The sequence below is a fragment of the Ranitomeya imitator genome, chromosome 2 (genome assembly GCF_032444005.1).
Source record: "Ranitomeya imitator isolate aRanImi1 chromosome 2, aRanImi1.pri, whole genome shotgun sequence".
NCBI lineage: Eukaryota > Metazoa > Chordata > Amphibia > Anura > Dendrobatidae > Ranitomeya > Ranitomeya imitator.
In genome coordinates, this window is record NC_091283.1 from 23,106,147 (window position 1) to 23,178,235 (window position 72,089).

The 72,089-nt window shown below is 48.0% G+C and overlaps 2 protein-coding genes across 2 annotated transcripts; both read right to left on the reverse strand.

Annotated features, from left to right (window-relative positions):
- Window positions 1-7,621: 7,621 nt before the first annotated feature.
- Window positions 7,622-19,011, reverse strand: GPR174 (G protein-coupled receptor 174). The gene is made up of 2 exons (XM_069755423.1): window positions 18,872-19,011; window positions 7,622-10,074 (listed from the first exon to the last, which is right to left on the reverse strand). Exon 2 carries the CDS (start codon window positions 9,826-9,828, stop codon window positions 8,827-8,829), a length of 1,002 nt encoding a protein of 333 aa, XP_069611524.1. The 5' UTR covers window positions 9,829-10,074; window positions 18,872-19,011; the 3' UTR covers window positions 7,622-8,826.
- A 9,204-nt stretch (window positions 19,012-28,215) lies between these two features.
- ARHGAP35 (Rho GTPase activating protein 35) lies at window positions 28,216-45,907 on the reverse strand. Its single transcript, XM_069746136.1, has 7 exons — window positions 45,680-45,907; window positions 35,801-39,630; window positions 33,301-33,445; window positions 33,065-33,142; window positions 32,863-32,994; window positions 32,302-32,407; window positions 28,216-29,816 (listed from the first exon to the last, which is right to left on the reverse strand). Exons 2-7 carry the CDS (start codon window positions 39,437-39,439, stop codon window positions 29,507-29,509), a joined length of 4,410 nt encoding a protein of 1,469 aa, XP_069602237.1. The 5' UTR covers window positions 39,440-39,630; window positions 45,680-45,907; the 3' UTR covers window positions 28,216-29,506.
- Window positions 45,908-72,089: the final 26,182 nt, after the last annotated feature.

Below are 72,089 nucleotides of genomic sequence, written 5' to 3' on the forward strand. Positions count from 1 at the left end.
TGCGCTCACTATTCTGCCGTAAAGATTCACAGCTGATAATATACAGTGAGGGGGCGACATCGGTGAAGAATGATGGAACCAAAACGAACAGTGTGACACCTGGAAAGTATCGTTTGCTCAGATCGTCCCTCCGCAGCATCCTCAGATCAATGTGCGGCAAAGTAACTACAATAACGGACCTGTTACATTGTGTTACGTTGTTGCTCATTTCATCCCCTTGTGCCGGTGTCTTCGCTGTGGACTTCGGGGCTCGTACCCGAGGGGATCGTGACCATTTGCAGGCACGTATCCATTTGTAGGACGTCGCCGATGCAGATATTTTGGTTTTACTTGTTTTTACCCATCGGGGGTGATGATTTATTGCTTTGAATAAACTACAGGTCCTTGAAAAAGTGTTCATACCCCGTGAAGTTTTCCACATTACACCCACAAAGTTTAATGTTGTTTATTTCGATTTTATGTGACATCAACACAATGTAGCAAGTATCAGTGATGTGTAAAGGAAATGATCTAATTGTATAATCTGAAAATTGTGATATTCATTTGTATTCAGCCCCCTGGAGTCCGATACCCCTAGAAAAAAAAACCTGAGTGACCAATTCCCTCCAGAAGTCACGTAATTAATACATTGCGTCCTCCTGGGTGTGATTTCTTCTCAGTATAACTACAGCTGTTCTGTGAAGGCCTCAGAGGTTTCAGAATATTAGGGATCAAACAGGTTCATGAAAACCAAGCAGCCCACCAGACAGGTCAGGGATAAGGTTAGGTTATAAAAAAAAAAAAAAAAGCCCGAGCTCTGAACATCTCACGGAGCATCAATCCATCATCCAAAGATGAAAGATAACACAACTGAAAACCTACCAAGACATGGCCGTCCACCTAACCTGACATCCCAAGCAAGGAGAGCACTAATTAGAGAAAGAGTCGAGAGGCCCCTGGTCACTGGAGGAGCTGCAGCGATCCACAGCTCAGGAGGGAGAATCTAACCACAGGACAACTACTAGTCGTGTACTCCACAAATCTGGCCTTTATGGAATAGTGGCAAGAAGAAAGACATTTTTGAAAGTCATAAGACCCATCTGCAGTCAGAGTTCTATAAGCCATGTAGTTCACACGGCGAGCTCTGGTCAGATGAAACCAAAGGAGAACGGTTTGGGCAAAATGCTATGAGTAACAGAACACTGCACATCACCCTGAAAACACCATTCCCACCGTCACACGTGGTGGTGGCAGCATCATGCCCTGGGGAGGCTTATCTTCAGCAGGGGCAGGAAGCTGGTCAGAGATGATGAGAAGATGGATGGAGTTAAGTAGAGGGAAATCCTGCAAGAAAACCTGTTAGGCTATGTGCACACGTTGCCGATTTAGCTGCGGGTCCGCAGCAGCTTTCCATGTGTTTACAGTACAATGTAAACCTATGGAAAACGCAATCCGCAGTGCACATGTTGCAGAAAAAAACGTGCGGAAACGCTGCGGGTTACATTCCGCAGTATGTCAATTCTTTGTGCGGATTCCGCTGTGGTTTACACCTGCCCCATAATAGGAATCCGCAGGTGAAATCCGCACAAAAGCCACATAAAATCCGCGGTAAATCCACAGGTAAAACGCAGTGCCTTTCACCTGCGGATTTCTAAAATCCGCTGCGGAAAAATCTGCGGAGCTCCTTTCTACGTGTGCACATAGCCTTAGAGGCTGCAGAAGATCCTGCCGGAGCTACAATGGAGGCAGTGGTGTAACTAGAGTCTGATGAGGCCCAGTGCAAGATTTAGACTGCCCCCCCCCCCCATCCTGAATAAATACCCCCCGTTGTGCCGCTGTTATTTAATGTATAGAACAAAATGAACCATTATACTTACCAGGGGCGTACATATAAGTCATGGGGCCCTATAGCAGAGGTATAATGCACAATCCAGAGTCCTCCATATAATATACCGCACAACTCATAGTCCTCCATATAGTATACCGCACAGCCCATAGTCCTCCATATAATATACTGCACAGCCCATAGTCCTCCATATAATATACTGCACAGCCCATATTCCTCCATATAGTATAACACACTCCCCACAGTCTTTCATATATTATAATGCACTCCCCATAGGCCTCCATATAGTATAATACATTCCCCATATTCCTCCATATAGTATAATGCACCCCCATAGTCCTCCATATAATATACAGGTCCTTCTCAAAAAATTAGCATATAGTGTTAAATTTCATTATTTACCATAATGTAATGATTACAATTAAACTTTCATATATTATAGATTCATTATCCACCAACTGAAATTTGTCCGGTCTTTTATTGTTTTAATACTGATGATTTTGGCATACAACTCCTGATAACCCAAAAAACCTGTCTCAATAAATTAGCATATTTCACCCATCCAATCAAATAAAAGTGTTTTTTAATAACAAACAAAAAAACCAACAAATAATAATGTTCAGTTATGCACTCAATACTTGGTCGGGAATCCTTTGGCAGAAATGACTGCTTCAATGCGGCGTGGCATGGAGGCAATCAGCCTGTGACACTGCTGAGATGTTATGGAGGCCCAGGATGCTTCAATAGCGGCCTTAAGCTCATCCAGAGTGTTGGGTCTTGCGTCTCTCAACTTTCTCTTCACAATATCCCACAGATTCTCTATGGGGTTCAGGTCAGGAGAGTTGGCAGGCCAATTGAGCACAGTAATACCATGGTCAGTAAACCATTTACCAGTGGTTTTGGCACTGTGAGCAGGTGCCAGGTCGTGCTGAAAAATGAAATCTTCATCTCCATAAAGCATTTCAGCCGATGGAAGCATGAAGTGCTCCAAAATCTCCTGATAGCTTGCTGCATTGACCCTGCCCTTGATGAAACACAGTGGACCAACACCAGCAGCTGACATGGCACCCCACACCATCACTGACTGTGGGTACTTGACACTGGACTTCAGGCATTTTGGCATTTCCTTCTCCCCAGTCTTCCTCCAGACTCTGGCACCTTGATTTCCGAATGACATGCAAAATTTGCTTTCATCAGAAAAAAGTACTTGGGACCACTTAGCAACAGTCCAGTGCTGCTTCTCTGTAGCCCAGGTCAGGCGCCTCTGCCGCTGTTTATGGTTCAAAAGTGGCTTTACCTGGGGAATGCGGCACCTGTAGCCCATTTCCTGCACACGCCTGTGCACGGTGGCTCTGGATGTTTCCACACCAGACTCAGTCCACTGCTTCCTCAGGTTCCCCAAGGTCTGGAATCGGTCTTTCTCCACAATCTTCCTCAGGGTCCGGTCTACTCTTCTCGTTGTACAGCGTTTTCTGCCACATTGTTTCCTTCCAACAGACTTACCATTGAGGTGCCTTGATACAGCACTCTGGGAACAGCCTATTTGTTGAGAAATTTCTTTCTGGGTCTTACCCTCTTGCTTGAGGGTGTCAATGATGGCCTTCTTGACATCTGTCAGGTCGCTAGTCTTACCCATGATGGGGGTTTTGAGTAATGAACCAGGCAGGGAGTTTATAAAAGCCTCAGGTATCTTTTGCATGTGTTTAGAGTTAATTAGTTGATTCAGAAGATTAGGGTAATAGGTCGTTTAGAGAACCTTTTCTTGATATGCTAATTTATTGAGACAGGTTTTTTGGGTTATCAGGAGTTGTATGCCAAAATCATCAGTATTAAAACAATAAAAGACCTGACAAATTTCAGTTGGTGGATAATGAATCTATAATATATGAAAGTTTAATTGTAATCATTACATTATGGTAAATAATGAAATTTAACACTATATGCTAATTTTTTGAGAAGGACCTGTACTGCACAGCCCATAGTCCTCCATCTAGTATAATAAACTCCCCATAGTCCTCCATATAATATACCGCACAGCCCATAGTCTTCCATATAGTATACCGCACAGCCCATAGTCCTCCATATAATATACCGCACAGCCCATAGTCTTCTATATAGTATACCGCACAGCCCATAGTCCTCCATCTAGTATAATAAACTCCCCATAGTCCTCCATATAATGCACAGCTTATAGCCCTTGGGCGGACATCCAGTTGAATGTTTATGCTGGAGTCTTCGGGCCCCTGACCGCCGGGTGCAGTCACAACGGCAGGTGCTGTCATTATGCCACTGAATGGAGGGTTTAGATCAGAGCATATTCCTGTGTGTGAACCTCCCAGTCACCGTCCAGACCCAAATCCCAGAGAATCTGTGACAAGACGTGAAAATTCCTGATCACAGACGTCTCCATCCAATGTCACTGAGCGAGAGCGCAAAGGAGAAGAGGCAAAATGTCACCTCTAGATGTGCAAAGCTGAAGAGACAGACCCCAATAGACCGCAGCAGTAACTGCAGAGAAAGGTGGTCCTACAGAGTCCTGACTCAGGGGCTGGATATAAATGCACGGAACAATGTTCAGATTTATGTTTTTAAAATAATATTTTCCTTTACACATCACAAATACTTAGTGTTTGTATCACCGAATATCCCAATACAATACATTTTAGTTTGTGGATGTAACGTGGAAAGGTGATGAAAAGTTCACAAGGTGTGGATACTTTACATATACATTATGGTGTGAACTTTGGTCCTGTATTGCTATTTTCTCTTTTTCTGACATCCAGTGCTGCACTCACTATTCTGCTGGTGCAGTCACTGTGTACATACATTATATTACTGATCCCGAGTTACATCCTGTATTATACTCCAGAGCTGCACTCACTATTCTGCTGGTGCAGTCACTGTGTACATACATTACATTACTGGTCCTGAGTTACATCCTGTATTATACTTCAGAGCTGCACTCACTATTCTGCTGGTGCAGTCACTGTGTACATACATTACATTAGTGATCCTGAGTCACATCCTGTATTATACTTCAGAGCTGCACTCACTATTCTGCTGGTGCAGTCACTGTGTACATACATTACATTACTGATCCTGAGTTACATCCTGTATTATACCCCAGAGCTGCACTCACTATTCTGCTGGTGCAGTCACTGTGTACATACATTACATTACTGATCCTGAGTTACATCCTGTATTATACTCCAGAGCTGCACTCACTATTCTGCTGGTGCAGTCGCTGTGTACATACATTACATTACTGATCCTGAGTTACATTCTGTATTATACTCCGGAGCTGCACTCACTATTCTGCTGGTGCAGTCACTGTGTACATACATTACATTACTGATCCTGAGTTACATCCTGTATTATACTCCAGAGCTGCACTCACTATTCTGCTGGTGCAGTCACTGTGTACATACATTACATTAGTGATCCTGAGTTACATCCTGTATTATACTCCAGAGCTGCACTCACTATTCTGCTGGTGCAGTCGCTGTGTACATACATTACATTACTGATCCTGAGTTACATCCTGTATTATACTCCAGAGCTGCACTCACTATTCTGCTGGTGCAGTCACTGTGTACATACATTACATTACTGATCCTGAGTTACATCCTGTATTATACTCCAGAGCTGCACTCACTATTCTGCTGGTGCAGTCACTGTGTACATACATTACATTACTGATCCTGAGTTACATCCTGTATTATACTCCAGAGCTGCACTCACTATTCAGCTGGTGCAGTCGCTGTGTACATACATTACATTACTGATCCTGAGTTACATCCTGTATTATACTCCAGAGCTGCACTCACTATTCTGCTGGTGCAGTCGCTGTGTACATACATTACATTACTGATCCTGAGTTACATCCTGTATTATACTCCAGAGCTGCACTCACTATTCTGCTGGTGCAGTCGCTGTGTACATATATTACATTACTGATCCTGAGTTACATCCTGTATTATACTCCAGAGCTGCACTCACTATTCTGCTGGTGCAGTCGCTGTGTACATACATTACATTACTGATCCTGAGTTACATCCTGTATTATACTCCAGAGCTGCACTCACTATTCTGCTGGTGCAGTTACTGTGTACATACATTACATTACTGATCCTGAGTTACATCCTGTATTATACTCCAGAGCTGCACTCACTATTCTGCTGGTGCAGTCACTGTGTACATACATTACATTACTGATCCTGAGTTACATCCTGTATTATACCACAGAGCTGTACTCACTATGCTGCTGGTGCAGTTACTGTGTACATACATTACATTACTGATCCTGAGTTACATCCTGTATTATACTCCAGAGCTGCACTCACTATTCTGCTGGTGCAGTCGCTGTGTACATAAATTACAGTACTGATCCTGAGTTACATCCTGTATTATACTCCAGAGCTGCACTCACTATTCTGCTGGTGCAGTCGCTGTGTACATATATTACATTACTGATCCTGAGTTACATCCTGTATTATACTCCAGAGCTGCACTCACTATTCTGCTGGTGCAGTCGCTGTGTACATACATTACATTACTGATCCTGAGTTACATCCTGTATTATACTCCAGAGCTGCACTCACTATTCTGCTGGTGCAGTTACTGTGTACATACATTACATTACTGATCCTGAGTTACATCCTGTATTATACTCCAGAGCTGCACTCACTATTCTGCTGGTGCAGTCGCTGTGTACATACATTACATTACTGATCCTGAGTTACATCCTGTATTATACTCCAGAGCTGCACTCACTATTCTGCTGGTGCAGTCACTGTGTACACACATTACATTACTGATCCTGAGTTACATCCTGTATTATACTCCAGAGCTGCACTCACTATTCTGCTGGTGCAGTCGCTGTGTACATACATTACAGTACTGATCCTGAGTTACATCCTGTATTATACTCCAGAGCTGCACTCACTATTCTGCTGGTGCAGTCGCTGTGTACATACATTACATTACTGATCCTGAGTTACATCCTGTATTATACTCCAGAGCTGCACTCACTATTCTGCTGGTGCAGTCGCTGTGTACATACATTACATTACTGATCCTGAGTTACATCCTGTATTATACTCCAGAGCTGCACTCACTATTCTGCTGGTGCAGTTACTGTGTACATACATTACATTACTGATCCTGAGTTACATCCTGTATTATACTCCAGAGCTGCACTCACTATTCTGCTGGTGCAGTCGCTGTGTACATACATTACATTACTGATCCTGAGTTACATCCTGTATTATACTCCAGAGCTGCACTCACTATTCAGCTGGTGCAGTCGCTGTGTACATACATTACATTACTGATCCTGAGTTACATCCTGTATTATACTCCAGAGCTGCACTCACTATTCTGCTGGTGCAGTTACTGTGTACATACATTACATTACTGATCCTGAGTTACATCCTGTATTATACTCCAGAGCTGCACTCACTATTCTGCTGGTGCAGTCGCTGTGTACATACATTACATTACTGATCCTGAGTTACATCCTGTATTATACTCCAGAGCTGCACTCACTATTCTGCTGGTGCAGTCACTGTGTACATACATTACATTACTGATCCGGAGTTTCTTCATGTCGTGTGGAATCGGTTAGTGTAACAGAAGACACATGAGCAGCGAGTGCAGCTCTGGATGTGACTACAGACATGATGTGACTCAGTATATATATATATATATATATATACCTGGTTTCTCCTCATCATGACTATTTTATAACAATATGAACATTACAGAATATAAATGTCAATTTTAATAGAAAAATATAAAAATAAATACTGAAGAGTTTTTCCCATCGGGAAAATAGAAAATATGACTCCTCCACAGAGAAGAAACAGAAGTAAGATGACAACTCTGTGTCCATAAATGCGGAGCAGAGATCCAGATCTGACACATATCCCCGTACAGTGCGGTGTGACCCCATATATTACACCCCTCGTGCACCGCGGACCTCCTGCCCACCTCACACATGCCCCATCTGTCTCCAGTCACTGGGTCAGAATCTCCAATCCACTCTTTATGCGCCTAATATATCTCCTACACCATTCATAACCCCCATATTTCCACTGTCCCAAATGTCGCTCATAACCCCCTTCATGCGCCTCTCCTAGACCCCATGTGTCCCCGATGCAGCCTCCCTGCTGCCACTGTGTCCCTCATACTTTCCTCATAACCCCACTATATTCCCCAATATGTCCCCCATGCTCCCCACATATATCCCCCTATGCCCCTCATTTATCCCATGCTCCCCTAAAATGCCCTCCATACCGCCCTCATATATCCCCCATATGTCCCCTTATTCACCCCCCCGTACGCCCCTCGTACATTCTCCTTTACACGTCCCCTAAAAGTCCCTTATACATCCCTATACGTCCCTGCTACGTCAGGCCTCACCCCCTATATGTCCCCATCTCTGCCCCATAAAGCCTTTTTTCCTTTACATTGTGACACCTCTTCCATCACTGCTCCTCCACAAGTTCTGCCTCAGTTGTCAGGTGTCATGACTGTGGAGGAGGGGAAACATGTGATACGGAAGCTCTAGAGTCGGGGGCAGGGGAGTGACCATATAACCCGTCATCCAGCTTTCCCAGGATCAGATTTAATCATGAATTTTCTGGACCTGGATCCCGCGGGGGTGGTACAATGCGATGCGCGGCTCCTCGGGGGAGGAGTCACAGATGTCCACCATTCACAGTAATGATCATCCTACAAGGATCAGAGGTGTCACAGGAAATGGCTGCCGCTCGTCACTCACATCGGAGGGTGGAGGACTCGAACACGGTGGCTCATTTTAGCGTAAATCTACCATTGTCTCGTGCGGACCACGAGCCTCTTATCTGCTCTGTAGGAACTGGTGGGGGTTGTAGTAGCCGCAGCCTCATGGTGATGGCCCGATGGTGTGAGGACGGGGTTTATCTCCAGGCCCCCTGACACCTCGTACATCGTGTCGCCTGCTGACGCTCCCGCCGTTGTCAGCTGGACCCGAGGCCGTCCGGATCCAACAAGTCTTTGGTGCAGAAGATCTGCAGCTCGGTGCCGTCCACCAGGTCCTGCCGGGACAGTCTCCTCCGGAACTCGTCGGTGGTGAAGTAGTAGATGACGGGATCCAGGCAGCAGTTCATACTGGCCAGGCACAGCGCCACGGGGTGCAGGGTGAGGATGACCCTCCGCTGCGAGCACGACGCGATCTTCTTGGCTTTGGCCAGGAAATGTAGCGGGAAGCTGAAGTGATAAGGAGCGAAGCAGACGAGGAAGACTCCGGCGCAGGTCAGGATCATCTTCAGCGCCTTCCTCTTCTCCCCGAGGTCGCGAGAAGCGGCGTGCGGCTCCCGCAGCGACGTCACCGTCCTCCAGGTGCAGAACACGATGGTGAGAAGCGGAGTGACGAAACCGAGGAGCTCGGCCGCGGTCACCGTCACGATGGAGCTGGTGAGCCCGATGTCCAGCAGAGGGAGGTCCACGAAGCATTTGTCCTCACCGCCGGCGCCGCGCGTCTCGTTCCCGATCCGTAAGAGCGGAAACGCGAGGCAGGTGACGCAGACGAGGACCCAGCCGGCGACGCTGAGGTAAACGTCGCACTGCCGCTTCCGTCCGGTGAAGCTGAAGGGGTAGATGAGGTACATGAAGCGGCGGACGCTGATGCACACCAGGAAGAAGATGCTGGCGTACATGTTCACGTACTTCAGGTAGAAGCAGAACATGCAGAGGAAGCGGCCGAACGGCCAGGACTTGTTCAGGTAGTAAAATATCCGCAGCGGCAGCGACAGGACCTGCAGCAGGTCAGCGATGGCGAGGTTAATCATGAAGATCACCGCGCGCTTTGTCTCCTTCTTGTACACGTGGAAGAACCAGAGCGCCAGGACGTTCCCGATCAGCCCCGGGATGAAGATGACCGTGTAGGTGATGGCGTACAGGTAATCCAGGAAGCGCTGCTCCTCCCCGCAGCCGTCTGTAACGTTGCTGCCAGTGGGCATCTTCCCCTGCGCTGGGATCCGGGCGAGCAGGGGTTAACGCCGGCTCAGCTCTCCGATACCCCGGAGGTCATGGTCGAAGATCAGGTCCCCGGATTCGCCGCATTGCGTCCACGTTGCATCGCCAATTCCAAGGGTGTTATAGTCCTATTCCTCCCATTTCTGTTGGATTCATCCTCACGGGATTATCCAGCGAGAACCGCGGTGCCGCCATAAGTAACGAGCTTCATGGTGACTGCAAACACGGACCTGGAACAGACAAAAAACACAGGGGTCATGGCTTAGATAATGACGAACGGGTGCGACACCGAAAGCAACGAACACGGCCAGGACCCTTCACACAACTCTACACAAACGGCCCAGATGGAGAGGAGAGAGATAATACTGCTGTAGTTAGTGTTTTATCTCTCCCTAGTGCTGAACTCACAGCTACACTGCTCAGTACTGTGGTATAATGTCCTCCATTCTTCTGCTTTCCAGTAAGTGTTTTGTCTCACCCCAAGACTGATTCACAGCTACACAGTTCAGTATTGCTGTATAATGCTCTCCATGCTGCTCTCTGATGTTTTACTTCATATCAGTGCTGGATACTCAGCTACACTGCTCAGTACTGCTCTATAATTTAAAACATATGCTGTTTTCTAGTAAATGTTTTATCTAATCTCTCTTTTGGATTCCTAGCTACACTTCTCAATACTACTGTATAATGTATTTCATGCTGCTGTCTTCTAGGGGTTTATCTCACCCCTCACAGCTACACTGCTCAGTACTGTTGTATAATGTCCTCTATACTGATTGTTTCTAGTGAATCTTCATCTCACACTGCAGCTGGAATACAGCCACAGTGCACAGTACTGCTATATAAATCCCTACTTCCTTCTGCTTTCTTGTAAGTGTTTTATCTCATCCCAAAACTGGATTCACGGCTAATCAGTTCAGTGCTGCTGTCTAATCAAAGTCCTTTTATATATATAGCCCATTCTCTTTTTTTGAACATAGGTCTCCATCAAACTCCACCGCACCCAAAAGCACCGCAAATACTGGCTGGTGACAACCTCATGCAGCCTTTATCTACCCCCATTCCTCAGGATGGCTGGACCATCACTGTAACTACACATCTGTACATTGTGTCTCCCCCACCTCACTGTAGACTGTAAGCTCTTACGAGCAGGGTCGTCATTATCTTTGCTTTAATTATTGTACTGTCTTTAACGTTCTTACTTATGACTTGCATTTGAATAGTAAAGCGCTGCAGAATATGTTGGCGCTATATAAAGATTATTATTATATAATGCTCTCAGTGCTGCTCCTTTCTATTAAGTGCTTTATTTAATCTCAGAGCTGAATTCACAGCTACACTGCTCAGTACCGCTCTACAATGTCATACATGGGCTGTTTTCTAGTAGGTATTTTATTTCATTTCAGTGCTAGATTCACAGTTACACTGCTCAGTAGTGCTTTATAACACCCCCATGCTGCTGTTTCTAGTAAGTGTTTTATCTAATTTCTCTTCTGATTCCTAGCTGTACAGCTTAGTATTGCTGTATAATGTATTTAATGCCATTGTTTTCTAGTGGTTTTTCTCACCCCAGTGTTGGATTCCCAGCTATGCTGCTCAGTACTGTTGTATAATATCCTCAAGTCTGTGTGTGCTGTGTATGGGAGACATCATAGCAATCAGTCTCCTCGCATCAGCTCAGAGACAACTGATTAGCGACAGATCCTGCAGAGGGGAAACTGGTGAAATAGCAGAATACCAGTCACACAATGGCAGAGATTACTCTCCTGAAATGAAAGGTAACCTTGCCTGTGTTCATTTATCACCTTTTACAAAGTAACCACAGAAGCACGGCGTCCGGTATTACTCACATGGACACATTGTAACAAACGCACAGCTGTGAGAAGTATTAGGTAAGGGTGGGGTTTCAGATGTACATTCAGCGAGTGTATAAATGAGCACCCCGCCTCCTCAAGTAGAAAGGGTTAATGAGCGAGGGGCGCTGGCAGTGGGGACCCCGGACCCTCTCTGCCCGCAGGCGACGCTTCCTCTTTTGCTTCTAAGCAATTTCTATTATAATTTGAAGATTTAGGAAATTTTCTGATTCTTCTCACATGACGTCTCCAATGGGAACCCCCAACCCAGCAGTGTCGGAAAGTGACCCCACTACCGGGGGACGGTGCGGACGGAGGCGTCTGATAATCCGGCACCTGCCATCATAGTAATGGCATCACAGCCAGAGGCAAAAGTCACATGACTGCACCCCCAATAGCTGCCCCCGAATATTCTCATCACAGGTGGACGAGTGCAGCCCCCAAAGCATCGATTTATAGGGGGCACTCTGCTGTAATAACCTGTAATCTGGGGAATATAAGGGGCACTCTGTTGTAATAACCTGTAATCTGGGGAATATAAGGGGCACTGCTGTAATAACCTGTAATCTGGGGAATATAAGGGGCACTCTGCTGTAATAACCTGTAATCTGGGGAATATAAGGGGCACTCTGCTGTAATAACCTGTAATCTGGGGAATATAAGGGGCACTCTGCTGTGATAACCTGTAATCTGGGGAATATAAGGGGCACTCTGCTGTAATAACCTGTAATCTGGGGAATATAAGGGGCACTCTGCTGTAATAACCTGTAATCTGGGGAATATAAGGGGCACTCTGCTGTAATAACCTGTAATCTGGGGAATATAAGGGGCACTCTGCTGTAATAACCTGTAATCTGGGGAATATAAGGGGCACTCTGCTGTAATAACCTGTAATCTGGGGTATATAAAGGGCACTCTGCTGTAATAACCTGTAATCTGGGGAATATAAGGGGGCACTCTGCTGTAATAACCTGTAATCTGGAGAATATAAGGGGCACTGCTGTAATAACCTATAATCTGGGGAATATAAGGGGCACTGCTGTAATAACCTGTAATCTGGAGAATATAAGGGGCACTCTGCTGTAATAACCTGTAATCTGGGGAATATAAGGGGCACTCTGCTGTAATAACCTGTAATCTGGGGAATATAAGGGGCACTCTGCTGTAATAACCTGTAATCTGGGGAATATATGGGGCACTCTGCTGTAATAACCTGTAATCTGGGGAATATAAGAGGCACTCTGCTGTAATAACCTGTAATCTGGGGAATATAAGGGGCACTCTGCTGTAATAACCTGTAATCTGGGGAATATATGGGGCACTCTGCTGTAATAACCTGTAATCTGGGGAATATAAGGGGGCACTCTGCTGTAATAACCTGTAATCTGGGGAATATAAGGGGCACTCTGCTGTAATAACCTGTAATCTGGGGAATATAAGAGGCACTCTGCTGTAATAACCTGTAATCTGGGGAATATAAGGGGCACTCTGCTGTAATAACCTGTAATCTGGGGAATATAAGGGACACTCTGCTGTAATAACCTGTAATCTGGGGAATATAAGGGGGCACTCTGCTGTAATAACCTGTAATCTGGGGAATATAAAGGGCACTCTGCTGTAATAACCTGTAATCTGGGGAATATAAGGGGACACTCTGCTGTAATAACCTGTAATCTGGGGAATATAAGGGGCACTTTGCTGTAATAACCTGTAATCTGGAGAATATAAGGGGCACTGCTGTAATAACCTATAATCTGGGGAATATAAGGGGCACTGCTGTAATAACCTGTAATCTGGAGAATATAAGGGGCACTCTGCTGTAATAACCTGTAATCTGGGGAATATAAGGGGCACTCTGCTGTAATAACCTGTAATCTGGGGAATATATGGGGCACTCTGCTGTAATAACCTGTAATCTGGGGAATATAAGAGGCACTCTGCTGTAATAACCTGTAATCTGGGGAATATAAGGGGCACTCTGCTGTAATAACCTGTAATTTGGGGAATATAAGGGACACTCTGCTGTAATAACCTGTAATCTGGGGAATATAAGGGGGCACTCTGCTGTAATAACCTGTAATCTGGGGAATATAAGGGGCACTCTGCTGTAATAACCTGTAATCTGGGGAATATAAAGGGCACTCTGCTGTAATAACCTGTAATCTGGGGAATATAAGGGGACACTCTGCTGTAATAACCTGTAATCTGGGGAATATAAGGGGCACTTTGCTGTAATAACCTGTAATCTGGGGAATATAAGGGGCACTCTGCTGTAATAACCTGTAATCTGGGGAATATAAGGGGCACTCTGCTGTAATCACCTGTAATCTGGGGAATATAAGGGGCACTCTGCTGTAATAACCTGTAATCTGGGGAATATAAGGGGCACTCTGCTGTAATAACCTGTAATCTGGGGAATATAAGGGGGCACTCTGCTGTAATAACCTGTAATCTGGGGAATATAAGGGGCACTCTGCTGTAATAACCTGGTGAATACTCGCTATCTACTATATAATTGTCTAAGGGTCACTTCCGTCTTTCTGTCCTTCTGTCTGTCACGGATATTCATTGGTCGCGGCCTCTGTCTGTCATGGAATCCAAGTCGCTGATTGGTCTCGTCAGCTGCCTGTCATGGCTGCCGCAACAAATCAGCGACGGCTACAGTCCGATTAGTTCCTCCCCTGCAGTCAGCGCCCGCATACTCCCCGCAGTCACCGCTCACACAGGGTTAATGCCAGCGGTAACGGACCGCGTTATGCCGCGGGTAACTCACTCCGTTACCGCCACTATTAACCCTGTGTGACCAAGTTTTTACTATTGATGCTGTCTATGCAGTGTCAATAGTAAAAATATCTAATGTTAAAAATAATTAAAAAAATAACAAATCATTATATACTCACCTTTCGCGACACTCTAGTGACCTCCGGCAGCTTCCAGTGCCAAGGATGGTATGGGAGAAGGACATGCCATGATGTCGCAGTCATGTGACCGAACTACAAGGGGCCCTCGGAAGGTGAGTATATGTTTATTTTTTAACCTGTGACATATGTGGCTGGGCAATATACTACGTGGCTCTGTGCTGTATACTACGTGGCTGGGCAATATACTATATGACTGGGCAATATACTACGTGGCTGGGCAATATACTATGTGGCTGGGCAATATACTACGTGGCTGGGCAATATACTATGTGGCTGGGCAATATACTACGTGGCTGGGCAATATACTAAGTGGCTGGGCAATATATTACGTGGCTGGGCAATATACTACGTGGCTGGGCAATATACTACGTGGCTGGGCAATATACTACATCACTAGGCAATATACTACGTGGCTGGGCAATATATTACGTGGCTGGGCAATATACTACGTGGCTGGGCAATATATTACGTGGCTGGGCAATATACTACGTGGCTGGGCAATATACTACGTGGCTCTGTGCTGTATACTACGTGACTGGGCAATATACTATATGACTGGGCAATATATTACGTGACTGGGCAATATGCTACGTGGCTGGGCAATATACTACGTGGCTGGGCAATATACTATGTGACTGGGCAATATACTACGTGACAGGGCAATATGCTACGTGGCTGGGCAATATACTACGTGGCTGGACAATATACTACGTGACTGGGCAATATACTACGTGACAGGGCAATATGCTACGTGGCTGGGCAATATACTACGTGGCTGGGCAATATACTACGTGGCTGGGCAATATACTACGTGGCTGGACAATATACTACGTGGCTGGGCAATATACTACGTGGCTGGGCAATATACTACGTGGCTGGGCAATATACTACGTGGCTGGACAATATACTACGTGACTGGGCAATATACTACGTCACTGGGCAATATACTACGTGGCTGGGCAATATACTACGTGGCTGGACAATATACTACGTGACTGGGCAATATACTACGTCACTGGGCAATATGCTACGTGGCTGGGCAATATACTACGTCACTGGGCAATATACTACGTGGCTGGGCAATATACTACGTGACTGGGCAATATACTACGTGACTGGGCAATATACTACGTGACTGGGCAATATACTACGTGACTGGGCAATATACTACGTGACAGGGCAATATACTACGTGGCTGGGCAATATGCTACGTGGCTGGGCAATATACTACGTGACTGGGCAATATACTACGTCGCTGGACAATATACTACGTGGCTGGGCAATATACTACGTGACTGGGCAATATACTACGTCGCTGGGCAATATGCTACGTGGCTGGGCAATATACTACGTGGCTGGACAATATACTACGTGACTGGGCAATATACTACGTGACAGGGCAATATGTTACGTGGCTGGGCAATATACTACGTGGCTGGGCAATATACTACGTGGCTGGACAATATACTACGTGGCTGGGCAATATACTACGTGGCTGGGCAATATACTACGTGGCTGGGCAATATACTACGTGACTGGGCAATATACTACGTGACTGGGCAATATACTACGTCACTGGGCAATATACTACGTCACTGGGCAATATACTATGTGACTGGACAATATACTACGTGGCTGGACAATATACTATGTGACTGGACAATATACTACGTGGCTGGGAAATATACTATGTGACTGGACAATATACTACGTCACTGGGCAATATACTACGTGGCTGGGCAATATACTACGTGACTGGGCAATATACTATGTGACTGGACAATATACTATGTGACTGGACAATATACTACGTGACTGGGCAATATACTACGTCGCTGGGCAATATGCTACGTGGCTGGGCAATATACTACGTGGCTGGACAATATACTACGTGACTGGGCAATATACTACGTGACAGGGCAATATGCTACGTGGCTGGGCAATATACTACGTGGCTGGGCAATATACTACGTGGCTGGACAATATACTACGTGGCTGGGCAATATACTACGTGGCTGGGCAATATACTACGTGGCTGGGCAATATACTACGTGACTGGGCAATATACTACGTGACTGGGCAATATACTACGTCACTGGGCAATATACTACGTCACTGGGCAATATACTATGTGACTGGACAATATACTACGTGGCTGGACAATATACTATGTGACTGGGCAATATACTACGTGGCTGGACAATATACTATGTGACTGGGCAATATACTACGTGGCTGGACAATATACTACGTGGCTGGGCAATATACTACGTGGCTGGGCAATATACTACGTGGCTGGGCAATATACTACGTGACTGGGCAATATACTACGTGACTGGGCAATATACTACGTGACTGGGCAATATACTATGTGACTGGACAATATACTATGTGGCTGGGCAATATACTACGTGGCTGGGCAATATACTACGTGGCTGGGCAATATACTACGTGACTGGGCAATATACTACGTGACTGGACAATATACTATGTGACTGGACAATATACTACGTGACTGGGCAATATACTACGTGACTGGGCAATATACTACGTGACTGGGCAGTATACTACGTGACTGGGCAGTATACTATGTGACTGGACAATATACTACGTGACTGGGCAATATACTATGTGACTGGACAATATACTACGTGGCTGGGCAATATACTACGTGGCTGGGCAATATACTACGTGGCTGGACAATATACTATGTGACTGGACAATATACTACGTGGCTGGGCAATATACTACGTGACTGGGCAATATACTACGTGACTGGGCAATATACTACGTGACTGGGCAATATACTACGTGACTGGACAATATACTACGTGACTGGGCAATATACTATGTGACTGGACAATATACTACGTGGCTGGGCAATATACTACGTGGCTGGGCAATATACTACGTGGCTGGACAATATACTACGTGGCTGGACAATATACTATGTGACTGGGCAATATACTACGTGGCTGGACAATATACTATGTGACTGGGCAATATACTACGTGGCTGGACAATATACTATGTGACTGGGCAATATACTACGTGGCTGGACAATATACTATGTGACTGGGCAATATACTATGTGGCTGGGCAATATACTACGTGACTGGGCAATATACTACGTGGCTGGACAATATACTACGTGGCTGGACAATATACTATGTGACTGGGCAATATACTATGTGACTGGGCAATATACTACGTGGCTGGGCAATATACTACGTGACTGGGCAATATACTATGTGGCTGGGCAATATACTACGTGACTGGGCAATATACTATGTGACTGGGCAATATACTACGTGGCTGGGCAATATACTATGTGACTGGGCAATATACTACGTGACTGGGCAATATACTATGTGGCTGGGCAATATACTATGTGACTGGACAATATACTACGTGACTGGGCAATATACTATGTGACTGGACAATATACTACGTGACTGGGCAATATACTATGTGGCTGGGCAATATACTATGTGACTGGGCAATATACTATGTGACTGGACAATATACTACGTGACTGGGCAATATACTATGTGACTGGACAATATACTACGTGGCTGGGCAATATACTATGTGGCTGGGCAATATACTATGTGACTGGGCAATATACTACGTGACTGGGCAATATACTATGTGGCTGGGCAATATACTATGTGACTGGACAATATACTACGTGACTGGGCAATATACTATGTGACTGGACAATATACTACGTGACTGGGCAATATACTATGTGACTGGACAATATACTACGTGACTGGGCAATATACTACGTGGCTCTGCTGTATACTATGTGGCTGGGCAATATACTATGTGGCTGGGCAATATACTACGTGGCTGGACAATATACTATGTGGCTGGGCAATATACTACGTGGCTGGGCAATATACTATGTGGCTGGGCAATATACTACGTGGCTGGACAATATACTATGTGGCTGGGCAATATACTACGTGACTGGGCGATATACTACGTGGACATGCATATTCTAGAATACCCGATGGGTTAGAATCGGGCCAACATCTAGTTTGTAATGAACACTCTGCAGAACTTCTGGAAACATTTGCTGTGGGCAGAGAAGCCATGAGAGCTGCCGGCTGCAGTGTAAAGCACGGTCAGACATTGTGGGGCAAACATAAAATCATCTTCATAAAAAAAAACGAGATAAACTCAAACCCAGAACCGCAGGGGCCGCCCGACCCCCGAGCTACAAGCCCCGGTGATGAAGCTCCTACCTGTGACGGCGGCTCCGCTCCCTTCTTTCACTCCGCACTTGCTCACAGTCGGGGTCGGGAGGTCACACGCAGAAATCCCCTCACTGACACCAGGGAGAGACTACAACTCCCATCAGATGCACCGCGGAGCAGCGATCACTGACACTGACTGAGGACAGGGCGGGGCCGGGCTCTGTGCACACCGGGTGATGGAGCGGAAACGTCAGGTTTCAGTGTGAACAAAGCCCGTGTGATAAGAGCTTCCCCTGTATCTAATCCTCTCCTGTGCGATACTGCCTGCTGAGCTCTGTATCTAATCCTCTCCTGTGTCATAATGACTGCTGAGCTGTGTATCTAATCCTCTCCTGTGTGATACTGTCTGCTGAGCTGTGTATCTAATCCTCTCCTGTGTGATACTGTCTGCTGAGCCGTGTATCTAATCCTCTCCTGTGCGATACTGACTGCTGAGCTGTGTATCTAATCCTCTCCTGTGTGATACTGACTGCTGAGCCGTGTATCTAATCCTCTCCTGTGCGATACTGCCTGCTGAGCCGTGTATCTAATCCTCTCCTGTGTGATACTGACTGCTGAGCCGTGTATCTAATCCTCTCCTGTGTGATACTGTCTGCTGAGCTGTGTATCTAATCCTCTCCTGTGTGATACTGCCTGCTGAGCCATGTATCTAATCCTCTCCTGTGTGATACTGACTGCTGAGCCGTGTATCTAATCCTCTCCTGTGTGATACTGTCTGCTGAGCTGTGTATCTAATCCTCTCCTGTGTGATACTGTCTGCTGAGCTGTGTATCTAATCCTCTCCTGTGTGATACTGTCTGCTGAGCTGTGTATCTAATCCTCTCCTGTGCGATACTGCCTGCTGAGCCATGTATCTAATCCTCTCCTGTGTGATACTGACTGCTGAGCCGTGTATCTAATCCTCTCCTGTGTGATACTGTCTGCTGAGCCGTGTATCTAATCCTCTCCTGTGCGATACTGACTGCTGAGCTGTGTATCTAATCCTCTCCTGTGTGATACTGTCTGCTGAGCCATGTATCTAATCCTCTCCTGTGTGATACTGCCTGCTGAGCCATGTATCTAATCCTCTCCTGTGTGATACTGACTGCTGAGCCGTGTATCTAATCCTCTCCTGTGTGATACTGTCTGCTGAGCTGTGTATCTAATCCTCTCCTGTGTGATACTGTCTGCTGAGCTGTGTATCTAATCCTCTCCTGTGTGATACTGTCTGCTGAGCTGTGTATCTAATCCTCTCCTGTGCGATACTGCCTGCTGAGCCATGTATCTAATCCTCTCCTGTGTGATACTGACTGCTGAGCCGTGTATCTAATCCTCTCCTGTGTGATACTGTCTGCTGAGCTGTGTATCTAATCCTCTCCTGTGCGATACTGACTGCTGAGCTGTGTATCTAATCCTCTCCTGTGTGATACTGTCTGCTGAGCCGTGTATCTAATCCTCTCCTGTGTGATACTGCCTGCTGAGCCATGTATCTAATCCTCTCCTGTGCGATACTGACTGCTGAGCTGTGTATCTAATCCTATCCTGTCTGATACTGACTGCTGAGCCGTGTATCTAATCCTCTCCTGTGCGATACTGCCTGCTGAGCCATGTATCTAATCCTCTCCTGTGTGATACTGACTGCTGAGCCGTGTATCTAATCCTCTCCTGTGTGATACTGTCTGCTGAGCTGTGTATCTAATCCTCTCCTGTGCGATACTGACTGCTGAGCTGTGTATCTAATCCTCTCCTGTGTGATACTGACTGCTGAGCTGTGTATCTAATCCTCTCCTGTGTGATACTGTCTGCTGAGCCGTGTATCTAATCCTCTCCTGTGTGATACTGCCTGCTGAGCCATGTATCTAATCCTCTCCTGTGCGATACTGACTGCTGAGCTGTGTATCTAATCCTCTCCTGTGTGATACTGACTGCTGAGCTGTGTATCTAATCCTCTCCTGTGCGATACTGACTGCTGAGCTGTGTATCTAATCCTCTCCTGTGTGATACTGTCTGCTGAGCCGTGTATCTAATCCTCTCCTGTGTGATATTGCCTGCTGAGCCATGTATCTAATCCTCTCCTGTGCGATACTGACTGCTGAGCTGTGTATCTAATCCTATCCTGTCTGATACTGACTGCTGAGCCGTGTATCTAATCCTCTCCTGTGCGATACTGCCTGCTGAGCCATGTATCTAATCCTCTCCTGTGTGATACTGACTGCTGAGCCGTGTATCTAATCCTCTCCTGTGTGATACTGTCTGCTGAGCTGTGTATCTAATCCTCTCCTGTGCGATACTGACTGCTGAGCTGTGTATCTAATCCTCTCCTGTGTGATACTGACTGCTGAACTGTGTATCTAATCCTCTCCTGTGTGATACTGTCTGCTGAGCTGTGTATCTAATCCTCTCCTGTGCGATACTGTCTGCTGAGCCGTGTATCTAATCCTCTCCTGTGCGATACTGACTGCTGAGCTGTGTATCTAATCCTCTCCTGTGCGATACTGACTGCTGAGCTGTGTATCTAATCCTCTCCTTTGTGATACTGACTGCTGAGCTGTGTATCTAATCCTCTCCTTTGTGATACTGACTGCTGAGTCGTGTATCTAATCCTCTCCTGTGTGATGCTGTCTGCTGAGCTGTGTATCTAATCCTCTCCTGTGTGATGCTGACTGCTGAGCTGTGTATCTAATCCTCTCCTGTGTGATACTGACTGCTGAGCTGTGTATCTAATCCTCTCCTGTGTGATACTGACTGCTGAGCTGTGTATCTAATCCTCTCCTGTGCGATACTGACTGCTGAGCTGTGTATCTAATCCTCTCCTGTGTGATACTGACTGCTGAGCTGTGTATCTAATCCTCTCCTGTGTGATGCTGTCTGCTGAGCCGTGTATCTAATCCTCTCCTGTGTGATGCTGACTGCTGAGCCGTGTATCTAATCCTCTCCTGTGTGATGCTGACTGCTGAGCTGTGTATCTAATCCTCTCCTGTGTGATACTGACTGCTGAGCTGTGTATCTAATCCTCTCCTGTGTGATACTGACTGCTGAGCTGTGTATCTAATCCTCTCCTGTGTGATACTGTCTGCTGAGCCGTGTATCTAATCCTCTCCTGTGTGATACTGTCTGCTGAGCTGTGTATCTAATCCTCTCCTGTGTGATACTGACTGCTGAACTGTGTATCTAATCCTCTCCTGTGTGATACTGACTGCTGAGCTGTGTATCTAATCCTATCCTGTCTGATACTGACTGCTGAGCTGTGTATCTAATCCTCTCCTGTGTGATGCTGACTGCTGAGCTGTGTATCTAATCCTCTCCTGTGTGATACTGACTGCTGAGCTGTGTATCTAATCCTCTCCTGTGTGATACTGACTGCTGAGCTGTGTATCTAATCCTCTCCTGTGCGATACTGACTGCTGAGCTGTGTATCTAATCCTCTCCTGTGTGATACTGACTGCTGAGCTGTGTATCTAATCCTCTCCTGTGTGATACTGTCTGCTGAGCCGTGTATCTAATCCTCTCCTGTGTGATGCTGACTGCTGAGCCGTGTATCTAATCCTCTCCTGTGTGATGCTGACTGCTGAGCTGTGTATCTAATCCTCTCCTGTGTGATACTGACTGCTGAGCTGTGTATCTAATCCTCTCCTGTGTGATACTGACTGCTGAGCTGTGTATCTAATCCTCTCCTGTGTGATACTGTCTGCTGAGCCGTGTATCTAATCCTCTCCTGTGTGATACTGTCTGCTGAGCCGTGTATCTAATCCTCTCCTGTGTGATACTGACTGCTGAACTGTGTATCTAATCCTCTCCTGTGTGATACTGACTGCTGAGCCGTGTATCTAATCCTCTCCTGTGCGATACTGACTGCTGAGCCGTGTATCTAATCCTCTCCTGTGTGATACTGACTGCTGAGCTGTGTATCTAATCCTCTCCTGTGCGATACTGACTGCTGAGCTGTGTATCTAATCCTCTCCTTTGTGATACTGACTGCTGAGCTGTGTATCTAATCCTCTCCTTTGTGATACTGACTGCTGAGTCGTGTATCTAATCCTCTCCTGTGTGATACTGTCTGCTGAGCTGTGTATCTAATCCTCTCCTGTGTGATACTGCCTGCTGAGCTGTGTATCTAATCCTATCCTGTGTGATACTGTCTGCTGAGCCGTGTATCTAATCCTCTCCTGTGTGATACTGACTGCTGAACTGTATCTAATCCTCTCCTGTGTGATACTGTCTGCTGAGCTGTATCTAATCCTCTCCTGTGTGATACTGACTGCTGAGCCGTGTATCTAATCCTATCCTGTGTGATACTGACTGCTGAGCCATGTATCCAATCCTCTCCTGTGTGATACTGACTGCTGAACTGTGTATCTAATCCTCTCCTCTGTGATACTGTCTGCTGAGCCGTGTATCTAATCCTATCCTGTGTGATACTGTCTGCTGAGCCGTGTATCTAATCCTATCCTGTGTGATACTATCTGCTGAGCCCTGTATCTAATCCTCTCCTGTGTGATACTGACTGCTGAGCCGTGTATCTAATCCTCTCCTGTGTGATACTGACTGCTGAGCCGTGTATCTAATCCTCTCCTGCGTGATACTGTCTGCTGAGCTGTATCTAATCCTCTCCTGTGTGATACTGACTGCTGAGCCGTGTATCTAATCCTCTCCTCTGTGATACTGTCTGCTGAGCCGTGTATCTAATCCTCTCCTGTGTGATACTGGCTGCTGAGCCATGTATCCAATCCTCTCCTGTGTGATACAGTCTGCTGAGCCGTGTATCTAATCCTCTCCTGTGTGATACTGTCTGCTGAGCCGTGTATCTAATCCTATCCTGTGTGATACTGGCTGCTGAGCCATGTATCCAATCCTCTCCTGTGTGATACTGACTGCTGAGCTGTGTATCTAATCCTCTCCTGTGTGATACTGTCTGCTGAGCCGTGTATCTAATCCCATCCTGTGTGATACTTGTCTGATGAGCTGTGTATTTAATCCTATCCTGTGTGATACTGACTGCTGAGCTGTGTATCTAATCCTATCCTGTGATACTGACTGCTGAGCCGTGTATCTAATCCTCTCCTGTGTGATACTGTCTGCTGAGCTGTGTATCTAATCCCATCCTGTGTGATACTTGTCTGATGAGCTGTGTATTTAATCCTATCCTGTGTGATACTGACTGCTGAGCTGTGTATCTAATCCTATCCTGTGATACTGTCTGCTGAGCCGTGTATCTAATCCCATCCTGTGTGATACTTGTCTGCTGAGCCGTGTATCTAATCCCATCCTGTGTGATACTTGTCTGCTGAGCCGTGTATCTAATCCCATCCTGTGTGATACTTGTCTGCTGAGCTGTGTATCTAATCCTATCCTGTGTGATACTGACTGCTGAGCCGTGTATCTAATCCCATCCTGTGTGATACTTGTCTGCTGAACCGTGTATCTAATCCCATCCTGTGTGATACTGACTGCTGAGCCATGTATCTAATCCTATCCTGTGATACTGACTGCTGAACCGTGTATCTAATCCTGTCCTGTGATACTGACTGCTGAGCCGTGTATCTAATCCTGTCCTGTGATACTGACTGCTGAGCCGTGTATCTAATCCTATCTTTTTATAGGAGTGGGAACGTCGCCATGTGGATGTGTCACACGGAGGGGTAACGTCGCGGTCCGGTACTGAGGTGCGGGAGGTGTATTGTAGTTTTTGACTTTTTTTTTTATCTTCCATAAGAACACATGACCCCACCCCCCACCCCCAGAGAGCGATGACGGCCGTCCTGTGCTGCCCCCTGCTGGACGCTCTCCTGTCAGTGATCAGCCTCTGTAATACAGAGGTCATATTGTGTAGCTCCTCCCCCCGGACTCATCGAAGTCTGTGAAGTGTCCTGTGGAGTCCGGTGCCATGACGGCAGCAGATCCGGAGTCGTGTGCGGCGCTCGGTGCCGACTGTGACCTGGAATCATTCTCATGACAAAAGACTGAGCGGCACCTCCAGACTAGTGTGAATAGGGGCAAAGCAGGAGCAGCAACCTGCATGTACAATATACAGAAAGAGGCTGCAGCAGGTCAGGGGGAAATCATGAAATATGAAGAGCAAAGCGGCTTCTCAATATTGGGGAAAAAACTTGACACACCATAAAATTTGGCCAAATTATATTTGCCCATCAACCGTCGTCAAGGTGATCTCAAAAACTGATGGTCCCTACGTGTGTGAAGAAGCTGCCATAGGCCGGGGGCACACGAGTCTCACCTCAATACCCACCAGGACCGGAGGGTCCGAGATCTGAGGACGTCATCGCCCCCATCTCATCAGGCTCCTCACCGACCACTCTCTGCGGGTAGAGGCGCCGCCATTACCATCCGCTGCCATGAAGGGGGCGCTGTATGTAGGGAAACACATCACATCCACACCATGACAGCAGCACATCGCCCCGTCACCCTGCAGCACATCGCCCCGTCACCCTGCAGCCCCATACCCCATCACCCGGCAGCACATCGCCCCGTCACACGGCAGCACATCGCCCCGTCACCCTGCAGCACATCGCCTCGTCACCCTGCAGCACATCGCCTCGTCACCCTGCAGCACATCGCCCCGTCACCCTGCAGCACATCGCCCCGTCACCCTGCAGCCCCATACCCCATCACCCGGCAGCACATCGCCCCGTCACACGGCAGCACATCGCCCCGTCACCCTGCAGCACATCGCCTCGTCACCCTGCAGCACATCGCCCCGTCACCCTGCAGCACATCGCCCCGTCACCCTGCAGCACATCGCCCCGTCACCCTGCAGCACATCGCCCCGTCACCCTGCAGCACATCGCCTCGTCACCCTGCAGCACATCGCCCCGTCACCCTGCAGCACATCGCCCCGTCACCCTGCAGCACATCGCCTCGTCACCCTGCAGCACATCGCCCCGTCACCCTGCAGCACATCGCCCCATCACCCTGCAGCACATCGCCCCATCACCCTCTTGTCATCTACTCAAATTGCATCCTGGTGCCTAATGAACCCGGTCTTCTGCTTGCAGCCTCAGCAGCAGTGTCAGCAGGGGGCGATACTCTCCATGTTATGACACTTTCTATTATACAGAACATCTTGAATGTGATCAGACAGTTCACCAGGTTCCTTGGACACTTTGCGCAGGTCGTGTGTCATACCACGGACAGCACACGAGTCCGCCGTATACCACAGACACCCCCTTATACCACAGACACCACGGACAGCTCACAAGTCTGCCGTATACCACAGACACCCCCTTATACCACGGACAGCTCACAAGTCTGCCGTATACCACAGACACCCCCTTATACCACAGACACCACGGACAGCTCACAAGTCTGCCGTATACCACAGACACCCCCTTATACCACAGACACCACGGACAGCTCACAAGTCTGCCGTATACCACAGACACCCCCTTATACCACAGACACCACGGACAGCTCACAAGTCTGCCGTATACCACAGACACCCCCTTATACCACAGACACCACGGACAGCTCACAAGTCTGCCGTATACCACAGACACCCCCGTATACCAGACACCCCACGAGACCGCCGTATACCGCGGACACCCGGGCGGGAGTGTGGAGAATGAGGGGCGGGAGTGTGGAGAATGAGGGGCGGGAGTGTGGAGAATGAGGGGCGGGAGTGTGGAGAATGAGGGGCGGGAGTGTGGAGAATGAGGGGCGGGAGTGTGGAGAATGAGGGGCGGGAGTGTGGAGAATGAGGGGCGGGAGTGTGGAGAATGAGGGGCGGGAGTGTGGAGAATGAGGGGCGGGAGTGTGGAGAATGAGGGGCGGGAGTGTGGAGAATGAGGGGCGGGAGTGTGGAGAATGAGGGGCGGGAGTGTGGAGAATGAGGGGCGGGAGTGTGGAGAATGAGGGGCGGGAGTGTGGAGAATGAGGGGCGGGAGTGTGGAGAATGAGGGGCGGGAGTGTGGAGAATGAGGGGCGGGAGTGTGGAGAATGAGGGGCGGGAGTGTGGAGAATGAGGGGCGGGAGTGTGGAGAATGAGGGGCGGGAGTGTGGAGAATGAGGGGCGGGAGTGTGGAGAATGAGGGGCGGGAGTGTGGAGAATGAGGGGCGGGAGTGTGGAGAATGAGGGGCGGGAGTGTGGAGAATGAGGGGCGGGAGTGTGGAGAATGAGGGGCGGGAGTGTGGAGAATAAGGGGCAGAAGTGTGGAGAATAAGGGGCAGGAATGTGGAGAATAAGGGGCAGGAATGTGGAGAATGAGGGGCAGGAATGTGGAGAATGAGGGGCAGGAGTGTGGAGAATAAGGGGCAGGAATGTGGAGAATGAGGGGCAGGAATGTGGAGAATGAGGGGCAGGAGTGTGGAGAATAAGGGGCAGGAATGTGGAGAATGAGGGGCAGGAATGTGGAGAATAAGGGGCAGGAGTGTGGAGAATAAGGGGCAGGAATGTGGAGAATGAGGGGCAGGAATGTGGAGAATAAGGGGCAGGAGTGTGGAGAATAAGGGGCAGTAATGTGGAGAATAAGGGGCAGGAATGTGGAGAATAAGGGGCAGAAGTGTGGAGAATAAGGGGCAGAAGTGTGGAGAATAAGGGGCAGGAATGTGGAGAATGAGGGGCAGGAATGTGGAGAATGAGGGGCAGGAGTGTGGAGAATAAGGGGCAGGAATGTGGAGAATGAGGGGCAGGAATGTGGAGAATAAGGGGCAGGAGTGTGGAGAATAAGGGGCAGTAATGTGGAGAATAAGGGGCAGGAATGTGGAGAATAAGGGGCAGAAGTGTGGAGAATAAGGGGCAGAAGTGTGGAGAATAAGGGGCAGGAATGTGGAGAATGAGGGGCAGGAATGTGGAGAATAAGGGGCAGGAGTGTGGAGAATAAGGGGCAGGAATGTGGAGAATGAGGGGCAGGAATGTGGAGAATAAGGGGCAGGAGTGTGGAGAATAAGGGGCAGTAATGTGGAGAATAAGGGGCAGGAGTGTGGAGAATAAGGGGCAGAAGTGTGGAGAATAAGGGGCAGAAGTGTGGAGAATAAGGGGCAGGAATGTGGAGAATGAGGGGCAGGAATGTGGAGAATGAGGGGCAGGAGTGTGGAGAATAAAGGTCAGTAATGTGGAGAATAAGGGGCAGGAGTGTGGAGAATAAGGGGCAGTAATGTGGAGAATAAGGGGCAGGAATGTGGAGAATAAGGGGCACTTTCAAGATCTCTGCTTGCTGTAAGCAAGTGAAAAATTTACATTAAAGACCTGACACTGGTCCCGACACCCTGGGTGCTACGGATACACTGACAACCAGATGGCAGGACTGATGGTTGCAGCCTGTCACTAGCCCTCCTGCCGTGGACGCCCTTCGCCCGTGCCCACCCGGCCTCCCCCACAGACGAGATGAGCGGCAGAGCGATGGGAGTTTATAACAAGATTTATTAGCTATAATACAAGTCACATTAAGGCCCTCAGTTTGATCCAATTACAATGAGCAAATACATGGTTCAGGGGGTCGGCGGAGGGGCCACATTCTCATGCACAAAATGACCCGACCATCGGACAGCAACAAACAGAACGGGTAGTAACGGGGCGGCCCCCAGTCGCGGCGAGGCCTCCCTGCACACGGTATGGACAAGATTGAGGGTTCACACAGGGACCCCCACACAGTAAGACAGACCCCCGTCCCGTTCACGCTCGCTGTGTGGGGGTTGGGGGAGTTAAGTTAGCAGGAGGAGGTCAGTTACACTTGGTCGCCGGTCATACGGGTTTCGGTAGCGGGGGTGATTTTAACACTTAAGGACAGTTAGTGTCTCGACGAAGAGGTAGTGAGGGCAGAGCTCATTGTGAAGTCAGTAAAAGCGGGGGGCCTTCTGTTACAGGGGGGGGGGGGATCAGTAGGACACGTCAGATAAAATGGGGGGAGGGGGTCGGTGCTAGCTCACCCTTTACGGATCAGACCTATAAAAGTTATCGGACAAGTGAGAACGACTCCGAGCCGGGGGATAAGGCACCTCAGGAGATGTGTTACCACGGAGCAAACAATCCAATCCCGAGGAGGAGCCGCCGATTAAAAAGAGGAAGAAAACGAAGAAGAAGCAGCCGGAGCAGCAGTGGTGACACGTGAACATGCGCGTGGTCTCCGGCCGGTGTCACACGTGTGCTCTCCGTGTAGTCATGTACAAAGCAGACAACTCATGCAGCCCCCATCAACCCTAATGTGCCGCCTGTAAGTGCTAAGATATGTAGTGTCGATTCGGTGTCCTTTCGGGGGTTAGTGTCCTTAAAATGGGGGGGAAGGAAGAGAGGGGCAAGAATACCACAGAGGAACGCGGAGAGAGCCGCTGCCCCGCTCCACAATTCACAGTGTTGCTCCTCCTGTGGCGTGATCCCGACCGGTGGCGTAATCCACAGAAGCAGGGTCCCTCTGTGATGTGGGGGTGCCGGGCGCCTCCGTCACAGTCAGTGTACCAGGTATCCACTCATGATGCTTGCACAGTGTACCAGGGACGGCCCCGCTCCACAGTGTACCACGATTAGCCCCCCGTTCTCTTCCGTGGAGGGCTCATCCCGGCCACAGACTCCAAGTCTCTCATCTGTAGTGGTCCCATGTGTGAAGCCTCTGGTCCTCCAGGAGAGGCTGGCGAGTGGCCAGGGGAAAGGCGGACGTTGCCTCCAGGAGAGACTATAAACTGCGGGGGAAGAGAACGTCACAGGATGTTGGGGTCCGATGTTAGCAGGTTCTCCGATGGGGACACGGGCGTCAGTGGGGGAGACTGAGGAGGAGAGGGCGGGTGCATGGGCGGCGTGGAGGGTGAGCTCGGAGTAGGAATGTCCATTGGAGGGCGCTGGTAGAAGAAGTACGGACACTGATGGATGAACAGCTCGATGATTGTCTGGTAGGTGCGAGTCGCCGTCAGAGCGTCCATGGTGGTGAAGTCCGGGCGCATCAATGTCGGCCAGAAGCAGATGGACAAGTTCTCACTGGTCATCAGGTTGGTGTGATGATGCTGGCTGACCCTGAGGAGCAACCAGAGGAGAGCGTGAGACGCAGGGGAGAAGGTGCAGGGGAAGGCGTGAATCCATAGAGCGGGGCGAGCAGGGGAAGAAACGGGAGCAGGGCAAGGTGTGAACGCAGAGAGCAGGGCGTGCAGGGGAAGAAACACGCGCAGGGTAAGGCGTGAACGCAGAGAGCGGGGCGTGCAGGGGAAGAAGAGCACAGGTGAAGGTGTGAATGCAGAGAGTGGGGTGAGCAGGTGAAGAAGCGCAAAGGAAGGCGTGTATGCAGAAAGCAGAGCGTACAGGGGAAGAAGCGTACAGGGGAAAAAGTGAATGCAGAGGAAGAAGCGCACAGGGGAAGGCGTGAATGCATAGAGCAGGGCATGCAGGGAAAAAAGCGCACATAGGAAGGCGTGGACGCAGAGAACAGGGGAAGAAGCGCACAGGGGAAGGCGTGAAAACAGCGGGGTGTGCAGGGGAAGAAGCGCACAGGTGAAGGTGTGAATGCAGAGTAAGAAGCGCACAGGGGAAGGTGTGAATGCAGAGGAAGAAAAAGCGCACAGGGGAAGGAGTGAATGCAGAGGAAGAAGCGCACAGGGGAAGGAGTTAATGCAGAGGAAGAAGCGCACAGGGGAAGGAGTGAATGCAGAGGAAGAAGCGCACAGGGGAAGGTGTGAATGCAGAGTAAGAAGCGCACAGGGGAAGGTGTGAATGCAGAGTAAGAAGAGCACAGGGGAAGGTGTGAATGCAGAGTAAGAAGAGCACAGGGGAAGGTGTGAATGCAGAGTAAGAAGCGCACAGGGGAAGGTGTGAATGCAGAGTAAGAAGAGCACAGGGGAAGGTGTGAATGCAGAGTAAGAAGAGCACAGGGGAAGGTGTGAATGCAGAGTAAGAAGCGCACAGGGGAAGGAGTGAATACAGAGTAAGAAGCGCACAGGGGAAGGTGTGAATGCAGAGTAAGAAGCGCACAGGGGAAGGAGTGAATACAGAGGAAGAAGCGCACAGGGGAAGGTGTGAATGCAGAGTAAGAAGCGCACAGGGGAAGGTGTGAATGCAGAGTAAGAAGCGCACAAGGGAAGGTGTGAATGCAGAGTAAGAAGCGCACAGGGGAAGGAGTGAATACAGAGGAAGAAGCGCACAGGGGAAGGAGTTAATGCAGAGGAAGAAGCGCACAGGGGAAGGTGTGAATGCAGAGTAAGAAGAGCACAGGGGAAGGTGTGAATGCAGAGTAAGAAGCACACAGGGGAAGGTGAGAATGCAGAGTAAGAAGAGCACAGGGGAAGGTGTGAATGCAGAGTAAGAAGAGCACAGGGGAAGGTGTGAATGCAGAGTAAGAAGCACACAGGGGAAGGAGTGAATACAGAGTAAGAAGCGCACAGGGGAAGGTGTGAATGCAGAGTAAGAAGCGCACAGGGGAAGGTGTGAATGCAGAGTAAGAAGCGCACAGGGGAAGGTGTGAATACCGAGGAAGAAGCACACAGGGGAAGGAGTGAATGCAGAGGAAGAAGCGCACAGGGGAAGGTGTGAATACAGAGGAAGAAGCGCACAGGGGAAGGTGTGAATGCAGAGTAAGAAGCGCACAGGGGAAGGTGTGAATGCAGAGTAAGAAGCGCACAGGGGAAGGTGTGAATACAGAGGAAGAAGCACACAGGGGAAGGAGTGAATGCAGAGTAAGAAGCACACAGGGGAAGGAGTGAATGCAGAGGAAGAAGCGCACAGGGGAAGGTGTGAATGCATAGAGCAGGGCATGCAGGGAAAGAAGCGCACATAGGAAGGCGTGGACACAGAGCAGGGGAAGAAGCGCACAGGGGAAGGCGTGAATGCATAAAGCAGGGCATGCAGGAGAAGCGCACAGAGGAAGCCTTGAACGCAGAGAGCAGGGGAAGGAATGATTGCAGAAAAAGGGGCGTGCAGGGGAAGAAGTGTGCAAAGGAGAAGGCACAAACGCAGAGAGCACGGGGAGCAGGAGAAAGCGCATGCAGAGAGTGGGGCGTGCAGGGGAAGAAGCTCATGCAGAGGAAGGTACAAATGCAGTGAGCAGGGGGAGGTGCATGCAGAGTCAGGGCGTGCAGAGGAAGGCGCGAACGCATAGAAAGGGGATGAACAGGCAGGAAGGGAGGCGTACAGGTAAACGCATGCAGAGAGCGGGGTGCGCACAGAGGGGGAGCGCAGGGGAAGGTGCAAATACAGAGCAAGGGGCACATGCAGAGCGTGCAGGGAAAGGCGTGCAAAGGGAGGAGCGATCTGAGAGCGGGGTGCTCAGGGGAAGGCACATGCAGAGAGTGGGGCACGCAGAAGAAGGCGCGAACACACAGAAAGGGGGATGCACACACAGATGGACAAATTGTCACTGGTCATCATACTGGCATGGTGATGCTGACTGACCCTGAGGAGCAGCCACAGGGGAGTGTGAGCATCGCACACAGCGGGGAGACAGACTAGAGTACGGACAGTCACACATGGGAACTAGAACATGGAGACACACAGCAGCGCAGACACCACGCACCGGTTCAGGTGAGAGATGACGTATTTGAAGATCTCCTGGTTTTCCTTCGGCAGTTTCTTCAGAAGCTCCTTCATCACCTGAAGCTTCTGCTCTTGGTCGTTGATTTCTACAGAAGATAAGAAGGAAAGTTTAGGAGGAGGATCAGCAGCAGATCACATTGTATGAGCTGGATCATCATCTGCTCCTGATAACCCCTGCACACTGAAAAGTGGCTGACAACAGAAGACAATAGACTGCATTCCTCTTTCCTAGCTTGAAGCCCCCATACAGATTGGACTAATGTCAGCTGATATCGGCGGGTTCAGGCGACGGTCTGATATGGGGGCACCGGCCGACTGATGGTCGGGGGAGACGTCGATGGCACATGTGACTGCCGATCACACTGCCCTCCCGGAGATCGGCCGCGGCCGATGTGACAGCTGGCGACTTTCTCATAGAGAACACAGGAGCGAACGCTCATATACATGAATCTGCTGCTCGGGTCTCATTTCCCACCCACTGAACGGCCGTAGAAGCGTCTGCGCTCACACCGTGCCCCGACACGCTGCCACAATCACTCACTGTAGGCCTCCACCAGCTCCGTCTGTAAGGTGTACGGCACCAACGGGTCCGGCAGCTCCGCAAAGAAACTCTTCAAGGCTCCAGCCACCGTGTTCACCGTAAAGTCCTTCTCCGCCAAGTCCAGGCTGTGATCTGTAAAGAGCGCAGGAGTCAGAGAGAGGACGGGGCCGATATAACCACCACCCCCATCATCACCACTCACCTTGATCAAATTGTCTCTGCAGAGAATCCATCTCAGACTTGTTGCCACTGACTCGATAGATTCCCTCCGTGCTCATCCCTGAGGGAAAAAAAAAGGAACGTTACCCCCCGGAGTGAGCTAAAAATACCCAGCCATGGACCAGATGGGGCGGGAAAGTGACTGTGAGAAAGACCAGACTGAGGTGTCAGCTCTGCCGCACAGTCCAGTGCACCCCCAATACCTGCAGAGGCCCCCACCTGTGGTCTCTATGTACTCCACACACTTCTCAATGAAGATAGGGATGGGCTTCTCTACACTCACGACGTTCACCAGGGGGATCCCGAAATAGCTGCTCTCCCACGTCTGCTTGGACAGGGGGGGACGGATTTTATTGGCTCGTTTCTAGAAAAAAGGAACAAAAGGAGACAAGTAAGAAAAAACGACCTCCAACGAGGCGACTGCAAGAACGGTCCTCTGTGCTACAGCCCCCAATACAGAAGGGGAGAACAAAGAATACACAACACCTGTATATGTGACCCCCATAACCGCACTGCACTGTAACCAGGGTTATCTCCCTGAGCTGCACTCACTATTCTGCTGGTGCCATCACTTTGTACATACATTACTGATCCGGAGTTACATCCTGTATTAAAATCCAGATCTGCACTCACTATTCTGCTGGTGCAGTCACTGTGTACATACATTACATTACTGATCCTGAGTTACATCCTGTATTATACTCCAGAGCTGCACTCACTATTCTGCTGGTGCAGTCACTGTGTACATACATTACATTACTGATACTGAGTTACATCCTGTATTATACTCCAGAGCTGCACTCACTATTCTGCTGGTGCAGTCACTGTGTACATACATTACATTACTGATACTGAGTTACATCCTGTATTATACTCCAGAGCTGCACTCACTATTCTGCTGGTGCAGTCACTGTGTACATACATTACATTACTGATCCTGAGTTACATCCTGTAGTATACCCCAGAGCTGCACTCACTATTCTGCTGGTGCAGTCACTGTGTACATACATTACTGATCCTGAGTTACATCCTGTATTATACTCCAGAGCTGCACTCACTATTCTGCTGGTGCAGTCACTGTGTACATACATTACATTACTGATCCTGAGTTACATCCTGTATTATACTCCAGAGCTGCACTCACTATTCTGCTGGTGCAGTCACTGTGTACATACATTACTGATCCTGAGTTACATCCTGTATTATACTCCAGAGCTGCACTCACTATTCTGCTGATGCAATCACTGTGTACATACATTACTGATCCTGAGTTACATCCTGTATTATACTCCAGAGCTGCACTCACTATTCTGCTGATGCAGTCACTGTGTACATACATTGCATTACTGATCCTGAGTTACATCCTGTATTATACTCCAGAGCTGCACTCACTATTGTGCTGGTGCAGTCACTGTGTACATACATTACATTACTGATCCTGAGTTACATCCTGTATTATACTCCAGAGCTGCACTCACTATTCTGCTGGTGCAGTCACTGTGTACATACATTACATTACTGATACTGAGTTACATCCTGTATTATACCCCAGAGCTGCACTCACTATTGTGCTGGTGCAGTCACTGTGTACATACATTACATTACTGATACTGAGTTACATCCTGTATTATACTCCAGAGCTGCACTCACTATTCTGCTGGTGCAGTCACTGTGTACATACATTGCATTACTGATCCTGAGTTACATCCTGTATTATACTCCAGAGCTGCACTCACTATTCTGCTGGTGCAGTCACTGTGTACATGCATTACTGATCCTGAGTTACATCCTGTATTATACTCCAGAGCTGCACTCACTATTCTGCTGGTGCAGTCACTGTGTACATACATTGCATTACTGATCCTGAGTTACATCCTGTATTATACTCCAGAGCTGCACTCACTATTCTGCTGGTGCAGTCACTGTGTACATACATTACTGATCATGAGTTACACCCTGCATTATACTCCAGAGCTGTACTCACTATTCAGGGGGCACAGAGATTTATATAAAGACGGATTATTCCTAATATAAAGTCATGCTTCTTCCTATTTACGCCGGTTTCACATTAGCGTTGCAGACGGTTGCGGACTTCCTCTGTGAAGCCCCGCCCTCGGCCGCTCCTCCGCCTACTTCTGCATGCGGCCTGCGTACCTATCTTTAACATTAGGTACGCAGGTCGTGCCGCTGTATGCGGATGCTTGTAGCAATTTTTTTTTCTCCGCCTCGTCAAAACGACGCATGCGAAAGCATCCGCATACAGCGGCACGACCTGCGTACCTAATGTTAAAGATACTGTAGGTACGTAGGCCGCATCTAGAAGTAGGCGGAGCTAGCGGACGAGGGCGGGGCTTCACAGAGGAAGTCCGCAGCTCCTCAAAACGCTAGTGTGAAACGAGCCTTGCTAAGTAAAAATGTTCCAGATCTCTGCTTGCTGTGAACATATGACCATCACCTTCATGGACGGTCAGTCTCATATCTCCCTTTTATAACATCACGGAGTTATATCTCGTTATATACTCCAGTCACTACTAAAGCTGCAGCCACATATTGTGTTGCATCATGGGAGATGTTAAGTGAGAAAGCTAAAATAAATCTATCAGTGTCCGTCTCCTGCACACCGAGGCACCAGTGCAGTGTGGACTCTGTGCAGCTCTGGCTGTGACTGGAGCATAGATGAGATGTAGCAGGATCTCCCTCCTATGTCCACACTTTATACCTTGGTGGTTCTCCTCAGGCTGCGCAGGATGTTCCTCTTGCGCGGATCTTCTCCGTCGGCCTCATACGAGTTTGTGGTGTTGTCGCCTTTTGGTCCCGGCGTTCCGATGTCCTCATCTTTTCTGCGCATGGGTCCGAGCTCGTCATCACTGCCCACGCTGAAGCTGCTCCTATAACTGGAAAACTTCCCGAGTTTGGCACACTTGGTCCGGTAGAGGACAGGTTTGGTCACGATGGATGCCTTCCGTATTCGCTCCAGAGAATTAGTGTCCATGTCACTGTCTGAACCGTTCCCGCTACCATTGGACTGCGGTTTGATAGCGTTTCGGATGGTGATGATTTTTCCTTGGGTGCTGTCGTGAGGCACAGAGTAAATGTTCTCTTCCTGGTTCCTCGGTTTCACAACAGAGTCTATAGGTTCGGCGTAGTCCGAAGGGTCAAAGGCTTCAGATGGTGGCCAAGTGATGGAGGTTAGGGACCGCCTGTGTCCATCACGGGACACGGGGTCTAGGTAGGAAAGGTCAGGCTTTGGTTTGAGGGGAGGAGGTACCTTGTTGTTCAGTTTGCTCTCTAAGGTGCTCATGACAGAGATGAAGGCAAGACTCTCACTGTCGTCCAATTTGGAATGGTCTCTGGAGGGTGCAGCCAGACCCATGTCCTCCCGTGTCAGGATGTGCTGGGGAGACGGGTCCAGATCTTCCTCAGAGTCAGGCAAGTGGGAGTTGCAGAGGGGAGATCCCGCGCGAGGGGAGTTGAACACCTCCTCTGTAGTGCTACATGCTTCTGCTGTGTTGTCATACATATGTGAGGCTTCGATGATGACTTTCTTCTCGACCACGTCCTTGAAGAAAGAGTAGAACATGTCCAGCTTGGGCTGGGCCTGTCCACACTGTAAATTCAGGAATTTGCCTTCGATATCCTGAGCGATTTCTTCCCCTTCGGTCAGCTGGTCTCGGGTCAGGTTATCCAGGAGATTTACAGGACCCTCAGTCAAGGCAACAAGTTGAACAGGGACGATGTCTTGGACTTCACAGAGGAAGGCCCGCAGCATGGCCAGGGAGGCACGACGCTTGGCAGCGTAGAATACCATGTATCCATGCACCAGTTTGGTCTTACGAACATTGAAGGAGGCGTGATAGGACAGGATGAGCAGCTCTAGTCGGCGCCTCTGACTACCCAGTGGCAAGTCGAGCAGAACCGAGCCACCAACGCCAAACGGTGATGGGCGATAAGTGTGAGGCTTCAGGACGTTCAGCACCTCCTCCACATGGAAGGCGTCTCCACACATCAAGCACATTACTATGCGGAGATCACAGTCCACCAGATCTTTGATGCTTGGCGTGGAGCTCACGAGGTTCAGGTTCCTCTTGGATTCTAGAAGGAACCGCAGAATCTGGCTGATCTGTTTCTCGTTTATATTACGGCCGTAGCCAAGGCCCGTAGAGGCCGCATCTAGGAAGAAGCACTGCAACTTGCTGGCTATATGCTGACCCTGCTGGATGAGGCTGTGCGCAGTCTCTCCGCTCGTGTCGCCTCTGCGGTTGACGAGTATTAAGGTAAGGGGTAAGTTCAGCAGATGGTTGTCCTTACGTCCTAGACTGGACTCCCGATTTTTCTCAATGCTCTCTATGACGTAGGACAAAGACTCTTTGGAGTTGTAAAGGCAGAGGCATCCATGAGGCATAAAGGTCGAGGTTTGAAATGAGTTAACAGGCAGCCGAACATTGCCCTCGATGGGACGCAAAGACAACTCGTACATCTTCCCGTCAATCACATACTTATCATCATTGGTGCAAAGAGCACGGATCTCATTAGCAAGTTCTCGAGCCAAACCGTCCTTGCCAAGGATCACCAGGTTGATTCTGTCCACATTAGGGTCTTTATAGAGGCGGTCATAGGGGTAAGGGCACCTGGAGCTGATCAGCTGCTCTATTTTGGTGTCTACACATGAAGGGTTACTGGGGCAAGTGTCTTTTGTGGGATGATAGACAAAGTGAATGTGTTTAAGGATTAGGGCGTCCCGCTCGGCCTGCAGTTTCTGCAGAGCTTTGAACCGCTGTTCCTCCCCTAGGACCTCCTGGATCACCCCCATCTTCTCCTTGCTGGGCTTGGCATCTAGCTCCAGCTCATAGAACAGCTCCGAATACTCCAGAAGTAGCTCCTGGAACTCCTCCTTGGCTTTGTCAATGATCTCTTTCTGGTGCTTACTATATATGTCCATATAGACCAGCTCTTCCAACCACTGATAAAATTCCTCGCTCATAATAAAACTACGAGCTTCCTCCCAAGGCTTCCCGGGAGTGATAAACGGAGAAGCTGCTAAATTTTCTTTGAAGGCTTTCTTCATCTGCGATTTCTTCCTTGCATTCCTCAGTTTTTCCAGGTGGTTGCAGTACACATCTGTTGCCTGCATGGTTTCCATAATATCATAAGGTATCCGATCGTCGTCCATATTGTCTATGTGGCTTGTTAGATCCCATGGGGTGTCCTCGAGAACCACAAACCAGTGAGAGAAGTCAGGCTTTGACTCTAACAGTTTGGCCACTTTGGGGCAGCTCAGATGGTCTATTTCATCGAGGTCAGGCACGAGGACATCTAAAGCACGGGGCAAAACGGACAAGTAAACCTTACGACGGCGTTCAATATGATCCTGTTTGAGCCGCTGGATGTGCTGCTGAAATAGCTTCTTGGCTTTATCGGTACCTTCCAAGTATACGTAATCCTGATATTCAGTGCAGCTCTGCATGCGCCGGCTGACGTTCAGCCATGTCTCGTTGTGCGACTTGACGACACGTCCCACCAGCCATTCGTACTTGTCTTTGGCAGCCGCGCTCTGCTGGCTCTGCTGCTTCAACGCCTCAAAGTAAGGAATTATCTTGGACTTCCCACGACTTTTGTCTATCAGCTGTATCAAGGCAGTAAAGGCCAAGTCTACATTGACATTGGACCTGGCCGAAGTCTCCACCACCTGCAAATTCTTTTTATTGAGTGCAAACCCATGAGCATCCCGGATGTATCGCTCAACTCCTTCATCGCATTTGGACAGGACCAGTACTATCGGCTTCTTGGTCTTGGCTAGTTGAGTGTACAGGTTAGACACAAATTTAAGTTGGTCATCGAAATTCCTATTCATGCCACGACTGACGTCGACACACAGCAAGTAGCCGTCTATCAGCAGTTTGCCCTCGGGCATCTGTTTCTGTTCAAAGTCCTGCTCCAGCCCCAACTGATCTGTGCAAAAATACATGAGCTTCTCGGCCGAAGCGAGTTTACTGGATGCAGCGCGCTTGATGTACGGCTGCAGCGCTGTACTGCGGTGAGGCTGGAACGTTTGGTCGTCTATGAACTCCGTCTGCTCCACCACGTGCACCTTGCATTCCACACAGTCTTCAAGAGTCCGGGTGACCTCCCCCCAGTACAGGAAGTGGTCATTGTTCACGACACGGCCCCCAAAGTCACTGGTGCTAAGGACGGACGTGTGGTCCAAGTGGAAGTCATCTGCACTGGGTCGTGCAAATCTGTTGCACAGGCAAGACTTCCCAATGCCACACTGGCCTTTTTCCTTTTCTGTGCCGGACAGGCCCACCACACTGATGCTATAAGTGGGCACCCGCACATCTTGTTTCCGTGCCATCATCATGGCGCAGCACTCATCCTGCCCACATTAACACCTGCCGGGGTGAGGCTTTGTAATGGTTCTCCATGCACAGACTGGACAAGCCAGGACGTTATGATCAGGGGCTCCGGACTTGGTCACAAGCAGATGTTTAGGAGGAGCCGCTCCTTGTGTCGCCAGTGAACGAGCCATACACGGCATTCATCTTCAGGGGCCTGCAAAATAAAAACACAGAATAAGCAACAGACTATACACAACTGCTCCACAGACAACATGTAGTACACGGCAGAGAGTAGCTAGCAAAGTGTGGTGGGGGAGCGGGACTTATAAAGAACCTCGGACATGTGCAGCCTGCACCACATACACGTCCCACCCTCAAGCGAGACACTAATAAGGCCATATCCCAGGTACATGTCACCTCCAGTCATAAAAAACACCCACGGGGGCCTGAAGATGGGTCTCTGGAAGCCCAACATGAGTGACGGCAGCAAGACTGGTGAAAAGGGAAATTATGCCATTGGTGCCACCAAAAACACCAGCAGTAAAGGTTCCCATCTTGAGAGGTCCCATCCCACCACAAAGATCGGCGCGCTGCTACCTTCTGCGCTACAGGACGGGAACATTTACACACAAAAAAAATCAATACAAACAGAAGAATTTGAACACGGCGGCCATGAAAGCGTGCGGGGAGAGGTCACCAGCCCTCACCAGAGACGTGACGAGTCCGGCCATGTCAGACATCCCTGCTGCTGTCTGCACACTGCTGGGTATCACATATACTGGGACCGCAGACGCCAACATGAAACCCCCAGCGCCACGACTCTGCCGCTCTGGGACACAACCACCACCATGCGAGGAAAGAACAGAGGTCTGCAGGCAACTACCGCCGTGCTGCCCACCACCGGGTCCCACCAGTCTGCCCATTTACCAGTGACCATACACTTGTCATCGTATTGTCTGCCTGTACTCGTTATATAAGTCTACGGCGTCACGTCCGCTGCCCGTGTGTAATGCCTGTCCACCATGTATGTCCGGTGACGCTCAGTATTCTAGTGCGGGGACACGTGGCATCTTTGTCGTGTGTGGCATGAGTGCACCATGGGGTTAATGCAGAGCGTGTAATGTGCACGGTGTATGTGAGTAATCCACACGTTATACATAGTGTGTACAAGAAATATGCTTGTGTATATGGTCTCATGTGTATCCTCCGCTGTATACCCAGCACGTGCAATCAATGAGCTGTGTACAATGTATGGGGTCCAGCACACGCAGAGCCCCAGGCCGTCTATGTGCCCGGTACAACAGAAGTCTGTGTCCTCCGTCCACAGTAAAAAGAAAAGCAAACAATTTATGAAGGACAAAGCGGAGAACGAGTGCCGGCCGTCCGTACAGCAAGTGCAGTCGGCCATTTATCCTGGTAAAAGCATGTTGTAGATCTGTGCTATGCGCTGGGTGTTGTGCATGTGATGTGCACTGCGCTGTATACATGGTGTGCGCAGCACTATGTACGGGGTTTATGCACTGCACTAGATATTTTGTGAGCACTGTAGGTACAGTCTGCGCTGCGCTCTATGTACGGTCTGTGCTGCGCTGTCCTGTGTGTAAGGCGTGTTGTGTACTGTGCTGGATGTACCATAGGCACTGTATGTATGATCTGTGCAGCATCTATGTGCTGTATGTTCTGCACTGCATGTACGGTGTGAGAGCTGTACACAGTGTGTATGATCTGTGCTGCGCTGTATCTACTGCGCTGTATGTAAGGGGTGTTGTGTGCTGCACTGGATGTACTGTGTGCTGCTTAGCATGTTCTGTGCTGTATGCAGTGTCTGTACTGTATGTACAATCTGAGATATGTACAGTGTGCTCTGTGTGTTCTACGCTATATGCAAGGTGTACGCTGTGTGCTTTGCACTGCATTCTGCTCTGTGCGCTGCACTGTATGCTCTGCAGTCTGCTCTGTACTGTATTCTGCAAGGTATGCTCTGCAGTCTGCTCTGCGCGCTGCACTGTATGCTATGCAGTCTGCTTTGTTCTGTGCACTGTATGCTCTGCAGTCGGCTCTGTACTGTATTCTCTGCACTGTATACCCTGCTAGGCACTGTATGCTCTGCTCTGTACTGTATGCTCTGCACTGTATAACCTGCTCTATGCTCTGCAGTATTCTCTGTACTGTAGGCTCTGCACTCTCTGCTCTGTATACTCTGCACTGTCTGCTATGCAGTCTGCTCTGTATGTTGTGTTCTGCCCTGTAAGCTCTGCAGTCTTCTCTGCACTGTATGCTGTGTGTTCTGCTCTGCACTGTATGCTGTGTTCTGAACTGTATGCTCTGCACTCCACTCTGCTCTGTATACTCTGCATTGTATGCTCTGCACTGTATACCCTGCACTGTGCTCTGCAGTCTGCTGTGTATACAACCAGCTCTACCCTCTCCTAGTGTATCCTCACCCATCCCCTGCAGACTGTGAGCCGTACCCGTGTGCCTTGTTATTTGCTCATGTTTAATATATTTGTCTATATTTCCCCATATCCACATGTAAAGCGCCATGTAATAAATGGCACTATAAAAATGTATAATAAAAATAATAATATACCCTGTACTGTGCTCAGCAGTCTGCTGTGTGATCTGCAGTCTGCTCTGCACTGTATGCTCTGTATACTGTGCTCTGCACTGTATACCTTGCACTGTATGCTCTGCACTGTATACCCTTGTACTCAGTCTGCTCTGCACTGCATGCTCTTGTCTGTATACCCTGCACTGTGCTCTGTATACTCTGCAGTCTGCTCTGCACTGTAGTCTGCTGCTCTGCTCTGTATACCCTGCACTGTGCTCTGTATACTCTGCAGTCTGCTCTGCATTGTAGTCTGCTGCTCTGCTCTGTACTGTGCTCTATATGCTCTGTTCTGTATACCCTGCACTGTGCTCTGCAGTCTGCTCTGTATACCCTGCACTGTGCTCTGCAGTCTGCTCTGTATACCCTGAACTGTGCTCAACTCTATATACCCTGCACTGTGCTCTGTATACCCTGCACTGTACACCCTGCACTGTACACCCTGCACTGTGCTCTGCACACCCTGCACTGTGCTCTGCACACCCTGCACTGTGCTCTGCACACCCTGCACTGTGCTCTGCTCTGCACACCCTGCACTGTGCTCTGCTCTGCACACCCTGCACTGTGCTCTGCTCTGCACACCCTGCACTGTGCTCTGCTCTGCACACCCTGCACTGTGCTCTGCTCTGCACACCCTGCACTGTGCTCTGCTCTGCACACCCTGCACTGTGCTCTGCTCTGCACACCCTGCACTGTGCTCTGCTCTGCACACCCTGCACTGTGCTCTGCTCTGCACACCCTGCACTGTGCTCTGCTCTGCACACCCTGCACTGTGCTCTGCTCTGCACACCCTGCACTGTGCTCTGCTCGCACTGTGCTCTGCTCTGTACACCCTGCACTCTGCTCTGCTCTGCACACCCTGCACTCTGCTCTGCACACCCTGCACTCTGCTCTGCACACCCTGCACTCTGCTCACCCTGCACTCTGCTCTGCACACCCTGCACTCTGCTCTGCACACCCTGCACTCTGCTCTGCACACCCTGCACTCTGCTCTGCACACCCTGCACTCTGCTCTGCACACCCTGCACTCTGCTCTGCACACCCTGCACTCTGCTCTGCACACCCTGCACTCTGCTCTGCACACCCTGCACTCTGCTCTGCACACCCTGCACTCTGCTCTGCACACCCTGCACTCTGCTCTGCACACCCTGCACTCTGCTCTGCACACCCTGCACTCTGCTCTGCACACCCTGCACTCTGCTCTGCACACCCTGCTCTGTGCTCTGCACACCCTGCTCTGTGCTCTGCACACCCTGCTCTGTGCTCTGCACACCCTGCACTGTGCTCTGCACACCCTGCACTGTGCTCTGCACACCCTGCACTGTGCTCTGCACACCCTGCACTGTGCTCTGCACACCCTGCACTGTGCTCTGCACACCCTGCACTGTGCTCTGCACACCCTGCACTGTGCTCTGCACACCCTGCACTGTGCTCTGCACACCCTGCACTGTGCTCTGCACACCCTGCACTGTGCTCTGCACACCCTGCACTGTGCTCTGCTCTGCACACCCTGCACTGTGCTCTGCTCTGCACACCCTGCACTGTGCTCTGCTCTGCACACCCTGCACTGTGCTCTGCTCTGCACACCCTGCACTGTGCTCTGCTCTGCACACCCTGCACTGTGCTCTGCTCTGCACACCCTGCACTGTGCTCTGCTCTGCACACCCTGCACTGTGCTCTGCTCTGCACACCCTGCACTGTGCTCTGCTCTGCACACCCTGCACTGTGCTCTGCTCTGCACACCCTGCACTGTGCTCTGCTCTGCACACCCTGCACTGTGCTCTGCTCTGCACACCCTGCACTGTGCTCTGCTCTGCACACCCTGCACTGTGCTCTGCTCTGCACACCCTGCACTGTGCTCTGCACGCCCTGCACTGTGCTCTGCTCTGCACACCCTGCACTGTGCTCTGCTCTGCACACCCTGCACTGTGCTCTGCTCTGCACACCCTGCACTGTGCTCTGCTCTGCACACCCTGCTCTGTACACCCTGCACTGCGCTCTGCTCTGTACACCCTGCACTGCGCTCTGCTCTGTACACCCTGCACTGCGCTCTGCTCTGTACACCCTGCACTGTGCTCTGCTCTGTACACCCTGCACTGTGCTCTGTACACCCTGCACTGTGCTGTGCTCTGTACACCCTGCACTGTGCTCTGCTCTGTACACCGTGCTCTGCTCTGTACACCCTGCACTGTGCTCTGCTCACCCTGCTCTGCACACCCTGCACTGTGCTCTGCTCTGCACACCCTGCACTGTGCTCTGCTCTGCACACCCTGCACTGTGCTCAGCTCTGCACACCCTGCACTGTGCTCTGCACACCCTGCACTGTGCTCTGCACACCCTGCACTGTGCTCTGCACACCCTGCACTGTGCTCTGCTCTGCACACCCTGCACTGTGCTCTGCTCTGCACACCCTGCACTGTGCTCTGCTCTGCACACCCTGCACTGTGCTCTGCTCTGCACACCCTGCACTGTGCTCTGCACACCCTGCACTGTGCTCTGCTCTGCACACCCTGCACTGTGCTCTGCTCTGCACACCCTGCACTGTGCTCTGCTCTGTACTCCCTGCACTGTGCTCTGTACTCCCTGCACTGTGCTCTGTACACCCTGCACTGTGCTCTGTACACCCTGCACTGTGCTCTGCACACCCTGCACTGTGCTCTGCACACCCTGCACTCTGCTCTGTACACCCTGCACTGTGCTCTGCTCTGTACACCCTGCACTGTGCTCTGCTCTGTACACCCTGCACTGTGCTCTGCACACCCTGCACTGTGCTCTGCTCTGCACACCCTGCACTGTGCTCTGCTCTGTACACCCTGCACTGTGCTCTGCTCTGTACACCCTGCACTGTGCTTTGCACACCCTGCACTGTGCTCTGTACACCCTGCACGGTGCTCTGTACACCCTGCACTGTGCTCTGCTCTGTACACCCTGCACTGTGCTCTGCTCTGTACACCCTGCACTGTGCTCTGCTCTGTACACCCTGCACTGTGCTCTGCTCTGTACACCCTGCACTGTGCTCTGCTCTGTACACCCTGCACTGTGCTCTGCTCTGTACACCCTGCACGGTGCTCTGTACACCCTGCACTGTGCTCTGCTCTGTACACCCTGCACGGTGCTCTGCTCTTTACACCCTGCACTGTGCTCTGCTCTGTACTCCCTGCACTGTGCTCTGCTCTGTACACCCTGCACTGTGCTCTGCTCTGTACACCCTGCACTGTGCTCTGCTCTGTACACCCTGCACTGTGCTCTGCTCTGTACACCCTGCACTGTGCTCTGCTCTGTACACCCTGCACTGTGCTCTGCTCTGTACACCCTGCACTGTGCTCTGCTCTGTACACCCTGCACTGTGCCCTGCTCTGTACACCCTGCACTGTGCTCTGCTCTGTACACCCTGCACGGTGCTCTGTACGCCCTGCACTGTGCTCTGCTCTGTACACCCTGCACTGTGCTCTGCTCTGTACACCCTGCACTGTGCTCTGCACACCCTGCACTGTGCTCTGCTCTGTACACCCTGCACTGTGCTCTGCTCTGTACACCCTGCACTGTGCTCTGCAGTCTGCTCTGTGAGGTGACACAATAGGGCGCCAGTTCTCCTCCGGGTGTCTCGGGTGTTCCGGCCCCGTGTACGCGCGGTCGCTCAGCTGTCAGCTCTCACCCTCCGTGCCTCTCGGGCGTGGATCAGGCCGCGGTTTCCGGGAGTCTCCAGGTGAGCGCGGCCCGGATGCGGCTTCCTGGAGTCGGCGCTCAGCCCTGGAGAAGGCCGCAGCCGATTTGGTATATCCGGTGAGTTGGGTGACGGCGGGTACCCGGCCGCGGTTTCCGGGTGTATCCGGGTGACTCGGGAGTCTCCTCCTGTAATGGCGGCTCCTTCCTTCCGGCGGGCGCGCGGGCGCGGGCACAACCAAAGGAGAAAGGGCGTCGGGGGCGCGCCGGGAGCGCCTCCGGAAGTCCGCCATGTTGCTACTCTAATCTCTGTTACCAGCAACTGCTCTGAAGGCGCCGGAAGTTTCCATGCACCATCTTGGTGCTCCGCAGCCTTTGGAGTTTTGCTTTTTTTTTTTACGACAACTTTATTTATAAGCAGTTTTTTTTTTCTGACAATGCAGTAATCTGACAAAAGTGCCCTGGAAATGATGTCAGGGCCCCGGAATCTGCTGCGGCCTTTCTGGCCAGACCTCCCCTCAATAATCCGGCCCCTCCAATAATGCTATTCCCTCTGCTAATAATCGGCCTTTTTATAATTGAAAAATTCGTCAGGATACGGCCTCCACTAAAAATGTGCCCCTCCCACCGTCTGCCCCCTCTGATACTCTGCCCCTCTGATAATCTGCCCCTCTGATAATCTGCCCCTCTGGTAATCTGCCCCTCTGATACTCTGCCTCCTCTTATAATCTGCCCCTCTGGTAATCTGCCCCCTCTGATAATCTGCCTCCTCTTATAATCTGCCCCTCTGGTAATCTGCCCCCTCTGATAATCTGCCTCCTCTTATAATCTGCCCCTCTGGTAATCTGCCCCCTCTGATAATCTGCCTCCTCTTATAATCTGCCCCTCTGGTAATCTGCCCCCTCTGATAATCTGCCTCCTCTTATAATCTGCCCCTCTGGTAATCTGCCCCTCTGATACTCTGCCTCCTCTTATAATCTGCCCCTCTGGTAATCTGCCCCCTCTGATAATCTGCCCCCTCTGATAATCTGCCTCCTCTTCTAATCTGCCCCTCTGGTAATCTGCCCCTCTGGTAATCTGCCCCTCTGATACTCTGCCTCCTCTTATAATCTGCCCCCTCTGGTAATCTGCCCCTCTGGTAATCTGCCCCTCTGGTTATCTGCCCCTCTGGTAATCTGCCCCTCTGGTAATCTGCCCCCTCTGGTTATCTGCCTCTCTGGTAATCTGCCGCTCTGGTTATCTGCCCCTCTGGTAATCTGCCCCTCTGGTTATCTGCCCCTCTGGTTATCTGCCCCTCTGGTAATCTGCCGCTCTGGTTATCTGCCCCTCTGGTAATCTGCCCCTCTGGTAATCTGCCCCTCTGGTTATCTGCCCCTCTGGTAATCTGCCCCTCTGGTAATCTGCCCCTCTGGTAATCTGCCCCTCTGGTAATCTGCCCCCTCTGGTTATCTGCCCCTCTGGTAATCTGCCGCTCTGGTTATCTGCCCCTCTGGTAATCTGCCCCTCTGGTAATCTGCCCCTCTGGTTATCTGCCCCTCTGGTTATCTGCCCCTCTGGTAATCTGCCGCTCTGGTTATCTGCCCCTCTGGTTATCTGCCCCTCTGGTTATCTGCCCCTCTGGTTATCTGCCCCTCTGGTAATCTGCCCCTCTGGTAATCTGCCCCTCTGGTTATCTGCCCCTCTGTTAATCTACCCCTCTGATAATCTGCCCCTCTTATAATCTGCCCCTCTGGTAATCTGCCCCTCTGGTAATCTGCCCCTCTGATACTCTGCCTCCTTTAGAATCTGCCTCCTTCTAATCTTTAGAAATACCCTGGTTTAGGGAAAGAGGGAAAAGAAGAGACAAGTGCGGCGCTTCCTCTGAGCGTAATACGTTTTTACCAACAGTTAAAAAAATTCTTTTATTTGTAGTTATGCTCACCTTCTATCGGTAAGAAATGCACGTTGAGATTCTCAAGGAATCAATTCTTTAGGCAACTCTTCTCCGTATGTTGTATAATCCAATAAGGTGTGCGGCTCACTGTGGAGAACTATGAGTTCATCCTGCTTCGGATCCACATAGGTGGCGACTTCAGAGGGACAATAAACTCCAAGCAAATGTGGCACTAAGCACCTACGGATTTTTCGAATGCATCCACTTCCAGTGAAAAATGTTAATAAAAATTCATTTATTTTCTCAAAATAAAAAAATAAAATATATTTGTAAAATATTTTTAAAATACAGTACAACGCGTTTCGGCTGCTATTTTTACAGTGCAGCCTTCATCAGGTAGCAAAAAAACACACAAAAAGAACAGACATACAATAAGCACTATAAAGTATAGTGCTTATTGTATGTCTGTTCTTTTTTGTTTTATTTTTTTTTTTTTTGCTACCTGATGAAGGCTGCACTGAAAAATAGCAGCCGAAACGCGTTGTGCTGTATTTTAAAAATATTTTACAAATATATTTTATTTTTTTATTTTGAGAAAATAAATTAATTTTTATTAACATTTTTCACTGGAAGTGGATGCATTCGAAAAATCCGTAGGTGCTTAGCGCCACATTTGCTTGGAGTTTATTTTCCCTCTGAAGTCCTTTTATAATCTGTCATGTATTGATAATCTGCCCCCTCTGGTAATCTGCCCCCTGTGATACTCTGCCTCCTTTTATAATCTGACCCCTCTTTTTATCTGCCCCCTCTGGTAATCTGCATCCTTTTATAATCTGGATCCTTTTATAATCTGTCATGAATTGATAAATCTGCCTCCTTTTGTAATCTGACCCTGTGATAATCTTTCTCCTGCTCGCCCCCAATGCTCTACAGTGGGGGGAAAAAAGTATTTAGTCAGCCGCCAATTGTGCAAGTTCTCCCACTTATAAAGATGAGAGAGGCCTGTAATTGACATCACAGGTAGACCACAACTATGAGAATCAAAATGAGAAAACAAACCCAGAAAATCACCTTGTCTGATTTGGCAAGATTTATTTTGCAAATTATGGAGGAAAATAAGTATTTGGTCATTAACAAAAGTTCATCTCAATATTTTGTTATATATCCTTTGTTGGCAATGAAGTCTTCACAAGGTTGGCACACACTGTTGGTATGTTGGCCCATTCCTCCATGCAGATCTCCTCTAGAGCAGTGATTTTTGGGCCTGTCGCCGGGCAACACGGACTTTCAACTCCCTCCAAAGGTTTTCTATGGGGTTGAGATCTGGAGACTGGCTAGGCCACTCCAGGACCTTCATATGAAGCCACTCGTTTGTTACCCTGGCGGTGTGCTTGGGATCATTATGCTGAAAGACCCAACCATGCAGCGTTGGACTGGAGCACCTTGGGCCCACCAGAGAAAATCATTCTTGGGGCCCACTATGTAGCTACATAGAAATACATTCAAGACCATCAATTGTGCGGTAAAAAAACGCTAATATCAGGGCATAATATAAGGTAGTACATGTCTTAATTATGTAGCAGGGGTTGGGGTAGCCCCCTCATAGAATACAAATGTAGCCTCCCACAGAATATAATGCAGCCCTCCATAGAATATAATGCAGATCCCTCATAGAATATAATTTAGCCTCCCTTATGGAATATAATGCAGCCCCCCTCAAAGGGTATAATACAGCACCCCACAAAATATAATGCAACCCTCTCATAAGGTATAATGCAGCCCCCCATAGAATATAATGTAGCTCCCTCATATGGCATAATGTAGCCCCTCCACAGAATATAATGTAGCCCCTCAGAGTATAATTCAACCCCCCATAGAATATACTGTAGCCCCCTCATAGGGCATAATGCAGCTCCCCTCATATAGTATGATGTAGCCCCCTCAGAGAATAATGGAGCCCCCACAGAAATATAATGTAGCCCCCTCATAGGGTATAATGCAGCCCCCCTGAAAGAGTATAATGCAGCCCCCTCCACCATCATTTTTCTCCCCCTCCACCATTGTACTCATTACCACCTCCATCATTGCCTCCTTCCCCACCACCATTGTCCTTTCCACCACTACCATCTTTGTCCTTTACACCACAACCATCATTGCTTTCTTCCCCAACATCATCATTGCCCCCATCACCATCATCATCATCATTGCCTCCAGCACCATCATCATTGCCCCCACCACCATCATCATCATTGCCTCCAGCACCATCATCATTGCCCCCACCACCATCATCATCATTGCCTCCAGCACCATCATCGCCTCCAGCACCATCATCATTGCCCCCACCACCATCATCATTGCCTCCAGCACCATCATCATTGCCCCCACCACCATCATCATTGCCTCCAGCACCATCATCATAGCCCCACCACCATCATCATTGCCTCCAGCACCATCATCATCATCATTGCCTCCAGTACCATCATCATTGCCCCCACCACCATCATCATTGCCTCCAGCACCATCATTATTGCCCCCACCACCATCATCATTGCCTCCAGAACCATCATCATTGCCCCCACCACCATCATCATTGCCACCACCATCATCATTGCCTCCAGCACATCATCATCATTGCCTCCTGCACCATCATCATTGCCTCCAGCACCATCATCATTGCCTCCAGCACCATCATCATTGCCTCCAGCACCATCATCATTGCCCCCACCACCATCATCATTGCCACCACCATCATCATTGCCTCCAGCACCATCATCATTGCCTCCAGCACATCATCATCATTGCCTCCTGCACCATCATCATTGCCTCCAGCACCATCATCATTGCCTCCAGCACCATCATCATTGCCTCCAGCACCATCATCATCATTGCCTCCAGCACCATCATCATCATTGCCTCCAGCGCCATCATCATCATCATTGCCCCCACCACCATCATCATTGCCCCACCACCATCATCATTGCCTCCAGCACCATCATCATCATTTCTTCCAGCACCATCATTTCCTCCAGCACCATCATCATTGCTTCCAGCACCATCATCATTGCTTCCAGCACCATCATCATCATCATCATCATTGCCTCCAGCACCATCATCATTGCCTCCAGCACCATCATCATCATCATTGCCTCCAGCACCATCATTGTCACGATATTGTATGAAATATCATATAAGTTTAGTTTCTCTTGTTAGCCCAGGCTGTGGGCTAAAACCCCCCTTCCCTTTCACTCAGGCTAGAGCTTGCCTTGTCAATGTATGTGGGGGAGTTTTATTGAAGAAAGGTATTTACGACTGGCATAGCTGCAGTGGAAAGTTGTGCTAGCTAAAACCGGTCTGATTCCCTTCTGTAAATGCAAGAAGTCCTTTGTTCCATTATTGTAAGATATTGGGCCAACGATTTAGGCTAGAAAAAGAAAAAAATACATATGGTCAACATTCATCGGCAGTTCTGTCAGCCACTCTAAACATGAGCTTCTAACTCCATCAGGTAAAAAGTAGGGATTTCTCTGTAATTATGCATCACAAATAGGACATATTTGATCTCATTAGAATGCCAATGTTAATACGAGATGAATGCTGGGTGTGTTATGATTCTGACATGTTCGGTAGCGGAGATACAGGCATTAGACAAACTTGTGTGAAATTTACTAAGACTGAAGAGAGAGGAGGGTCTGGGTAAGCCAGCCCTGTTGGTGATGTCACAGGCTGCGGTTTATAAGTTTTTGCCAGACCCCAGCAGTCGGTCTGTCTGTTGGAGCCTATGTGAGCCTGACTTGAAGAGCTGTTCCTAACCAGAGTCCTAATGCACTGGGACAGATGGAAACTCCATCAACTAGCCTTGTTGCCTGCAATACTCTGAACACATGTAAGTGTTGATTTCTCATGTAATCCCTGTTTTTTTTTTATAATTACCTTTGTAGATATTTTCAATTGTCTCATATTGTAACATCTTTATATAACTTTTTATAAACACTGCCTTATCTTTCGGAGTAAAAATATTTAAAATACTAGTTCGTTCTTCCTGTTCTAAAACGTACCCTAAGTCTTCTGAAGAGAATTACGCTACTGTTTTTGGTTAGCTTCAGACCCGTTTAATCGAAGCTGGTGGCAGCATACGTTTGTACTGGGTAGTTGGGTGTCGTTTGTTATGACCTGGTGGTTAGGAGCACCCGGAACGACCTGATGGTTAAACTCACACAGGACAAGCTCTGGGAAGTGGGAGCTCTGCCGACCGCAACCCCTAATCCTATCACACAACTAGAAATAGCCGTGGAGCGTACCTAACACGACCTAGACACCTCTTCACAGCCTAAGAGCTAACTAGCCCTAAAGATAGAAAATAAAGCCTACCTTGCCTCAGAGAAATTCCCCAAAGGAAAAGGCAGCCCCCCACATATATTGACTGTGAGATAAGATGAAAGTCACAAACACAGAAATGAAACAGGTTTTAGCAAAGGGAGGCCAGACTTACTAAACAGACTGAGGATAGGAAAGGTATCTTTGCGGTCAGCACAAAACCCTACAAAAAGACCACGCAGAGTGTGCAAAAAGACCTCCGCACCGACTCACAGTGCGGAGGTGCCACTCTGCATCCCAGAGCTTCCAGCTAGCAGGGCAAGATCATGATAGCCAGCTGGACAAGGAAACAATGAACAAATAAATAACTAGCAGGAACTTAGCTTCTGCTGGAGTAGACAGGTCAGCAGAAAGATCCAAGAGCGAACTGAACCAGTACAAGAACATTGACAGCTGGCAAGGAGTAACGATCTGAGTGGAGTTAAATAGAACAGCCAGCCAAAGAATAAACTACGTCACCTGTGGAAGGAACCTCAGAAGCAGCAGCTCCACTCACAGCCACCAGAGGGAGTCCATGGACAGAACTCGCCGAAGTACCACCCATGACCACAGGAGGGAGTTCGATAACAGAATTCACAACAGTACCCCCACCCCCCCACCCCCTTGAGGAGGGGTCACCGAACCCTCACCAGAGCCCCCAGGCCGATCAGGACGAGCCAAATGAAAGGCACAAACTAGATCGGCAGCATGAACATCAGAGGCAAAAACCCAGGAATTATCTTCCTGACCATAACCCTTCCACTTGACCAGGTACTGGAGTTTCCGTCTCTAAATACGAGAATCCAAAATCTTCCCCACCACATACTCCAACTCCCCCTCGACCAACACCGGGGCAGAAGGATCAACGGAGGGAACCATAGGCGCCACGTATCTCCGCAATAACGACCTATGGAACACATTGTGGATGGCAAAAGAAGCTGGAAGGGCCAAACGAAATGACACAGGATTGAGAACTTCAGAAATCTTATACGGACCAATGAAACCAGGCTTAAACTTAGGAGAGGAAACCTTCATAGGAACATGACGAGATGACAACCAAACCAAATCCCCAACACGAAGTCGGGGACCAACACAGCGCCGGCGGTTAGCGAAACGTTGAGCCTTCTCCTGGGACAATGTCAAATTGTCCACCACATGAGTCCAAATCTGCTGCAACCTGTCCACCACTGTATCCACACCAGGACAGTCCGAAGGCTCAACCTGCCCTGAAGAGAAACGAGGATGGAAACCAGAATTACAGAAAAAAGGCGAAACCAAAGTAGCCGAGCTGGCCCAATTATTAAGGGCGAACTCAGCCAAAGGCAAGAAGGACACCCAATCATCCTGATCAGCAGAAACAAAGCATCTCAGATATGTTTCCAAAGTCTGATTAGTTTGTTCGGTCTGGCCATTTGTCTGAGGATGAAAAGCCGAAGAAAAAGACAAATCAATGCCCATCTTAGCACAAAAGGACCGCCAAAACCTCGAAACAAACTGGGAACCTCTGTCCGAGACGATGTTCTCCGGAATGCCATGCAAACGAACCACATGCTGGAAAAACAATGGCACCAAATCAGAGGAGGAAGGTAATTTAGACAAGGGTACCAAATGGACCATCTTAGAGAAGCGATCACAAACCACCCAAATGACCGACATCCTTTGAGAGACAGGGAGATCTGAAATAAAATCCATGGAAATATGCGTCCAGGGCCTCTTCGGGACTGGCAAGGGCAAAAGCAACCCACTGGCACGAGAACAGCAGGGCTTAGCCCGAGCAAAAGTCCCACAGGACTGCACAAAAGAACGCACATCCCGTGACAAAGAAGGCCACCAAAAGTATCTAGCCACCAAATCTCTGGTACCAAAGATCCCAGGATGACCCGCCAACACCGAACAATGAACCTCAGAGATAACTACTAGTCCATCTATCAGGGACAGTTTCTCCGCTGGACAACGGTCAGGTCTATCCGCCTGAAACCTCTGCAGCACGCGCCGCAAATCAGGGGAGATGGCAGACAAAATTACCCCCTCCTTGAGAATACCCGCCGGCTCAGGAACACCCGGAGAGTCAGGCACAAAACTCCTTGACAGGGCATCAGCCTTCACATTCTTAGAGCCCGGAAGGTACAAAACCACAAAATCAAAACAGGAGAAAAACAGCGACCATCGAGCCTGTCTAGGATTCAACCGTTTGGCAGACTCGAGATAAGTCAAATTCTTGTGATCCGTCAAGACCACCACGCGATGCTTGGCTCCTTCAAGCCAATGTCGCCACTCCTCGAATGCCCACTTCATGGCCAACAACTCTCGATTGCCAACATCATAATTGTGCTCAGCAGGCGAGAATTTTCTAGAAAAGAAGGCACATGGTTTCATCACCGAGCCATCAGAACTTCTTTGCGACAAAACATCCCCTGCTCCAATCTCAGAAGCATCAACCTCGACCTGAAACGGGAGCGAAACATCTGGCTGGCACAACACAGGGGCAGAAGAAAAACGACGCTTCAACTCCTGAAAAGCCTCTACAGCTGCAGAGGACCAATTGACCACATCAGCACCTTTCTTGGTCAAATCAGTCAACGGTTTAGCAACACTAGAAAAATTAGCGATGAAGCGACGGTAAAAATTAGCAAAGCCCAGGAACTTCTGCAGGCTCTTCACAGATGTCGGCTGAGTCCAATCATAAATTGCCTGAACTTTAACAGGGTCCATCTCGATAGTAGAAGGGGAAAAAATTAAACCCAAAAATGAAACCTTCTGAACCCCAAAGAGACATTTCGACCCCTTCACAAACAAGGAATTCGCACGAAGGACCTGGAACACCATTCTGACCTGCTTCACATGAGATTCCCAATCATCCGAAAATACCAAAATATCATCCAAATATACAATCATGAATCTATCCAGGTCCTCTCGGAAGATGTCATGCATAAAGGACTGAAACACAGATGGAGCATTAGAAAGCCCGAATGGCATAACCAGGTACTCAAAATGGCCCTCGGGCGTATTAAATGCTGTTTTCCATTCATTGCCCTGTTTAATTCGCACAAGATTATGCGCCCCTCGAAGATCTATCTTGGTGAACCAACTAGCCCCCTTAATCCGAGCAAACAAATCAGACAGCAGCGGCAAAGGGTACTGAAATTTGACTGTGATCTTATTAAGAAGGCAGTAATCAATACAAGGTCTCAAAGAGCCATCCTTCTTGGCCACAAAAAAGAACCCTGCTCCCAACGGTGATGACGACGGGCGAATATGACCTTTCTCCAAGGATTCCTTTATATAACTCCGTATAGCGGCGTGCTCTGTGTTATGAAAGGTAATTCAGTACCACAATGGACATAGAGGTCAGCGCACATACAGTGACCTGGCAATAACCCAAAAAACAAGAACGAGCTCTGAGACGTGGGAACTCTGTTGACCGCAATCCCTAATCCTCTCAAACCACACTAAAGGCAGCCGTGGATTGCGCCTAACGCTCCCTATGCAACTCGGCACGGCCTGAGAAACTAGCTAGCCTGAAGATAGAAAATAAGCCTACCTTGCCTCAGAGAAATACCCCAAAGGAAAAAGCAGCCCCCACATATAATGGCTGTGAGTTAAGATGAAAAGACAAACGTAGAGATGAAATAGATTTAGCAAAGTGAGACCCAACTTTCTGAACAGAGCGAGGATAGGAAAGGTAACTTTGCGGTCAACACAAAACCCTACAAAAACCACGCAAAGGGGGCAAAAAGATCCTCCGTACCGAACTAACGGCACGGAGGTACACCCTCTGCGTCCCAGAGCTTCCAGCAAGCAGAAAAAAAACAAATTGACAAGCTGGACAGAAAAAAAACAGCAAACAAATAGCAAGAGGAACTTAGCTATGCAGAGCAGCAGGCCACAGGAACGATCCAGGAGGAAACAGGTCCAACACTAGAACATTGACTGGAGGCCAGGATCAAAGCACTAGGTGGAGTTAAATAGAGCAGCACCTAACGACTTCACCACATCACCTGAGGAAGGAAACTCAGAAGCCGCAGTACCACTTTCCTCCACCAACGGAAGCTCACAGAGAGAATCAGCCGAAGTACCACTTGTGACCACAGGAGGGAGCTCTGCCACAGAATTCACAACAGTACCCCCCCCCCTTGAAGAGGGGTCACCGAACCCTCACCAGAGCTCCCAGGATGACCAGGATGAGCCATATGAAAGGCACGAACAAGATCGGGAGCATGGACATCAGAGGCAAAGACCCAGGAATTATCTTCCTGGGCATAACCCTTCCACTTAACCAGATACTGGAGTTTCCGCCTTGAAACACGAGAATCCAAAATCTTCTCCACAATATACTCCAACTCCCCCTCCACCAAAACCGGGGCAGGAGGATCAACAGATGGAACCATAGGTGGGGCAGCACGGTGGCGCAGTGGTTAGCACTGCAGCCTTGCAGCGCTGGAGTCCTGGGTCCTAATCCCACCCAGGACAACATCTGCAAAGAGTTTGTATGTTCTCTCCGTGTTTGTGTGGGTTTCCTCCGGGCACTCCGGTTTCCTCCCACATTCCAAAGACATACTGATAGGGATTCTAGATTGTGAGCCCCAATGGGGACAGTGATGATAATGTGTGCAAACTGTAAAGCGCTGCGGAATATGTTAGCGCTATATAAAAATATAGATTATTATTATTATAGGTGCCACGTATCTCCGCAACAATGACCTATGGAATACGTTATGTATGGAAAAAGAATCTGGAAGGGTCAGACGAAAAGACACAGGATTAAGAACCTCAGAAATTCTATACGGACCAATAAAACGAGGTTTAAACTTAGGAGAGGAAACCTTCATAGGAATATGACGAGAAGATAACCAAACCCGAGGTCGGGGACCCACACAGCGTCTGCGATTAGCGAAACGTTGAGCCTTCTCCTGGGACAAAGTCAAATTGTCCACTACATGAGTCCAAATCTGCTGCAACCTGTCCACCACAGTATCCACACCAGGACAGTCCGAAGACTCAACCTGCCCTGAAGAGAAACGAGGATGGAACCCAGAGTTGCAGAAAAACGGTGAAACCAAGGTAGCCGAGCTGGCCCGATTATTAAGGGCGAACTCAGCCAAAGGCAAAAAGGACACCCAGTCATCCTGATCAGCAGAAACAAAGCATCTCAGATATGTTTCCAAGGTCTGATTGGTTCGTTCGGTCTGGCCATTAGTCTGAGGATGGAAAGCCGAGGAAAAAGACAAGTCAATGCCCATCCTACCACAAAAGGCTCGCCAAAACCTCGAAACAAACTGGGAACCTCTGTCAGAAACGATATTCTCTGGAATGCCATGTAAACGAACCACATGCTGGAAAAACAATGGCACCAAATCAGAGGATTTCAAAGAGAAAAAAAAAAAAAAAACTCCAAGTAAATGTGGCGCTAAGCACCTACGGATCCGGTGAACATTTCTACACCGGTATTGACGCACCTTCACTATCCCACTTATGGTGTAAGACAAGAAAACTCCACTTTGCCCAATGTACCCTCCTCTAACCCTGTACATCCATCCCCAAAAAACCTCAATTTGGGTGCACATACAGACATCAGTGACCTTTCAATACATGATTACACCATCCATGACAGTTCTAGTTCACCTTTCACCACGGTACTACAGGCTCCTTCTCCCTCCCCCTCTCCATCTTCCACCATCTCACATGTATCTTTTTTATCGATAGTTCCAACGAGACCCATCGTAACAAACACGAACCCCCAAATGTTGACCAATGCGAGCGAAGGGAAAATAAACAATTCTCTTTCTCCACCGAACATACAACAGAATCGAATCACACGTTATTTCCAAAAATTGCCAACACAAATGTGCGAAAAAAGAAAAAGAGAACAAGAGGGACAAGAGGCAGAGGCCTCACAAAGAAATCAAAAACATCTAAAAAATTCAAAACATTTAGAAAGCAAAATGAAGTAAAAATATCAGAAATTAGGAATAAGTGTGATAAATCTACAGTATCGGTAGATCAGAATAAAATAAGTACAGGGATTAATGAGGAAATAAAAAGTATTCCAACAGTAAAAATTTTTAATCTCTCTGATCACTTGTTATCATCCACCGAAATGGGCATCCTAATGAAAGGGTTAAATTTTTGTCCATCACAAAACACTAATGATTTTGAGTTATTTTTGGACTTAAATAGATTCACAAGAAAATTAACCCTATTGAGGCATTTCACAATTAAAGAAAGAAATGCCACAGTACAAACAGATACAAAATTAGTTGACAAAGATATAGATATTTTGGAAACAGAGACCACAAGTGCTAGCAACTACCTACATAAAGAAGTAGTGCCTGTCTCTTCGTTTTATCCGACTCACCATAGGGGGCATTGTCTAGAGACATTTTTTCATCTTGTTTCAGAAGAATTCAGGAATCTGAATAAAAATAGTCTTAGTTCTAATGAGGAACAGAAAGTTGTTGGTAAGAATAAAAGGATAAAAACAAAAAATTTAAAAAAAAAACATTATGTTTACAAAGAGAATATCACACAGCAAGAAAAAAATGCATTGAATTCCTTGAAAAACAACACAGAGATTGTGATAAGACAGGCAGATAAGGGGGGAGGGGTAGTGATTCAGAATAGGCCTGATTACTTGAAAGAAGCCTATAACATTCTATCTGATACTAAATATTATGAAATTTTAAAAAATGATCCTTCAGCCAATTTTAATAAGGAATATCATGGTTTTATAAACAAAGCCCATAAAGAGAATATAATAAATAAAAAAGAAAATAAATTTTTGACCAACAATACACCAACAATAGCACATTTTTATCATCTTCCAAAGATGCATAAAAATTCCACTAATCCACCTGGTCGCCCGATTATATCTGGTATTGATTCCTTAACAAGTTCATTATCGCATTACATTGATTTATTTCTTCAAGAAATTGTAACTACCCTTCCTTCATATTTGAAAGACTCTGCACAACTGATTGAGGAATGTAGGAATATAGAATGGCAGGAGAATTACAGCTTTATCACACTGGATGTAAATTCATTGTACTCCAACATTGATCACACACTTGGCATCAGATCAGTAGATCATTATTTATCATCAGTATCAGGACTGCAGGAGGAACAAAAAACATTTTTGTTGGAAGGGTTGAAATTCATATTAACGCACAATATCTTTGAGTTCCAGGGTAAACTCTATTTACAGCGCCTTGGTACAGCGATGGGGACTCGGGTAGCGCCAAGTTTCGCAAATCTCTTTATGGGACGTTTCGAGTCCTCATCGCTGTTGTATGCATCTGAATACAAAGAAAAAATATTACTATACCGTAGATATATAGATGATTTGATCATTTTCTGGGCCGGGACTGAGGAAGAAGCCTGTAAATTAATAGATTCTCTTAATAGCAATAACTGGGGCATCTCCTTTACGTCATGCATCAGAAGGGACAAAATCGTGTTCCTGGACCTGGAATTGGGGCATGAAGCGGGGAAAATTATAACAAAAACGCACTTCAAAAGCTGTGATACGAATGGCTACGTGGACTTTAGAAGTGCGCATTATAAAAAATGGAAAACTAATGTACCATTCAGCCAGTTCTTAAGGATACGAAAAAACTGTACAAACACTAAAGATTATGTGACCCAATCAGCGATACTGAAGAAAAGGTTCAGTGATAAGAAGTATCCAAAAAAATTAATCGAGGCAGCATACAGAAAGAATTTGGACAAAGTACAGGAGGATTGTCTCCCAAGTAGGAAGAGAAAAGATTGTAATGCAGAGGAAACTAGAGGGAAAGAACGGCCAGCAAGCAATGAGGAGAATAAGAGAAATCTTTGGAAGTTTAATTTTATAACAACCTATAATAAAGGGAATGTATTGATAAGGAGAATTTTAAAAAAATATTGGTATATTTTAAAAAAAGATGTGATTCTTGGGAAAATGCTTCCAAGGGAACCGGGAGTAACCTTTAGGAGAGGGGCGACAGTGAAAAATATTGTAGCTCAGAGTAAATTAAGAGAGGTTCCAAAAATAAAAAACATGATAGGAAACAATACCAATGTGAATGGAGGGAAGATGAACACAGGAGTATATAGATGCTCTTCAAACAAATGTAAATGTTGTAAGATCATTAACCATGGAGCTCGGAGTATTCAATCTAATACTACTGGGGAAACAATTAAGATTAAGCAGAGACTTACATGTAGAATGGATTTTGTCATCTACGTAGTGACTTGCAAATGCGGGCTCCAATACGTGGGACGAACTTCCCAGGAATTGAGTGCCCGGATGAATAATCACCGCTATAATGCAAAGAACGGGCAGATTAAACATAGTCTGTCCCGTCATCTCCTGCTGAAGCACAATAAATGCTTCTGCATTACGGTCACACCGCTGGAGCATATACCAAAAGGGGCTAATAACAGGAACAAATTATTAAACCGCAAGGAGTCATATTGGATATATAGGTTACAAAGCCTTTATCCAAATGGACTTAATGATGTAGTAGAGAATGTGTAAGGGTTTGTCATAAATAGCTCAGTCGTTCGCGCATGTGTCAATACAACAACACAAAAAGGAAGGGGGAAGGAAAAGGGGAAAAAAAAAAAAAAAAAAAGAAAAAAAGAGGGGGAAGGGAAAAAAAAGAAAAAAAAGGGAGAATTCCCTTTTTTTTTTTTTTTTTTTTATATATTTTTTTTAAATATATTGATGAGGTATTGGAATGAATCATATTTATGATTGTGTATATACCTATATTTTTAATGTTGTGTTTGTTCGTAACAGTGTAATACCATGTATCTAAAAGCTCATTTTGGATAGAATAGAAGTACTAAACTGCTCTTTTATATATATAGGATAAATGTGTCTCTTTAGAGGCTACCATGTAGTTAGTCATCAGGAAAGGAGAACCTGATCCCCGGTCCCGCCCTGCTAATCCCTTCTAGGAACCCTCATAAATAAGAGAACTTGGAGGTTGTAACATCATTTTATAGTGCTTATTGTATTGTTTGTTCTTTTTGTTTTTTTACTACCTGATGAAGGCTGCACTGTAAAAATAGCAGCCGAAACGCGTTGTACTGTTTTTTAAAAAAATTTACAAATATATTTTATTTTGAGAAAATAAATGAATTTTTTAACATTTTTCACTTGAAGTGGATGAATTTAAAAAAATCCGTAGGTGCTTAGCGCCACATTTACTTGGAGTTTTTTTTTTTTTTTTTTTTTTTTTCTCTTTGAAATTGCCACCTATGTGGATCTGAAGCAGGATCAACACATAGTTCTCCAAAGTGAGCTGCACACCTTATTGGATTATACAACATACGAAGAAGAGTTGCCTAAAGAATTGATTCCTTGAGAATCTCAACGTGCATTTCTTACCGATAGAAGGTGAGCATAACTACAAATAATTTTTTCCCCCTCTTTCCCTAAACCAGGGTATTTCTAAAGACCAAATCAGAGGAGGAAGGCAATTTAGACAAGGGTACCAAATGGACCATCTTAGAGAAGCGATCACAGACCACCCAAATGACTGACATCTTTTGAGAGACGGGAAGATCTGAAATAAAATCCATAGAGATATGTGTCCAAGGCCTCTTCGGGACCGGCAAGGGCAAAAGCAACCCACTGGCACGAGAACAGCAGGGCTTAGCCACTCCTCGAATGCCCACTTCATGGCCAGCAACTCTCCATTGCCCACATCATAATTTCGCTCAGCAGGCGAAAACTTCCTGGAAAAGAAGGCGCATGGTTTCATCACCGAGCAATCAGAACTTCTCTGCGACAAAACAGCCCCTGCTCCAATCTCAGAAGCATCAACCTCGACCTGGAACGGAAGCGAAACATCTGGTTGACACAACACAGGGGCAGAAGAAAAACGACGCTTCAACTCTTGAAAAGCTTCCACAGCAGCAGAAGACCAATTGACCACATCAGCACCTTTCTTGGTCAAATCGGTCAATGGTTTAGCAATACTAGAAAAATTGCAGATGAAGCGACGATAAAAATTAGCAAAGCCCAGGAACTTTTGCAGACTTTTCATAGCTGTCGGCTGAGTCCAATTATGGATGGCTTGGACCTTAACAGGGTCCATCTCGATAGTAGAAGGGGAAAAGATGAACCCCAAAAATGAAACCTTCTGAACACCAAAGAGACACTTTGATCCCTTCACAAACAAAGAATTAGCACGCAGGACCTGAAACACCGTTCTGACCTGCTTCACATGAGACTCCCAATCATCCGAGAAGATCAAAATGTCATCTAAGTACACAATCAGGAATTTATCCAGGTACTCTCGGAAGATGTCATGCATAAAGGACTGAAACACTGATGGAGCATTGGCAAGTCCGAATGGCATTACTAGATACTCAAAATGGCCCTCGGGCGTATTAAATGCAGTTTTCTACTCATCGCCTCGCTTAATACGCACAAGATTATACGCACCACGAAGATCTATCTTGGTGAACCAACTAGCCCCCTTAATCCAAGCAAACAAATCAGATAACAATGGCAAGGGGTACTGAAATTTAACCGTGATCTTATTTAGAAGGCGGTAATCTATACAAGGTCTCAGTGAACCATCCTTCTTGGCTACAAAAAAGAACCCTGCTCCTAATGGCGACGATGACGGGCGAATATGCCCCTTCTCCAAAGACTCCTTCACATAACTCCGCATAGCGGCGTGCTCAGGCACAGACAAATTAAACAGTCGACCTTTTGGGAATTTACTACCAGGAATCAAATCGATAGCACAATCACAATCCCTATGCGGAGGTAGGGTATCGGACTTGGGCTCATCAAATACATCCCGGTAATCAGACAAGAACTCAGGAACCTCAGAAGGGGTGGATGACGAAATAGTCAGAAATGGGACATCACCATGTACCCCCTGACAACCCCAGCTGGACACAGACATGGATTTCCAATCTAATAGTGGATTATGGACTTGTAGCCATGGCAACCCCAACACGACCACATCATGCAGATTATGCAACACCAGAAAGCGAATAACCTCCTGATGTGCAGGAGCCATGCACATGGTCAGCTGGGTCCAGTACTGAGGCTTATTCTTGGCCAAAGGCGTAGCATCAATTCCTCTCAATGGAATAGGACACTGCAAGGGCTCACAACGCCTAGCATACTCCAAGTCCATCAAATTCAGAGCAGCGCCTGAGTCAACAAATGCCATGACAGAATACGATGACAAAGAGCAGATCAAGATAACGGACAGAAGAAATTTTGACTGTACCGTACCAATGGTGGCAGACCTAGCGAACCGCTTAGTGCGCTTAGGACAATCAGAGATAGCATAAGTGGAATCACCACAGTAGAAACACAGCCCATTCAGACGTCTGTGTTCTTGCCGTTCAACTCTGGTCAAAGTCCTATCGCACTGCATAGGCTCAGGTTTAATCTTAGGTAATACCGCCAAATGGTGCACAGATTTACGCTCGCGCAAGCGTCGACCGATCTGAATGGCCAAAGACATAGACTCATTCAGACCAGCAGGCATAGGAAATCCCACCATGACATCCTTAAGGGCTTCAGAGAGACCTTTTCTGAAAATAGCTGCGAGCGCACCTTCATTCCACTGAGTGAGTACGGACCACTTTCTAAATTTCTGACAATATACCTCTATTTCATCCTGACCCTGACACAGAGCCAGCAAATTCTTCTCTGCCTGATCCACAGAATTAGGCTCATCGTACAGCAATCTGAGCGCCAGGAAAAACGCATCGATATTACTTAATGCAGGATCTCCTGACGCAAGAGAAAATGCCCAGTCCTGAGGGTCGCCACGCAAAAAAGAAATAATGATCCTAACCTGTTGAACTGGGTCACCAGAGGAGCGAGGTTTCAAAGCCAGAAATAGTTTACAATTATTCTTGAAACTCAGAAATTTAGTTCTATCTCCAAAAAACAAATCAGGAATAGGAATTATCGGTTCTAACATAGAATTCTGAACCACAAAGTCTTGAATACTTTGTACTCTTGCCGTGAGCTGATCCACACATGAAGACAGACCTTTAATGTCCATGTCTACACCTGTGTCCTGAACCACCCAAATGTCTAGGGAAAAAAAAAGGCAAAACACAGTGCAAAGAAAAAAAAATGGTCTCAGAACTTCTTTTTTCCCTCTATTGAGAATCACTAGTACCTTAGGCCTCCAGTACTGTTATGAAAGGTAATTCATTACCACAATGGACATAGAGGTCAGCGCACATACAGTGACCTGGCAATAACCCAAAAAACAAGAACGAGCTCTGAGACGTGGGAACTCTGTTGACCGCAATCCCTAATCCTCTCAAACCACACTAAAGGCAGCCGTGGATTGCGCCTAAAGCTGCCTATGCAACTCGGCACGGCCTGAGAAACTAGCTAGCCTGAAGATAGAAAATAAGCCTACCTTGCCTCAGAGAAATACCCCAAAGGAAAAGGCAGCCCCCACATATAATGGCTGTGAGTTAAGATGAAAAGACAAACGTAGAGATGAAATAGATTTAGCAAAGTGAGGCCCAACTTTCTGAACAGAGCGAGGATAGGAAAGGTAACTTTGCGGTCAACACAAAACCCTACAAAAACCATGCAAAGGGGGCAAAAAGACCCTCCGTACCGAACTAACGGCACGGAGGTACACCTTCTGCGTCCCAGAGCTTCCAGCAAGCAGAAAAAAAAAACAAATTGACAAGCTGGACAGAAAAAAACAGCAAACAAATAGCAAGAGGAACTTAGCTATGCAGAGCAGCAGGCCACAGGAACGATCCAGGAGGAAACAGGTCCAACACTAGAACATTGACTGGAGGCCAGGATCAAAGCACTAGGTGGAGTTAAATAGAGCAGCACCTAACGACTTCACCACATCACCTGAGGAAGGAAACTCAGAAGCCGCAGTACCACTTTCCTCCACCAACGGAAGCTCACAGAGAGAATCAGCCGAAGTACCACTTGTGACCACAGGAGGGAGCTCTGCCACAGAATTCACAACAGCTCTGGCACAGATAAATTAAACAGTCAGCCCTTAGGAAACTTACTACCAGGAATCAAATTAATAGCACAATCGCAATCCCTATGAGGAGGTAAAGCACCGGATTTGGGCTCTTCAAATACATCCCGGTAATCTGACAAAAACTCAGGGACTTCAGAAGGAGTGGAAGGCGAAATTGACAGCAATGGAATATCACCATGTACCCCCTGACAACCCCAGCCGGACACAGACATAGATTTCCAATCCAATACTGGATTATGGACCTGTAGCCATGGCAACCCCAAAACGACCACATCATGCAGATTATGCAACACCAAAAAGCGAATATCCTCCTGATGTGCAGGAGCCATGCACATGGTCAATTGAGTCCAGTACTGAGGCTTATTCTTTGCCAAAGGCGTAGCGTCAATTCCTCTCAATGGAATAGGATACTGCAAGGGCTCCAAGAAAAAACCACAGCGCCTGGCAAACTCCAAGTCCATCAAATTCAGGGCAGCGCCTGAATCCACAAATGCCATAGCAGAATAAGACGACAGAGAGCAAATCAGAGTAACGGACAAAAGAAATTTAGACTGTACCGTACTAATGGTGGCAGACCTAGCGAACCGCTTAGTGCGCTTAGGACAATCGGAGATAGCATGAGTGGAATCACCACAGTAAAAACACAGCCCATTCCGACGTCTGTGTTCTTGCCGTTCAGCTCTAGTCAAAGTCCTATCACACTGCATAGGCTCAGGCCTATGCTCAGAGAATACCGCCAAATGGTGCACAGCTTTGCGCTAACGCAAGCGCCGATCGATCTGAATGGCCAAGGACATAGACTCATTCAGACCAGCAGGTGTGGGAAATCCCACCATGACATCCTTAAGGGCTTCAGAAAGACCCTTTCTGAAAATTGCCGCCAGGGCACACTCATTCCACTGAGTAAGCACAGACCACTTTCTAAACTTCTGACAGTACACCTCCGCTTCATCCTGACCCTGACACAAAGCCAGCAAGATTTTCTCTGCCTGATCCACTGAATTTGGTTCATCATAAAGCAATCCAAGCGCCAGAAAAAACGCATCTACATCACGCAATGCAGGATCTCCTGGCGCAAGGGAAAATTCCCAGTCTTGAGGGTCACCACGCAACAAAGAAATAATGATTTTTACTTGTTGAACGGGGTCACCAGAGGAGCGGGGTTTCAAAGCTAGAAACAGTTTACAATTATTTTTGAAATTCAGGAACTTAGATCTATCCCCAGAAAACAAATCAGGAATAGGAATTCTAGGCTCTAACATCAGATTCTGAACCACAAAATCTTGAATGTTTTGTACCCTTGCAGTGAGATGATCCACACAAGAGGACAGACCTTGAATGTCCATATCTACACCTGTGTCCTGAACCACCCAGAGGCTTAGGGGAAAAGAAAGACAAAAAACACTGCAAAGAAAAAAAAATGGTCTCAGAAGTTCTCTTATCCCTCTATTGAGATGCATTAATACTTTGGGCCAGCTGTACTGTTATGACCTGGTGGTTAGGAGCACCCGGAACGACCTGATGGTTAAACTCACACAGGACAAGCTCTGGGAAGTGGGAGCTCTGCCGACCGCAACCCCTAATCCTATCACACAACTAGAAATAGCCGTGGAGCGTACCTAACACGACCTAGACGCCTCTTCACAGCCTAAGAGCTAACTAGCCCTAAAGATAGAAAATAAAGCTTACCTTGCCTCAGAGAAATTCCCCAAAGGAAAATGCAGCCCCCCACATATATTGACTGTGAGATAAGATGAAAGTCACAAACACAGAAATGAAACAGGTTTTAGCAAAGGGAGGCCAGACTTACTAAACAGACTGAGGATAGGAAAGGTATCTTTGCGGTCAGCACAAAACCCTACAAAAAGACCACGCAGAGTGTGCAAAAAGACCTCCGCACCGACTCACGATGCGGAGGTGCCACTCTGCATCCCAGAGCTTCCAGCTAGCAGGGCAAGATCATGATAGCAAGCTGGACAAGGAAACAATGAACAAATAATAACTAGCAGGAACTTAGCTTCTGCTGGAGTAGACAGGTCACCAGAAAGATCCAAGAGCGAACTGAACCAGTACAAGAACATTGACAGCTGGCAAGGAGTAACGATCTGAGTGGAGTTAACCCCTTCATGACCCAGCCTATTTTGACCTTAAAGACCTTGCCGTTTTTTGCAATTCTGACCAGTGTCCCTTTATGAGGTAATAACTCAGGAACGCTTCAATGGATCCTAGCGGTTCTGAGATTGTTTTTTCGTGACATATTGGGCTTCATGTTAGTGGTAAATTTAGGTCAATAAATTCTGTGTTTATTTGTGATAAAAACGGAAATTTGGCGAAAATTTTGAAAATTTCGCAATTTTCACATTTTTAATTTTTATTCTGTTAAACCAGAGAGGTATGTGACACAAAATAGTTAATAAATAACATTTCCCACACGTCTACTTTACATCAGCACAATTTTGGAAACAACATTTTTTTTTTGCTAGGAAGTTATAAGGGTTAAAATTTGACCAGCGATTTCTCATTTTTACAACGAAATTTACAAAACCATTTTTTTTAGGGACCACCTCACATTTGAAGTCAGTTTGAGGGGTCTAGATGGCTGAAAATACCCAAAAGTGACACCATTCTAAAAACGGCACCCCTCAAGTTACTCAAAACCACATTCAAGAAGTTTATTAACCCTTCAGTTGCTTCACAACAGCAGAAGTAACATGGAAGGAAAAAATGAACATTTAACTTTTTAGTCACAAAAATGATTTTTCAGCAACAATTTTTGTATTTTCCCAATGGTAAAAGGAGAAACTGAACAACGAAAGTTGTTGTCCAATTTGTCCTGAGTACGCTGATACCTCATATTTGGGGGTAAACCACTGTTTGGGCGCACGGCAGGGCTTGGAAGGGAAGGAGCGCCATTTGACTTTTTGAATGAAAAATTGGCTGCACTCTTTAGCGGACACCATGTCAAGTTTGGAGAGCCCCCGTGTGCCTAAAAATTGGAGCTCCCCCACAAGTGACCCCATTTTGGAAACTAGACGCCCCAAGGAACTTATCTAGATGCATAGTGAGCCCTTTAAACCCCCAGGTGCTTCACAAATTGATCCGTAAAAATGAAAAAGTACTATTTTTTCACACAAAAAATTCTTTTAGCCTCAATTTTTTCATTTTCACATGGACAACAGGATAAAATGGATCCTAAAATTTGTTTGGCAATTTCTCTTGAGTACACCGATACCTCACATGTGGGGGTAAAACACTGTTTGGGCACATGGTAAGGCTCGGAAGGGAAGGAGCGCCATTTGACTTTTTGAATCAAAAATTATCTCCATCGTTAGCGGACACCATGTCGCGTTTGGAGAGACCCTGTGTGCTTAAACATTGGAGCTCCCCCACAAGTGACCCCATTTTGGAAACTGGACCCCCCAAGGAACTTATCTAGATGCCTAGTGAGCACTTTAAACCCTCAGGTGCTTCACAAATTGATCCGTAAAAATGAAAAAGTACTTTTTTTTCACACAAAAAATTCTTTTAGCCTCAATTTTTTCATTTTCACATGGACAACAGGATAAAATGGATCCTAAAATTTGTTTGGCAATTTCTCCTGAGTACACCGATACCTCACATGTGGGGGTAAAACACTGTTTGGGCACATGGTAAGGCTCGGAAGGGAAGGCGCGCCTTTTTACTTTTTGAATGAAAAATTATCTCCATCGTTAGCGGACACCATGTCGCGTTTGAAGAGCTCCTGTGTGCCTATGCAATGGAGCTCCCCCACAAGTGACCCCATTTTGGAAACTAGACCCCCGAAGGAACTTATCTAGATGCATACTGAGCACTTTAAACCCCCAGGTGCTTCACAGAAGTTTATAATGCAGGGCCATGAAAATAAAAAATAATTTTTCTTTTCTCAAAAATGATTTTTTTAGCCTGGAATTTCCTATTTTGCCAATGGTAATAGGAGAAATTGGACCACAAATGTTGTTGTCCAGTTTGTCCTGAGTACGCAGATACCCCATATGTGGGGGTAAACCACTGTTTGGGCGCACGGCAGGGCTCAGAAGGGAAGGCACGCCATTTGGCTTTTTAAATGGAAAATTAGCTCCAATCATTAGCGGACACCATGTCGCGTTTGGAGAGCCCCTGTGTGCCTAAACATTGGAGATCCCCCACAAATGACCCCATTTTGGAAACTAGACCCCCAAAGGAACTAATCTAGATGTGTGGTGACCACTTTGAACCCTCAAGTGCTTCACAGAAGTTTATAACGCAGAGACATGAAAATAAAATAAAAAAATTATTTTCTCAAAAATGATTTTTTTAGCCCGCAATTTTTTATTTTCCCAAGGGTAACAGGAGAAATTTGACCCCAAAAGTTGTTGTCCAGTTTCTCCTGAGTACGCTGATACCCAATATGTGGGGGTAAACCACTGTTTAGGTACATGCTGGGGCTCGGAAGTGAAGTAGTGACGTTTTGAAATGCAGACTTTGATGGAATGCTCTGCGGGCGTCACGTTGTGTTTGCAGAGCCCCTGATGTGGCTAAACAGTAGAAACCCCCCACAAGTGACCCCATTTTAGAAACTAGACCCCGAAAGGAACTTATCTAGATGTGAGGTGAGCTCTTTGAACCCCCAAGTGCTTTACTTAGTTTATAACGCAGAGCCGTGAAAATAATAAATACGTTTTCTTTCCTCAAAAATATTTTTTTAGCCCAGAATTTTTTATTTCCCCAAGGGTTACAGGAGAAATTGGACCCCAAAAGCTGTTGTCCAGTTTCTCCTAAGTACGCTGATACCCCATGTGTGGGGGTAAACCACTGTTTGGGCACATGCCGGGGCTCAGAAGGGAAGTAGTGACTTTTGAAATGCAGACTTTGATGGAATGGTCTGCGGACGTCATGTTGCGTTTGCAGAGCCCCTGGTGTGCCTAAACAGTAGAAACCCCCCACAAGTGACCCCATTTTGGAAACTAGACCCCCCAAGGAACTTATCTAGATATGTGGTGAGCACTTTGAACCCCCAAGTGCTTCACAGACGTTTACAACGCAGAGCCGTGAAAATAAAAAATAATTTTTCTTTCCTCAAAAATGATGTTTTAGCAAGCAATTTTTTATTTTCTCAAGGGTAACAGGAGAAATTGGACCCCAGTAATTGTTGCGCAGTTTGTCCTGAGTATGCTGGTACCCCATATGTGGGGGTAAACCACTGTTTGGGCACACTTCGGGGCTCGGAAGTGAGGGAGCACCATTTGACTTTTTGAATACAAGATTGGCTGGAATCAATGGTGGCGCCATGTTGCGTTTGGAGACCCCCTGATGTGCCTAAACAGTGGAAACCCCTCAATTCTACCTCCAACACTAACCCCCCCACACCCCTAACCCTAATCCCAACTGTAGCCATAACCCTAATCACAACCCTAACCCCAACACACCCGTAACCCCAACACACCCCTAACCCCAATCCCAACTGTAGCCATAACCCTAACCACAACCCTAATTCCAACCCTAACCCTAAGGCTATGTGCCCACGTTGCGGATTCGTGTGAGATTTTTCAGCATCATTTTTGAAAAATCCGCGGGTAAAAGGCACTGCGTTTTACCTGCGGATTTTCCGCGTATTTCCAGTGTTTTTTGTGCGGATTTCACCTGCAGATTCCTATTGAGGAACAGGTGTAAAACGCTGCGGAATCCGCACAAAGAATTGACATGCTGCGGAAAATACAACGCAGCGTTCCCGTGCGGTATTTTCCGCACCATGGGCACAGCGGATTTGGCTTTCCATATGTTTACATGGTACTGTAAACCTGATGGAACACTGCTGTGAATCCGCAGCGGCCAATCCGCTGCAGATCCGCAGCCAAATCCGCACCGTGTGCACATAGCCTAATTCTAAAGGTATGTGCACATGCTGCGGAAAACACTGCGGATCCGCAGCAGTTTCCCATGAGTTTACAGTTCAATGTAAACCTATGGGAAACAAAAATCGCTGTACACATGCTGCGGAAAAACTGCACGGAAACGCAGCGGTTTACATTCCGCAGCATGTCACTTCTTTCTGCGGATTCCGCAGCGGTTTTACAACTGCTCCAATAGAAAATCGCAGTTGTAAAACCGCAGTGAAATGCACAGAAAAAACATGGTAAATCCGCCATAAATCCGCAGCGGTTTAGCACTGCGGATTTATCAAATCCTCTGCGGAAAAATCCGCATAGGACCAGAATACATGTGCACATACCAAAACCCTAACCCTAACCCTACCCCTAACCCTATCCCTAACCCTACCCCTAACCCTACCCCTAACCCTACCCCTAACCCTACCCCTAACCCTAACCCTACCCCTAACCCTACCCCTAACCCTAACCCTACCCCTAACCCTAACCCTAGTTCTTACCCCAACCTTAGTGGGAAAAAAAATATTTTTTTTTTATTGTCCCTACCTATGGGGTGACAAAGGGGGGGGTCATTTACTTTTTTTTTATTTTGATCACTGAGATAGGTTATATCTCAGTGATCAAAATTCACTCTGGAACGAATCTGCCGGCCGGCAGATTCGGCGGGCGCACTGCACATGCGCCCGCCATTTTGGAAGATGGCGGCGCCCAGGAAAGAAGACGGACGGACCCCGGGAGGCCAGGTAAGTATAAGGGGGGGGAGATCAGGGCACGGGGGGGGCGTCGGAGCACGGGGGGGTGGATCGGAGCATGGGGGGGTGGATCGGAACACGGGGGGGTGGATTGGAGCACGGAGTGGGGGATCGCTGTGTGGGCGGGTGGATCGGAGCACGGGGGGGGGATCGCTGTGCGGGGGGTGGATCACTGTGCGGGGGGGGATCGGAGTGCGGGGGGGTTTGATTGGAGCACGGGGGGTGTGATTGGAGCACGGGGGGAGCGGACAGGAGGACGGGGAGCGGAGCACAGGACGGAGGGGAGCGGACCACAGATCGGGGGGCTGGGGGGGCGATCGGTGGGGTGGGGTGGGTGCACATTAGTGTTTCCAGCCATGGCCGATGATATTGCAGCATCGGCCATGGCTGGATTGTAATATTTCACCATTTTTTTAGGTGAAATATTACAAATCGCTCTGATTGGTAGTTTCACTTTCAACAGCCAATCAGAGCGATCGTAGCCACGGGGGGGGTGAAGCCACCCCCCCTGGGCTAAACTACCACTCCCCCTGTCCCTGCA

Excerpts from the sequence above, each read along its gene's own strand:
- ARHGAP35 (XM_069746136.1), bottom strand. The coding sequence starts at position 39,439 with ATGATGATGGCACGGAAACAAGATGTGCGGGTGCCCACTTATAGCATC. Across the intron at positions 33,446-35,800 it reads GCCTGAGGAGAACCACCAAG|AAACGAGCCAATAAAATCCG; the intron begins GTATAAAGTGTG and ends CCTTTTTTCTAG. Across the intron at positions 33,143-33,300 it reads GGAGTACATAGAGACCACAG|GGATGAGCACGGAGGGAATC; the intron begins GTGGGGGCCTCT and ends TTTTTCCCTCAG.
- GPR174 (XM_069755423.1), bottom strand. The coding sequence starts at position 9,828 with ATGCCCACTGGCAGCAACGTTACAGACGGCTGCGGGGAGGAGCAGCGC.